This window comes from Cervus elaphus, chromosome 31, assembly GCF_910594005.1.
Source record: "Cervus elaphus chromosome 31, mCerEla1.1, whole genome shotgun sequence".
Classification (NCBI taxonomy): domain Eukaryota; kingdom Metazoa; phylum Chordata; class Mammalia; order Artiodactyla; family Cervidae; genus Cervus; species Cervus elaphus.
In genome coordinates, this window is record NC_057845.1 from 39,816,062 (window position 1) to 39,888,150 (window position 72,089).

Below are 72,089 nucleotides of genomic sequence, written 5' to 3' on the forward strand. Positions count from 1 at the left end.
ATGAAATGCTAATTTTAAATGCCTAAATAGACTTCAACTTAATATCTATCTTTTCTTCTTCAGATTAATCTTGTTTTCCCTGTGAAAAGCAGTCCATCTGTTAGAAAGGGAGAAGAAGAGAGTGAAGACAAACCTTTTTCTTTCTCCTCCTACGTTGGAGCATGGTGTTCCCTAAGAAGGAATCTTGTCTCCACACCAACCTGGAAACCCACAGACAACCAGGCAGAGCCCTGGAATATACTAGCCATATTCACTGAGTGCCAAGTGTCTTAAATGTCTGCTGGGTATGAATGCTTAGCTTTCACTCACCCAACTTCTGAGACTACTGACATTTTTACTTTGGAAAAACATCCCTCTCTGACTTTTAATCCATGAAACTTCAATCCATCTGGTACTTCTACTCAAGTTGTGCACACTTAACTCAGGCCAGAGCAATTAATGCAATTTATTCTTCAGTCACAGTGATTAATTCATGCAAAATTGCTCTCCTAAGACTCTAGAGGAGAATCCATTTCATGCTTCTTTCAGCTGCTGGAAACTGCCAACATTTCTATGGATTGTGGCTGCCTCACTCTAATCCCTGCCTCTGTGGTACCATTGCCTCCATTTCTTCTTATATTGCCCTCTGTCTCCCTCCTATAAGGATACTTACAAATTCCTTTAGGACCCATCCAGATTACTCGGGATAGTCTTCGTATTTCATAATCTTTAATCATATCATATAAGGTAAAATTCACAAGTTCCAGAGATTACAGAACACATTTGCAGAGATCATTATTCAGACTACCACAATGACCATTTTCCAGGATTTTATATAAAAAATATTTGGATAGTGGGCTCATTTGTGTGTGTGTGCTTGGAATGAGTGAAAAATAAAATAAAGCTTTTATTGCTTATATCCAACTTGCAACTGCTAGAAGAGAGAAAAGGAATACAATCTGTTTATTAAATGAGGGAAAGGAAAGACCCAAGTCTGAAACCTGGTAATCGTTTTAGCATCTATACTCAGCCCTGTCTAATGTAAACTCTACTCTCTGGACCTTGCAGGATAAGATTCCCCAAATTCCTTAATCGTTATTATTGCCATTGCAGTTGTTTAAGTCAATTTCAATTGGAACTTAAACACAGATACCTCACTACTCTTTCTCTGTCTCCAAATAAATGTTCGTAGGTTTTATTTTCTGAGGATCAAGATATTTAATCTATACTTGATGTAATACAAAGAACTGTTTTATCTACACTTATGCTTCCAAACTATAAATAATTGAAAAGGTTTCTTTTTATTCCCCATTTTTCTCTCTTTAGTAGTCAATGCGCATAACTGGAAACAAAAGTACAGCTTAATGTATTTTTATTATCTGCTGACTCTTATGCTTAGAAATATGCAAATTGATTAATTGTTCTTTACTAACTATAACATGCACAAGCCAATATCCCAGTTCCAAACAATGCACACTGCTTAGACTCACAGCAGGGTCATACTGTTGAAAAACAATCATGTATAAGACTTAATCCTTCCTCTATGTTTATCCACATGGCTCTACTGCTTAATTTTTTTTTAATATTTCTACATTTGAAGAGTATATATTTGTATGACTATCACTTATTATTGTTATAGCTGGGCCTTTTGGAAGCTATGATAACCAGAATAATGCCCCCAAAGATGTCCATGTCCTAATCCCCAGGATCTGTTAATATATTCCCTTATATAGCAAAAGGGACTTTGCAGATATGATTAAGTTTTTTGAAACAGAGAGTTATTCTGTATTATTCATGGGAACCAAAGTAATTACCAAATTTTCCCATAAGAAGACAGGGGAATCAGAGTCAGAGAAAGATTGGAAGATGAAGAGCTTAGCCATGAGCCAAGAAATGCAGGCAGTCTCCAAAAGCTGGAAAAAGCAAGGAAACAAATCCTCCCATACAACCTCCAGAAGAAATGCAATACAGGTTCCCCCTCTATCTGATAGGACAGCATTCCCAGGAAACCTTTTGTAAGTTGTGAATGTGTGCTCAGGTGTGTCTAACTCTTAGCGACCCCATGGGCTGCAGCCCACCAGGCTCTTCCATTCATGAGATTTTCCAGGCCAGAGTACTGGAGGGGGTTGCCATTCCCTTCTCAGGGGGTCTTCACAACCCAGGAATCCAACCTGCATGTCCTGCAGCTCCTGTATTGCAGGTGGATTTTTTGCTGCTGAGCCACCTGGGATGCCCTTTTGTAAGTTAAAATAGCATAAAGTGAAGAAGCAGTTGCCATAGGACACATCTTGGTAACAAATGCACAAACAGAACAAGATAAAACACAGGTGCTCACAGACACAGTTCAAAGCTATTGCAGCTTAATACTGAGATGCTGAGTCTTGTTCTCTGGGAAGGACTTTGATAGGGACACGCTCACTGCTGTGGATGAGCACTCTCCACAAGACAAAATATGAAGACTATTTCCACTTTTTGCCCTTTTCCATAAAAGCCAAAATCCTTTTTGGGTTTTTCTTTCAGTTGGCAAAAAGAGATAGGTCTTTCGTATAAGTGAAGTGGCATAATGTAAACGTTCAAAAAGCAGGGGATACTGGAACTACATTTTCATAGTTTTCATAAAGAAGTTTTCATACTTCCATAAAGAAGGCTGAGAACCAAAGAAATGATGCCTTTGAACTGTGGTGTTGAAGAAGACTCTCAAGTGTCCCTTGGACTGCAAGGAGATCAAACCAGTCAATCCTAAAGAAAATTAATCCTGAATATTCATTGGAAGGACTGATGCTGAAGCTGAAGCTCCAATACTTTGGCCACATGATACAAAGAGCTGAATCATTAGAAAAAACCCTGATGCTGGGAAAGATTGAGGGCAGGAAGAGAAGGGAACAGCAGAGGATGACATGGTTGGATGGCATCACCGACTCAGTGGACGAGAGTTTGAGCAAGCTCTTGGAGATAGTGAAGGACAGGGAAACCTGGCATGCTGCAGTCCATGGGGTTGCAAAGAGTCGGTCACGACTGAGCGGCAACTTGAACTGCCAAAACCTTGGCCAATAGCTCAGTAAAACCCATTCTGACCTCTGGAAGCATAAAACATTTTTCTATTTTAAGGCACTGAATTCTTAATGATTTGTTACAACACCAAAAGGAAACTAATACAGTGTCCCTACCCTCTTGTTGCTGCTGGTGCAAATACTGAGACTAATGTCTCATATGTGCAAACCGTCTTGGAGGATGCCCTTCAGAGACAGAAGCTGCCTGGCCCTGTGGTCCTAAGATTTATGCTGCATCCCACTGCACTAGTAGCATGACTCTATAGGCAATAAATGACTTTGGAAGTATGAGTTATTTGGAAGTATGAGGTCTGTCTCAAGTGTGAGCAGAGAGAGCAGCACAAATTACATTCCAGAGTCAGACGTCATCTGAAAACATATTCTGGCATAGTTCCTTTGCCTTACTCATCCTGCTCCTCTCACTCCCGTATGGGTGTTCTTGAGAGCATGCTCACAATAAATCTCTAGCATCCAATTACCCACTCCAAGCTCTGCTTCTGAAGAACCACCTAAAACAAACACAAATTATCTTTTTTTCTTTAAATATCAATGGTCAATGTCTTTTCACAGTTTCTTTTATTTTTATAGCACTTAGAAAGCTAGGTAAGATAAGACATTATTGTGCTTTCAACAGTTTCACCAAATTCAAACAAGAATAAGTCTAATATAGACATTTTATTTTTCTTCATTTCTAATGTCAATTATACTATTGTTCATAATTTTTCTATGTCTTTAGTTGTTTAATTACTGCTTAGAATAACTACTACCTATTATATGCCTTTGAAGTGTGGAAGCTTTTTACATCAACATTAAGAAAAATTCATGGATCAAATCTGTCAGATCCGTATAATTACTGTGACAGTCTATTTTTTTTTTTATACAATGACTCCTGTTAAAATTCCTTAGTAAATATTTACCCTCTATTGACCTCAAAATTGTTTTATAGAAAAGAACATTAACATTATCAAGAAATATTATAATGACTTTATATTTGAAGCAATTATCCTAGCATTGATGGAAAAGTATAGATTGTATTCTTCAAAGCCCTACTTTTAGAAATCATATGATCTCTATTCTTGCAAAATAATTTAAAGTATAGATACTTTATCATATCACTTAAGATTTTTAAAAAGCAAAACTATATACTTTATTGAAGGACAATGCATTTAGTAGAAAAAATAATTTTTGAACTAAATACTGAATATAAAATGTAAAGCATATTAGGGCATTCTCAATGTGTTGCCCAAAAAATAATATCCATGTTGCTAGTTGTAGCAGCAAGAAAAAGGAGTGTAGAATATATTTAATTGTTAGATCATTTGAACAAATAATTTAGTGAATATGATTAAGTATTTGAAATAAATAAGAAGATATTACATGTAAAATAAAGGAGTCCACACTTTAAATATATTGCATTAGTGAATAAAGCAGAGGTGACCACTTTTATAATACTTTAAATTTGGATTATTTATCTCACCACATCTAAATTCTGAGATATTAAGCAAAATGCATTCCATTAGAATTGTGAACTGTTAGATAAAAATTGGAGAAGGCAATGGCACCCCACTCCAGTACTCTTGCCTGGAAACTCCCGTGGACGGAGAAGCCTGGTGGGCTGCAGTCCATGGGGTCGCTAAGAGTCAGACACGACTAAGCAAATTCACATTCACTTTTCACTTTCATGCAATGGAGAAGGAAATGGCAACCCACTCCAGTGTTCTTGCCTGGAGAATCCCAGGGATGGGGGAGCCTGGTGGGCTGCCGTCTATGGGGTCGCACAGAGTCGGACACGACCGAAGTGACGCAGCAGCAGCAGCAGACAAAAACAAAATATTGTAAAGAGAGTTATTTTGCATTCTTTCACACAGAAGCAAGTCTTAGAGTTTATGTATGATTATAAAAGGAATAGTAAACATAGATAATATATTCAGAAACAAGATAAGTGAAATGCAATAGGAGGAAATATTTCATCAGCTCAAAAATTAAAAATCCAATAAAATAATGTGACTATGTTAAGCTACTTTTATTTCAAACTCTCAATAAATAAAAATAAAGAGGAATTATAGGAATTTGAGAGAAATAAATTTGTTAGTCATGTTCTTTATATTTGTAGGTCAATCAATAGTGAATGCTGATAGTTCAGGGGTTTGGATTTTTGTTTTCATTCTGCCTTCTTTCTTTTTTCTATTTCTTATTTTTGCCTGCTCCTTTGTATCTCCCTGTTTTGAATTCCCAAAGGAAGAAATCAAATGTCTCAAAGATAAAACGGAGAAGGCAATGGCAATCCACTCCAGTAGTATTGCCTGGAAAATCCCATGGACAGGGGAGCCTGGGGGGCTACAGTCCATGGGGTCGCTAAGAGTCGGACACGACTGAGTGACTTCACTTTACTCACTTCACTCACTTCATACTTTATCACTGGAGAAGGAAATGGCAACCCACTCCAGTATTCTTGCCTGGAGAATCCCATGGACAGAGGAGCCTGGCCATGGTCCATGGGGTCACAGAGAGTCGGACACTACTGAAGTGTCTGAACGTGCATGCATACAAAGATAAAACACTTCCAGAATTATATACCATCTTTCATGAAAAAAAAAAATTTCCATTAAAACCATCACTTTAAGTGTGTTCAAAGGTATAGTAAACCAATGCTCAGAAATGTTGAAATTCCCTGACTAGTGGCTACACTTCAACAGATACTGCCTAATATATACAGAATTGACAACTTCTGGTAATGACACTGATAATAACCAACTTGAAATATTCTACCTATATATTTAGAATGTTAATTAGATTTTAAAAAGCATACTTGTGTAGTAAGATTCTTACAATAAAATTATGGCTTCTCTCTCAATCATTTTTAATAATGATTTTCTTGTTCCTCATTTATTTCCCCGTAACTTAGGCATTTTTTTTATGATTTTCTTTCTGGGGACTCAATTATGCTGGCAGCTTTATAAATTTCTTTGTATTTTTAAGCAGACACATTGTTTATCTGTGGAAATTTCTGTCTGTATATACTGTTAGGAGGAGGATATCTTAGTGCTTTTCTATTTATTGTCTACTTTGTGAAGTGCTTTAATACAACACTTCTTAAGGATAACTGTTAACGTATCTTTTAATTTCTGCTTACATGAATAGACCATTTGTTTAATTTTTCTGTGACAGATAATAGTTATTTTTTGCATATTATGTATAATTTATCAGAATATAACAATAAAAAATGGAAGGGCTAATGCTGATTCAATGTCCCCTAACCAGTGTTCAACTGATCTGCTGCTGCTTCTGCTGCTAAGTCGCTTCAGTCATGTCTGACTCTCTGTGACCCCATAGACGGCAGCCCACCAGGCTCCTCTGTCCACAGGATTCTCCAGGCAAGAATACTGGAGTGGGTTGCCATTTCCTTCTCCATCAACTGATCTGGAGCCTTTTAAATACAAAATTTCCTGTGGAAGATGGACATAACAGTACAGATAATGCAGATCCTTAAAAACTATTCAGTGTCTCTGTCTGTGGAGAGTAGAGAGAAGGCAGTGCTAAAATGAGGTTGGCATTTTCAAAGTCAGTTTTGAAGAGTAAAGGCATTGGGAAATTTTCAACATTGTGGTATTATAATACTTTTGAAAAATATATTTTAAAAACTCTCAATGTGGTCATCAATTCATGATATATGTCAGTCAAATCATGTGATATATTACATAAACTTACACATTGTGCTGTATGTCAATTTTATCTGTATAAAACCAGAATAAAACCAAAATGTTCTATATTTAAAAACAAAACAAAAAAATACCTCTCAATGTTCATCAGGCAAGTATCCAATTACATTTAAAAAGATCCTTTATTCATCACATCTTTATTAAGATTATACCATGTTCTAGACAGTATTTCAGACACTTACAGCCGTGATAAGAATCATATACTTTTCTCTAATGTAGTCTTCATTGTATCATGGGAGAAGAATAATATGTACAAGAAATAAGTAACATGCATAGTATACTGGTCAATTATAATTGCCAGGAATACAAAACAGACCATGCAAGGATGACATGGGATGGAGGTGGAGTTGAGGTTTTAGCCGGAATGGCCTCAGAGAATCTCTGTGGCTTTTGAATAAAGAGAGGACATGTGAAAGTGAGTTGGCTAGCCATGGTGATGCTCTGAGATCCTTCCTCTCAGAGAGACAAGGAAATGCAAGCCTTTGAGGCAGAAGCCTAACTGGTGTGTGTCAGATTCACGGGGAACCTCAGTGGTTGGAGTAAAGTAAATGCATGGGAGAAGACTGGCAACATGGTCAGAGATGTAATGGGAAGCAGATCAAGCCGGGCTGGGTTCTGTATAGGATTTTTGCTTTATTTTGAGTAACTTGAAAAGTCATTTAAGTGAACATGAGTGTTAGATATCCACTTGGTTTTATCAAACCGGGTTGATTTCAAATTATTCCATGCTGCTAGAAAAGTCATTTCTCCTCGTTTGTTCCATCTTCTTAAATCATGTTGATATCTTCTATTCAATGATGCCTCCTTTAGTGTTCTCTTTGTTTATATCTTTATTCCTTTTCCTTTGATTTATGGGTTGGAGGATTGTGTATGAGATGGAAATAAAGACAAGTTTAATGGGAATCCTATACATTTTAACAATGGGCAAATCTAATATACATGTCTGTTGAGTGGATTTAGAAAGCAAATTCTGACCTCTGTAACAAGTTCCATTCTTCTATTAGAGCCTTTGTCCCCCTCTAGCAAATTTAGTTTTAGGAATAAATTTGAATTCAATTAAAAATATAAACTATATCTTTAATATGCACAGCCTGTTTCTCCAAGCTGGAAAATTTGAAAGTTTTTTATTGTCATAGACAAAAACATATATATGCATATAAACACCTACCTATAATACTTGGAATAATATAATTTTTAGATAATACTATTTAGTATAATAGTATTACTATAATTATCAAAGTATTACTTTAGCTGAAAAATACAATTATTTAAAGTCTGTATATTTTCATTTTTAAACTTTTCTCTAAGTTATTAGTTTCAAAAAACTGCATGCCAATATGACATAGTCTTATTTCTTCTTGGAATAACTACAGTAGCAAAAATACATGTCAACAAGTTAATAAAATAGACATAGTAGAAAATAATATAAAACTATGCAGTGACTACGCAGATTTGACTACATATTTATAATTCCTTCCTGATCTCTATTTATCTCAGCTACATCCATGGTTTCATCCTCCCATTTTCTGGCTGAAGTAGAAGACATCAGGGGTTATTCTTGCTTTCCTCTCAGGCAGCAGCTCCTTAGCTTTCCAAGAAACATATCTCCTGTCTTTTGCATTGGTGGTTGCTGTCTCACATGCTAACATTTGAACCGGTGCAATTTCCTCTTCTATCAATTGAATATCTATTTAGTAGTAGCATTTGTTTGTCAGCTCTTGATTACAATTCACTTTTTAAAACGGGGAAAGTTAAGCTATGCTTGCTGTTATTGGTATGGCAGTTTTGGTTTAATTTTCTTCTTCAACAGCTTTGCTTGTTTACAAAAAAGAACACTATATTTTTCCACTGACAACTTATTTTTACCTATAAATATTCTCCATTCACTTTTTTCTCATTCTCTGACTGCCAAGACTCAAATTACTCTTACATTATCTTTCACTGTAACTATCTCAAAAATAATGATACTTTCCTGACTGAAATAAACAATTGATTACTCTCACAAAATATTTTGAAAATATTCAATTATTCAAGTGAAGCATACTAATTAAAATTATCTCATTTTAAAATGTTTTGATGTTTTTAGATATTTGCATTAAAAATACTAAATTTCACAGTTGATAAAAATATACATTAAGAGGTCTCTTTTTTAACTTAGAATGGCAAAATGCTGTCAGCATTGAAGAAAACAATGCCTATCATTCGCCAATCAAAATCTAACTTTCCTTGATGGTATTCCTGATAATTTCCCAAATCATGCAAGTATTTGTGTTGTTGAAGTTTATTCTAGATCTTAGATTATAGCAGTAAATAAACAAACATGATTGTTCCCATGAAGTTTTTCTTTGGTGTCAAATATTATTAATTTTTAAAATATTTATTAAATAATAATATTTAGTACTTTAATTGGAAACAACATAAATAGCAGATTTTGTTATCATTTGTTTGGTTATGTCAAACAATATTTGTGTGTAGATTATAAATCACTAAGATATAATTTACTAGCAATTGATTAAATTCAAATGAATGAAAATTTAAGAGTATATTAGATTTACATTTCACATTTAAAGAGAATCTGAAATAAGTGTATTAATTATAAAAATACATTAATCATCTGACAAAAAGAAAAGTTTGCTACTTTTCCATTGCTAATGATGTTTTTGATGAAGTAAAATTGAAGAAAAATTCTTTTATCATGAAAAACTTATCATTGATTTCCTTTCTTAGTCTTTTTAGTGTAGATATTCCCCAAACTTCCATAGAGCAATCATTGATATTGAAGGGATTCTTTTTGATGCCAAAAGTCAGCTATCAAACATATGTCTTTGCAATGTTAAATATGTAGTTAACTTTTCTTCCCTATAACATCGAGGAAAAATGTAACAGTAGTTACTATATATTTTAAGCATTTGTAAAACTCAGAACATTGTAAGGAAATACAACTAACAAATTATGCATCTTTTTTAGTAGGTCTTTTTGTGTTCCAGTTATTTGGATTATGAAGAAAAACACTTCACTATAAGAGGTTCCAATGTGTTCAGATGGAAATATATTGTAATGAAAAAGATAAGTCCATATGCTATGAATTGGCAACAGCTGTTTCACTTTCATCCTATGGGATGAGGGAGGATCAGAAACTGGAGCACCTTGATGAATATTAAGATGCTAAGAAATGGGGTACTGGCAAGATAAGTCTGCAGATTTTAAGTTCTTTGTGGTAATATCATTAAACCCAATGGCAGAGTGATGTGATACTACATCCACAGTACAATTATCTGAAAATTGAAAAACTTCAATCAGTGTAAAAATAGTATATATGCATGTATACTAATACAGCTTGAATTTCTTTGAGTTATTTTACTGAATTAGCCAGGTGTCTCAAAACACTGCAGACACAATCTTAGCAAAAGCATGTGTTTAAATCCCAACACCAACCAATAAATGTTTTAAAGCTAAAATAAACTTTATGTAGGGTCTTTATCACATAATGTAATAGGTAAAATCGTTTACCTTTGAAACAAAGTGCTTCAGGAAGTATAGAAAATTACATATTATGCTTTTTTTTTAGGGAGTATCTTTGTTCTATAGTCTCAATACAATTTCCATCTGCCTAACAGTACCTATAAAGCTGCATTAGTGGTTAAGGATACAAGATTTCAATTCAGATGCCAGAAATCAAAATCAGATTTTACCAGAGCCTTGTTTAAGACTCTATGGGTTCCCAAGATAGCGTCTCTATGGGTTAGAACACTATGGGTTCCCTCCCCAACATATCCTCTGCTTTAGATCCTTTCTGAAGTACCTGGACAGCATACTCTGAAGTACATAGATAGTAGTACTTGATGCACATTTTTTGAGTTGTTTCACAGATATTAAAACCTCCACTAAATGGAAGATATTAGCTACTTGATGACCAGGAGCACATAGCCTCCGGGCCTACTGGTGCCTAAGAATTGATAATGTCAACCACCCTGTTACCTCACCAACAACCAATTAGAAAGTCATGCACAAGCTGATCTCATACTCTGGGACTCCCTTCCCTCACCTTGCCTTTAACAATGCTTTCCTGAAACTCATCTGGTAGTCTGGGCTTTTGAGCCCTAGCTGTCCAAGACTTCCTGTTGGTGCCTTAGAGTAAAGGCTGTGTGTCCCTGCACCACACAGGGATCAGGAGATTGACTTTATTGTGCCCAAGGTAGCAGACCTCAGTTTGGCTAGATAACACTTGTAGGAATTTGGGAATATAACTTAAACAGTCTATGTCAAAAGCTTAATCATCAACTCTAGAAATGATTGGAAATTCATCATGTCAAGTGTCCAAATATTTAATTCAAATGTTGACACTACCTACCCAGAAACAGAATCAGATTCCACAGGGAAAGGATTCAGCCCCACAAAAGGACTCAGCATCCTTCAGATGCCAATCAAAAGCCCAGGTAATTTGTGCTGCTCATCAGCTACAAATTGGAATTTCTAAAGACACCCTCCTTGAGGTAGATTAAATAACAGCTCATAGAACATATTACTTACTAGATCACTGGTTTATTATAAAATGATATAACTCAGGAAAAGCAAGAGAAGTGATGCATAGGGCAAAGTATGTGGAAGGGGTGTGGTGAAAGGGGTGTGGTAGAACCTCCAGGCCTTCTCCAGGCACCCCAGTCTCTCAAACCTCCATGTGTTCAAAACACTGTCTTCTTGGGACTTTGCAGATTCTTTATTCATAGTGATGATTAATTAACTAATTGACAGCTGGTAATTGTTTCAAACGCCAACCTCTCCCCTCACCTTGAAGGCCAGGGGGCAGAAGTGAAAGTTCCGACTTTCTAATTACACAGTTGATTCTCCTTGTAACCAGCTCTCCTTAGGTGGGGTCCAAAAGCCACCTAAAATAGCAAGAAATACCTTCGTACCTCTCAACTTCTAGGAAATTCAAAAATTTGGGGAATCAGAAACTATGGGAAAAATCAGATATATACAAGAAATATATTTTGGTTATTTGAAGAACTAAATGCACATTTTTATTATAAATCACAATACCAAAGCTACAAATGCTTCCAATAAGAAGTTGAGTTAAGCTACAAAAAAAAAAAAAAAGTAGGCACTCTGGGTTTATTAGACTAAAATGTATGCTGAAACACATGAAAGAGATGGATGTGTTGGGAGCCTATTGTACCAGAAAACCTAGAAGAAATTTAGCACAAAAGTTTTGCTCTAGCATTTATACAAGATAAGGTAAGAAAGAGATATATTTTGTTACAAAATGGTCATTGTCTAATAAAAGGGCAGTCTAATTTTTCAATGGAAAATATTTCTAGTATTAGAATCTCAGAGAAATTCATTACATTAATCATTCCATAAGAGACTTTGGACAAGATATTAAATAGTTTTAACACAATTCAATACTATATTGATAAAATAAAAATTCTTTTGAAAAATAAAGTTTCTTTTGTTAATATAATAGTTACCCTACTAAGCCCATACTGAGAGCCAAACAGTTCAAGTCATAGCTGATAAACTGGTGACTAGACTACTGGAATATTAACTTTCAGGATTTTCCCCATCTATTTGCCATGAAGCAATGGGACCATGGTATCCATGATCTTCATTTTCTGAATGTTGAGCTTTAAGCCAACTTTTCCACTCTCCTCTTTCACTTTCATCAAGAAGCTCTTTAGTTCTTTTCTTACTGCCATAAGGGTAGTGTCATCTGCATATCTGAGGTTATTGATATTTCTCCCAGCAATCTTGATTTCAGCTTGTGCTTCATCCAGCCCAGCGTTTCTCATGATGTGCTCTGCATATAAGTTAAATAAGCACAGTGACAATATATAGCCTTGGCGTACTCCTTTTCCTATTTGGAACCAGTCTGTTGTTCCATGTCCAATTCTAATGGTTGCTTCCTGATCTGCATACAGATGTCTCAAGAAGCAGGTAAATTGGCTGGTATGCCCATCTCTTTCAGAATTTTCCACAGTTTGTGGTGATCCACGCAGTCAAGGCTTTGGCATAGTCAATAAAGCAAAAATAGATGTTTTTTCTGGAACTCTCTTGCTCTTTTGATGATCCAATGGATGTTGGCAATTTGATCTCTGGTTCCTCTGCCTTTTCTAATACCAGCTTGAACATCTGTAAGTTCACGGTTCAGGTATTGCTGAAGCCTGGCTTGGAGAATTTTGAGCATTACTTTACTAGCGTGTGAGATGAGTGCAATTGTGCAGTAGTTTGAGCATTCTTTGGCATTGCCTTTCTTTGGGATTGGAATGAAAACTAACCTTTTCCGGTCCTGTGGCCACTGCCAAGTTTTCCAAATTTGCTGACACATTGAGAAGAAGAACAAGAAGAATCTTAGTTAACAGCATTTTCTGTTCGTGCAGCCAATGTCTGCTTCTACAGTGACTTGTTCATTTTGGTATTGAGGGAGCAGCTGTGTGTCTTCCAGCATTTTTGTTTGTTTGTTTGTTTAGCATTACCATAAGTTTTTCTATTTTGCTTACTTTATCATCAAAGGAAATTTCCTTGCTTTCAGAATTTGATTCCCAGAAAGGGTATCTTTTCAAGACTTGCCACTTCAAATCCTAGACATTGTTGTTGTTCAGTCACCAGTCGTGTCCGATTCTTTGTGACCCCATGGACTGCATTTGCAGCCCCTCTGTCCCCCAGCATCTCTTGAAGTTTGCCCAAGTTCATGTCCATTGCATTGGTGATGCCATCCAGCCATCTCATCCTCTAATGCCCCTTCTCTTTCTGCTCTCAATCTTTCCTAGCATCAGGGACTTTTTCCAATGAGTCAGATGTTCACATCAGATGACTAAAATACTGGCGTTTCATCTTCAGCATCGGTCCTTTCAATGAGTATTCAGGGTTTATTTCCCTTAAGATTGACTGGTTTGATCTCTTTGTTGTCCAAGGAAGTCTCAGGAATCTTCACCAGCACCACAGTTCAAAAGCATCAATTCTTCATCAATCAGCCTTCTGTATGGTCCAGCTCTCACAATTGTGTGTGACCACTGGGAAGACCATAGCCTTGACTATATGGACCTGTGTTGGCAGAGTAATGTCTCTGCTTTTTGACATACTGTCTAGGTTTGTCATAGGTTTCCTTCGAGAAGCAAAGGTCTTCTGATTTCATGGCTGCAGTGACCATCCTCAGTGATTTTAGAGTGCAAGAAGAAATCTGTCACTACTTGCACCTTTTCCCTTTTTCTTTGCCATGATGTAATAAGACAGGATACCTTGATTTTAGTTTTTGTAAATATTTACTTTTAAGTTGGCTCTTTTTAAGACTTGCCACTTCAAATCCTAGATACTTCTAACTAAATGAAAGGAATTATTTCATAATGTATATATATATCTGTACATATATATACACACATAATCACTGTGATGTACCCTTTAATTATACTATAACTTTATATACTTCAATACAGCTGAAGTTAAATCAATCTATCAACCAATCAATCAATCATTGGTACTTTTAAGGCAGTGGTACTTTTAAACTAGATAACCTGTTTGTTATTTCATATATTTGAGGAACTTTTCCTTGCTGAAGGTAGTTTTTAAATTATTGAAGGTAGATTTTAGCTATTAAAATTAAATTCATTGATTCTGTTTTACTTTTTAAGTGTGGCCATTTAATTTACTGTGTTAATTAGAATGTGTCTGGGATTATATTTTTATTGGAAAACACTTATGTAGACATTTGATACTATTTTTTTCATTAGAAGCTATTACATGACTTGTCTTTTTTTAACAGTGATATTAATAGCCAGTCATGATCATTGTCAATACCCATTTCTTCATTAGGTCTTACAAAGGGAGAAATTCTAATTCTAAAATTTCTTATTTCTTACCTGAAACCATTATATAAAGCATTGTTCTCAAATTTGGCATCTGTGGCACTTTCATGTCTACTTTTATATTTCAGATAAACAGTTTTGAGCAAATTATACATTTCTAGAATATTGAGAGTTTTGGAGAGATTGATAAATCATTAAAAAAAATCAAACTAAAATCTCAAAAATATACAAGCAACTCCTGCAGCTCAATTCCAGAAAAATAAATGACCCAATCAAAAAATGGGCCAAAGAACTGAACAGACATTTCTCCAAGGAAGACATACAGATGGCTAACAAACACATGAAAAGATGCTCCACATCATTCATTATCAGAGAAATGCAAATCAAAACCTCAATGAGGTACCATTTCACACCAGTCAGGATGGCTGCTATCCAAAAGTCTACTAGCAATAAATGCTGGAGAGGGTGTGGAGAAAAGGGAACCCTCTTACACTGTTGGTGGGAATGCAAACTAGTACAGCTGCTATGGAGAACAGTGTGGAGATTTCTTAAAAAACTGGAAATAGAACTGCCATATGACCCAGCAATCCCACAGCTGGGCATACACACCGAGGAAACCAGAACTGAAAGAGACACGTGTACCCCAATGTTCATCGCAGCACTGTTTACAATAGCCAGGACATGGAAGCAACCTAGATGTTCATCAGCAGACGAATGGATAAGAAAGCTGTGGTACATATACACCATGGAATATTACTCAGCCATTAAAAAGAATTCATTTGAATCAGTTCTAATGAGGTGGATGAAACCAGAGCCTATTATACAGAGTGAAGTAAGCCAGAGAGAAAAACACCAATACAGTATACTAACGCATATATATGGAATTTAGAAAGATGGTAACGATAACCCTACATGCGAGACAGTGAAAGAGACAGATGTTTAGAACAGTCTTTTGGACTCTGTGGGAGAGGGCGAGGGTGGGATGATTTGGGAGAATGGCACTGAAACATGTAAATTATCATATGTGAAACGAATCGCCAGTCCAGGTTCGATGCATGAGACAGGGTGCTCGGGGCTGGTGCACTGGGATGACCCAGAAGGATGGGATGGGGAGGGAGGTGGGAGGGGTATTCGGATGGAAAACATATGTACACCCATGGTGGATTCAAGTCAATGTATGGCAAAACCAATACAATATTGTAAAGTAGTTAGCCTCCAATTAAAACAAATAAATTTATATTAAAAATAAAATAAAATTTTAGGAAGACCTCCATGGAAAAGACTGTACTTACAATCACTCAGTGGGACTATGGGTGTATCAGAGATAGGTGGACAAAAAAGGAAAGAACAATTCAGAGAACAGAAATGTTTACACTCAAAAGAACATGAGTAATCCTATCACTATGGAAATATTGTGTAACAATATTGCTGTAATACAGTATTTGTGTAGGAAAATATTAAAGTATAAAGTCAGAAAGTGCTTTGATTTAATAACCTTGAATGATACTGCATCATGCATGGTGTTCATCATTGCTCTGATTCACAGGGGAATTCCTCAAGGATTAGTCTAATCCTACCATGGTCTACAATCACTGTAACTCTACATGCAACTATATACACAAGTTATCCAAAAACCCTACCCTTGTTCAGCAGTTCTTAAAACTTCCTGAGAATCTAGAGCAACTGGTTTTTGCAAAATGATGATTTGGTACAGGAAAGTACAAGGAGAACTCTGAAATGAGTCTTCCTCTTAGTTCCTTCCATTCATCTCCTGTCTCCTTCTGATGCCCTTGCCCTTATCCTACCTCTCCTACTTGTTGCTGATGGCCATTTTTGTTTTTCTTACCTACTTTCCTGAGGAATATTTTGTTTCAACTCCCAAGAGGGGAAAATGATCCTACTACAAAACTTATTAATGGAGTACTAAAATTGATAATTTATTTGAATTCTTACTTTTTCTTGAAAAAAAGAAAATATCTCTCACCATAAAAATGGGAGAGAATAAGAAAAGGAACAGATAACTACATGATGAATCAAGATATGATTCTGGTGCAGTGAGATAAAGAGATTGTCTTTGTTCTCTAGGTAAGTAATGGCTCTTTTCTATACTTTACATGATGCCCTTATCCCTGAAAGAGGCCCCTTAAGGTTCCTAAAGCTTGTGAATACATGGCCTTACATGGAAAAAAGGTAAAATGAAAGGACTTTTAAGATGTGATTAAAGTGAAGTGAAATCTCTCAGTCATGTCAGACTCTTTGCGACCCCATGGGCTGTAACATACAAGGCTCCTCTGTCCATGGGATGTTCCATGCAAGAGTACTGGAGTGGGTTGCCATTTCCCTTCTCCAGGGGTTCTTCCCGACCCAGGGATCGAACCAAGGTCTCCCGCATTGCAGGCGCATACTTTACCGTCTGAGCCACAAGTTGCCATAGATGTGATTAAGCTAAGGTTATTACTGCTGCTGCTGCTGCTTCTGTTAACTCGCTTCAGTCGTGTCCGACTCTGTGTGACCCCATAGACGACAGCCCACCAGGCTCCACCGTCCCTGGGATTCTCCAGGCAAGAACACTGGAGTGCGTTGCCATTTCCTTCTCCAATGCATAAAAGTGAAAAGTGCAAGTGAAATCGCTCAGTTGTATCCGACTCTTAGCGATCCCATGGACTGAAGCCTACCAGGCTCCTCTGTCCATGGGATTTTCCAGGCCAGAGTACTGGAGTGGGGTGCCATTGCCTTCTCCAAATGTTACTGAGATGGGAAAACTATGTAAGATTTTTAGGGGTGGGCTCAATGTGATCACAAGAGTCATTGTAAGAGGAGAAAGTAGGGCCAAAATTAGAGAAAAGCTGACAAGACAACAGAAGCAGAGAGAAAGAGAGTTTAGAAGATGCTCTAAGGACTTAGCCCTAATACCTCAGTTGGTTAAGAATCCGCCTGCAATGCAGGAGACCCCGGTTTGATTCCTCAGTCAGGAAGATCCACTGGTGAAGGGATAGGTTGCCGACTGCAGTATTCTTGGGCTTCCCTTGTGGTTCAGCTAGTACAGAATCTGCCTGCAATGAGGGAGACCTGGGTTGGATTCCTGGGTTGAGAAGATTCCCCCAGAGAAGGAATTCCATGGAATAAGAGTCAGATAGACTGAGCAACTTCACTTCACTGCTGGTTGCCTCAAAGATGGAGAATGGGGCCATAAGCCAAGAAGTGCAGGCAGCATGCAGAAGATATAAAAGGTAAGGGAATATATTCTCCCCTAAAGCCTCTAGTAGAAATTCAATCCTGCTGATCCATTTTAAACATCTGACCTGCAGAAACCAGAAAGAACTGGGCAGGGAGGACATTTATAATTAAGTAATTATTGTGATTGCTGTTGTTTCATTGCAAGTTTAGTCACTCGGTTGTGTCTGACCCTTTGTGATCCCAAGGACTCTAGCCCACCATGCTCTTCTGTCCATAGGATTTCCAAGGCAAGAATACTGGAATGGGTTTCCACTTCCTACTCTGGGGATTCTTCCCAACCTAGGAATTGGCCCTGTGTCTCTTGCATTGTATCAACATGGGACTGTGAAATCCTAGATCAAAGTGATTGCAGTGTAAAAGCAAGAGAAATTTCAATATAAGGAGACATTTTTGAAGGAATACAATTTATTTATTAGGTCTAAAGAAAAGGAAAAAATTTTAATACATAACTTCAGTATGGGGCTTGAGCATGGATGAGTAATATTATACTACTAAAAAACAGATGTTGTGAACAACAATTACAATTTGGCATTAAAAAGTGATAAATTACACTTTCTGCACAGGTTCACAAATAAGTCATAACACATTTAATGTGGCTTGTCCTATTTCATCCAAAGATAGTGGTCAACACTGTTCCAGCTAGTCATAAAATACTGAAATAGATGATGGTGTTTAAGTATTATGAAAATTTGCCAATGGTTTTTCTGTATTTTCCAAGTCATCCCATGCTCTCTATAAATACTACAGCAAAAATCGTCTTATTCTGTTTGTCTATAAATAATCCAAAATACTCATAAAACTAAGATTATAAGTATTTACTTTATACTCACATAGTCCAAGAAGGAAAACAGAATGGGAAAGGCTAGAGATCTCTTCAAGAAAATTAGAGATACCAAGGGAACATTTCATGCAAAGATGAGCTCGATAAAGGAAAGAAATGGTATGGACCTAACAGAAGCAGAAGATATTAAGAAGAGGTGGCAAGAATACACAGAAGAACTGTACAAAAAAGATCTTCATGACCTATATAATCATGATGGTGTGATCACTCACCTAGAGCCAGACATCCTGGAATGTGAAGTCAAGTGGGCCTTAGAAAGCATCACTACAAGCAAAGCTAGTGGAGGTGATGGAATTCCAGTTGAGTTATTTCAAATCCTGAAAGATGATGCTATAAAAGTGTTGCACTCAATGTACCAGCAAATTTGGAAAACTCAGCAGTGGCCACAGGACTGGAAAAGGTCAGTTTTCATTCCAATCCCAAAGAAAGGCAATGCCAAAGAACTACCTCACAATAGCATTCATCTCACACACTAGTAAAGTAATGCTCAAAATTCTCCAAGCCAGGCTTCAGCAATACGTGAACCATGAACTTGCAGATGTTCAAGCTGGTTTTAGAAAAGGCAGAGGAACCAGAGATCAAATTGCCAATATCTGCTGGATCATCGAAAAAGCAAGAGAGTTCCAGAAAAAACATCTATCTGCTTTATTGACTATGCCAAAGCCTTTGGCTGTGTGGATCACAATAAACTGTGGAAAATTCTGAAAGAGATGGGCATACCAGACCACCTGAACTGCCTCTTGAGAAAGCTATATACAGGTCAGGAAGCAAAAGTTAGAACTGGACATGGAACAACAGACTGGTTCCAAATAGGAAACGGAGTACATCAAGGCTGTATATTGTCACCCTGCTTATTTAACTTATATGCAGTGTACATCATGAGAAATGCTGGCCTGGAGGAAGAAAAAGCTGGATTCAAGATTTCCGGGAGAAATATCAATAACCTCAGATACGCAGATGACACCACCCTTATGGCAGAAAGTGAAGAGGAACTAAAAAGCCTCTTGATGAAAGTGAAAGAGGAGAGTGAAAAAGTTGACTTAAAGCTCAACATTCAGAAAACTAAGATCATGGCATCTGGTCCTATCATTTCATGGGAAATAGATGGGGAAACAGTGGAAACAGTAGCCACTTTATTTTGGGGGGCTCCAAAATCACTGCAGATGGTGATTGTAGCCATGAAATTAAAAGATGCCTACTCCTTGGATGGAAATTTGTTACTAACCTAGATAGCATATTAAAAAGCAGAGACATTACGTTGCCAACAAAGGTCCATCTAGTCAAGGCTATGGTTTTTCCAGTGGTCATGTATGGATGTGAGAGTTGGACTATAAAGAAAGCTGAGCTCTGAAGAATTGATGCGTTTGAACTGTGGTGTTGGAGAAGACTCTCGAGAGTCCCTTGGACTGCAAGGAGATCCAACCAGTCCATCCTAAAGGAGATCAGTCCTGGGTGTTCACTGGAAGGACTGATGCTGAAGCTGAAACTCCAATACTTTGGCCACCTGATGAGAAGAGCTGACTCATTTGAAAAGACCCTGATGCTGGGAAAGACTGAGGGCAGGAGGAGTAGGGGATGACAGAGGATGAGATGGCTGGATGGCATCACTGAGTCGATGGACATGAGTTTGAGTAAACTCCAGGAGTTTGTGATGGGAGGGAGGCCTGGCGTGCTGCGGTTCATGGGGTCGCAAAGAGTCAGACACAACTGAGCTGAACTGAACTGAACTGAACTGAGTCCAAGGAGGCATAAGAAATTATTTAAATTTCCTAGTGTTCATGATGCCATCCTAGGTACTATTCAAATGTGTATAAATTTTATTTTATATGCAATATAATTAAAGGGTCCATTATAAAAATAAATCTGGAATTAATTCAAGAAATTTTAAAAAGACAATATAAATAATTCTTCATATAGCTAATATCTATTGCAGTAATGCAGTTTACTTAGAAACATATGAAATATAATTTATATTTTGCAATATTATTTGAAAATGAAAATGTGAGTATGCTCAAACTTATCCGTGTATCTGAATGTATATTATTTATATTGAATCTCAAAATCAAATTTGTCTTTTAATGGTAGTCAGAACACTAATATTTATTACATTCTCAGGGATACATCATGATTCCTTTTTCAATCATTCATCACATAATAAACATGTAAACTATTTTCTATCATAAACTTGTCAATACATATAATAGAGGTTCGTTTTCAAACTATTTTAAAGAGAAAATTAAAATAATGGAACGACAGGTCTAATGTAGGCAAAGGTCTTTGAAAAGTTCTGTATGAAATAAAGAGGCTCACTACTTTTGAAGGGATTTATAATATAAGCTTTATCAAAATATTTATTAACTTCTGTACTGTTTCCTATTATGAAAGTGCTTAGGAATTTTCAAGGCAACCAATTCTGTCCTTCCATTAAAATTATAAACACATGGAGAAAATAAGGCCCCAATATAGTACTTAAAACATCAACTAAAATGTTATCTAAATTTAATATGAGAATTCAGAATAATTTAAGTACTTATTTCTTACACCCAGGCTTCCCCTCATAATAAATAACACATTTTAATTTTCCCCTGTTGTCCTATGTGTCCTTCCTCAACACTCTCCTCAAATAATGGTCCACAATAGAGAGACAAAACAAATCATTAGGTCTTCAAATACATTTTAGAAACACTGAGATTTAAAAAGCTGAGTTTTTAAATTACATTAGTTCATAGCTTATTCCTTAATCTGAGTTTCTCATATGAAGACTTAATGAGTAAAAAATTCCTGGATAAAAAGTCTCACTAAAATTTCAAAAATTAGGGAAGTAAGATAGAAACACAACTACCTCCACCTGGGAAAATTATAAAGCATACAGTGACCAAATAAAGTTTATACAAAAATATTAGAATCAAGTAATGTAATGCACCAAATTGTTAATGTCAGTTCCCCAAAAGACATCTTGAATGAGCAAGGTTACTTTCTTTAAATAGCAGAGCCATACTTGAAAAAATAGACAGTATAAATAATTATTTGATATTTAAAAGGACAATTTGGTTACATACACCATACTTTCACTGAAAGCTTACCTATCACAAATGACTTCAGCTGAATCTTAGCCAGAGAATCAAAACACATAAGCCCTTGATTCACTAGAGGTTGAACTCCCTCCTTTTCCTCCCTAACACAATGGCCCAAGCATCACTATTCTGAAAGTTTCCAAAAGCCTGGTGCAAATAGACAACAATATACTTCTCCTATCTTTATCTTTTTATACAATTCTCAAGTCTGTGACATTCTTAAAGACTCTTTAACAATATTGATACTGAAACGTTTGCAGTATCTTTGTGTGCTCTTTATTAGTAAAATTTATTTAAGTGTAGTAAGTACATTGTATTCTTAAAAGTTATCTCTTTGGTTTGGGGTTTTTTTTTCATAAGCATGGAATCTATAAACCTAATTAAAACACACACACATACACACACACACACACACACACACACACACAGAGATAAAGAAAAGTACTAGGGATGCTGGAGCAACTTTGAGGAGATATTCCACGTCCAAGGGCAAAGGAGAAGCCCTAGTCTGATGGTGGGGGGGGGGGGGGGTAAAACTGCATTTAGAATCAAACCCCATACCCACCAGAGGCACTCAGAGGGCTCAAACATACCTTGTGCACACCAGGACCCAGAGACCCCACAGAGACTGAGACAAAACTATATTTGGGTGTCTCCTTAGGAGGTACAGGTCAGCAGTGGGCCGCTGCGGGGCCAGGACTCTGGGTGCAGTAGACCTGGGTGGCATAAGCCCTATGGGAGGAGGTCATCATTAACCCCACCATAGAGCCACCAGAACTTACACAGGACTGGGGAAACAGACTCTGGGAGGGCACAAACAAAACCCTGTGTGCACCAGGACCCAGGAGAAAGGAGCAGTGACCCCACAAGACACTGACCCAGACTTACCCGTGAGTGTCCAGGAGTCTCTGGTGGAGGCATGGGTCAGCGGTGGCCTGCTGCAGGGCTGGGGGCACTGAGTGTAGCAGTGCATGCATGGGACCTTTTGAAGAAGGTCACCATTATCTTCATTACCTGCACCATAGTGTGGCCTCAGGTCAAATAATAGGGAGGAAACACAGCCCCACACTTCTACAGAAAATTAGATTAAAGATTTACTGATCATGGCCTTGCCCATCAAAACAAGACCCAGCTTCCCCCTGAGTCAGTCTCCACCCTTCAGGAAGCTTCCATAAGCCTCTTATCCTTCTCCATCAGAGGGCAGACAGACTGAAAACATCACAGAAAACTAACCAATCTGATCACATGGACCACAGCCTTGTCTAACTCAATGAAACTATGAGCCATGCCTTGTAGAGCCACCCAAGATGGACGGGTCATGGTGGAGAGTTCTGACAAAACATGGTCCACTGGAGAAGGGAATGGCAAGCCACTTCAGTATTCTTGCCTTGGGAACCCCATGAACAGTATGAAAAGGCAAAAAGATAGGACATTGAAAGATGAACTCCCCTGGTCGCTAGGGGCCCAATATGCTACTGGAGATCAGTGGAGAAATAACACCAGAAAGAAAGAAGAGACAGAGCCAATGGAAAAACAACAATGAGACGTGGATGTGACTGGTGATGGAAGTAAGTCAGATGCTGTGAAGAACAATATTGTATAGGAACCTGGAATGTTAGGTCCATGAATCAAAGCAAATTGGAAGTGGTCAAACAGGAGACAGCAAGAGTGAACATCGACATTTTAGGAGTCAGCAACCTAAAATGCACTGGAATGGGTGAATTTAACTCAGTTGACCATTATATCTACTACTGTGGGCAGGAATTCCTTGGAAGAAATGGAGTAGCCATCTTAGTCAACAAAAGAGTCCAAAGTGCAGTACTTGGATGCAATCTCAAAAACGACAGAATGATCTCTGTTCATTTTCAAGGCAAACCATTCAATATCACAGAAATCCAAGTCTATGCCCCAACCTTCAGTAATACTGAAGCTGAAGTTGAATGGTTCTATGAAGACCTACTAGGCCTTCTAGAACTAACACTCAATAAAAGATTTATTTTTGTTATAGGGGACTGGAATGCAAAAGTAGGAAAAGTCAAGAAATACCTGGAGTAATGGGAAAATCTGACCTTGGAGTATAGAATTAAGCAGGGCAAAGGCAAACAGAGTTTTGCAAGAGGACACACTGGTCATAGCAAACACCCTCTTCCAACAACACAAGGTAAAACTCCACACATGGACATCACCAGATGGTCAATACTGAAATCAGATTGATTATATTCTTTGCAGCCAAAGATGGAGAAGCTCTATAGAATCATCAAAAACAAGACCGGGAGCCGACTGTGACTCAGATCAGTTCAGCTCAGTCAACCAGTCATGTCTGACTCTTTGCGACCCCATGTGCTGCAGCACGCCAGGCCTCCCATTCCATCAGCAACTACCGGAGTACACTCAAACTCATGTCCATCGAGTCAGTGAAGCCATGCGGCCATCTCATCCTCTATCATCCCTTTCTCCTCTCGCCTTCAATCTTTCCCAGCGTCAGGGTCTTTTCTAATGAATCACTTCTTCACATCAGGTGGCCAATGTATGGAAGTTTCAGCTTCAGCATTAGTCCTTCCAATGAATATTCAGGACTGATTTCCTTTAGGATGGACTGGTTGGATCTCCTTGTAGTCCAAGGGACTCTCAAGAGTCTTCTCCAACACCACAGTTCAAAAGCATCGATTCTTCTGCTCTCAGTTTTCTTTTTAGTCCAACTCTCACATTCATACATGACCACTGGAAAAACCATAGCCTTGACTAGATGGACCTTCATTGGCCAAGCAATGCCTCTGCATTTTAATATGCTGTTTAGGTTGGTCATAACTTTTCTTCCAAGGAGCAAGTGTTTTTGAAATTTATGGCTGCAGTCACCATCTGCAGTAGTATTGTAGCCAAAAATAAATAAATAAATAAATTCTGTCACTGTTTCCACTGTTTTCTCATCTAGTTGCCATGAAGTGATGGGACTAGATGCTATGATCTTAGTTTCCTGAATGTTGAGCATTGAGCCAACTCTTTCATTCTCCTCTTTCACTTTCATCGAGAGGCTTTTTAGTTCTTCTTCACTTTCTGCCATAAGGGTCGTGTCATCTGAATACCTGTGGTTATTGATATTTCTCCTGGCAATCTGATTCCAGCTTGTGCTTCTTCCAGCCCAGCGTTTCTCATGATGTACTCTGCATATAAGTTAAATAAGCAGGGTGACAATATATAGCCTTGACATACTCCTGTTCCTATTTGGAACCAGTCTGTTGTTCCATATCCCGTTGTAACTGTTGCTTCCTGACCTGCATATAGATTTCTCAAGAGTCAAGTTAGGTGGTCAGGTATTCCCATCTCTTCAGATCATGAACTCCTTATTGACAAATTCAGACTTAGATTGAAGAAAGTAGTGACAACCACTAGACCATTTAGTTATGACCTAAATCAAATCCCTTACAACTATACAGTGGAAGTAACAAATAGATTCAAGGGATTAGATCTGATAGACAGAGTGCCTGAAGAACTATGGACAGAGGTTGATGATATTATGCAGGAGGCAGTGATCAAGACCATTCCCAAGAGAAGAAATGCAAAAAGGCAAAATGGTTGTCTGAGGAGGCCTTACAAATATGTAAGAAAACAAGAGAAGTGAAAGGCAAAGGAGAAAAGGAAAGATATATCCATCTGAATGCAGAGTTCCAAAGAGTAGCAAGGAGAGATAAGAAAGCCTTCCTCAGAGATCAGTGCAAAGAAGTAGAGGAAAGCATTAGAATGGGAAAGACTAGAGATCTCTTCAAGAAAATGAGAGATACCAAAGGAACATTTCACACAAAGATGGGCACCATAAAGGACAGAAATGTTATGGACCTAACAGAAGCAGAAAATATTAAGAAGAGGTGGCAAGAATACACAGAACTGTTCAAAAAAGATCTCCACGACCCAGATAATAATGATGATATGATCACTCACCTAGAGCCAGACAACCTGGAATGTGAAGTCAAGAGGGCCTTAGGAAGCATCGCTATGACCAAAGCTAGTGGAGGTGATGGAATTCCAGTGGAGCTATTTCAAATCCAAAAAGATGATGTTGTGAAAGACCTGCACTCAATATGCCAGCAAATTTGAAAAACTCAGCAGTGGCCACAGGACTGGAAATTTCACTTTTCGTTCTAATCCCGAAGAAAGGAAATGCCAAAGAATGCTCAAACTACCATACAATTGCACTCATCTCAGACGCTAGCAAAGTAATGCTCAAAATTCTCCAAGACAGGCTTCAACAGTACATGAACCGTGAACTTCCAGAATTTTAAGCTGTATTTAGAAAAGGCAGAGGAGCTGGAGATCAAATGGCCAATATCTGTTGTATTATCATAAAAGTGAAAGAATTACAGAACAACATCTACTTCTGCTTTATTGACTATGTCGAAGCCTTTGACTGTGTGGATCACCACAAACTGTGGAAAATTCTTCAAATGATGGGAATACCAGACCACCTTACCTGCCTCCTGAGAAATCCATATGCAGGTAAAGAAGCAACAGTTACAACTGGACATGGAACAACAGACTGGTTACAAATCAGGATAGGAGTACATCAAGGCTTTATATTGTCACCCTGCTTATTTAACTTATATGCAGAGTACATCATGAGAGATGCTGGACTTGATGAAGCACAAACTGGAATCAAGATTTCTGGGAGAAATATCAATAACCTCAAATATGCAGATGACATCACCCAGTGGCAGAAAGTGAAGAACTAAAGTGCCTACTGATGAAAGTGAAGGAGGAAAGTGAAAAAGTTGGCTTGGAACTCAATATTCAGAAAACTAAGAACATGGCATCTGGTCCAACCACTTCATGGCAAATAGATAGGAAACAGAGGAAACAGTGACAGACTTTATTTTGGGGAGCTCCAAAATCACTGCAGATGGTGACTGAAACCATGAAACTAAAAGACACTTGATCCTTGGAAGAAAAGCTATGACCAACCTAGACAGCTTATTAAAAAGCAGAGACATTACTTTGCCAACAAAGGTCCGTCTAGTCAAGGCTACGGTTTTTCCAGTAGCTGTGTTTGGATGTAAGAATTGGACTATAAAAAAGCTGAGCACTGAAGTATTGGTGCTTTTGAACTGTCATGTGGAGAAGACTCTTGAAAGTCCCTTGGACTGCAAGGAGATCCAACCAGTCCATCCTAAAGGAAATCAGTCCTGAATATTCATTGGAAGGACTGATACCAAAGCTGGAACTCTAGCATTTTGGCCACCTGATGCAAAGAACTGACTCATTGGAAATGATCCTGATGTTGTGAAACATTGAAGGCAGGAGGAGAAGGGGACAACAGAGGATGAGATGGTTGGATGGCATCGCTGACTTAATGGACATGAGTTTGAGTAAACTCCGGAAGTTGGTGATGGACTGGGAGGCCTGGCGTGCTGCAGGCCATGGTATTGCAAAGAGCTGGACATGACTGAGCGACTGAACTGAACTGAATTTAATAATATCAGCATTTTAAAGCAACAAAAGCATTTATCTGCATTTAATGTATAAAATTACTATTTAACTATATGATAAGGAAACCAGATTTATTTATATACATACATATTCTTATCCAGGGCTTCCCAGGTGGCACTTGTAGTAAAGAACCTGCCTGCCCATACAGGAGACATAAGTTTGGATCCCTGGGTCAGTAAGGCCCCCTGGAGGAGGGCATGGCAATCCACACCAGTATTCTTGCCTGGAGATTCCCATGGACAGAGGAACCTGGTGGGCTATAGTCCATAGGGTCGCACAGAGCTGGACACAACAGAAGTGATTTAGCATGCATGCATATTCTTACCCTTGTGAAAACGTATGGAATGTATGCTTTCTTTGTAGACTCCTCAGATTAAAGACAGGAAAACAGGCACAGAATATCATTACAAGATCTTTATTGTCCTTTGTGGTAACTGATCAATGGAGAGTGTTTCCTTCTTTAAAAAACCGGTAGTGAACATATACCTTCTTTCTAAGTAAGGAAAATAGCTTGGTATTCTATTTATACTCAGCAACTTCTCTAATAACATTGAAAGTAGCTAATGTTTATTTAGAGGATAATAAATAAAAGTACCATATGTTTTAACCACAACAGAATATAAAACGAGTCCAAAAAATGGTTTCAATATTACTATTATATCTGATCCCCAAGAAAATAATGTATTACTATGTTAAACATATACAACCACCTCCATCTTCGGCTTTCGCAATGGATGCAGATACCGATCTGTCACTCTTTTTGACACAGCACTGGCAGCAGCCCTATCCAACAGAATGATGAAAACCTAATGCAATCGGAATTCCTAATCTCCCTGCAATCACATATTCTTTCACTGACGCTCTGCCAGGAAGCATTTCCTCTGAGAACAATGCTCAAATGTTCTATTACAGAACTCAAAACCACTTAAACTCATAGCATTTTAGATACCCACATTTACACTAAACTTGAAAGACTGAAGTGGAATTCATGTGTGGGATCTGAGCCTCAAAACCTAATTATAAACATTTTCTTTTTTCTATTTTGAAAATTAAATGCTCCATGGGTGAGACCATTGGTTTTGTAATCAAGTTTGATTTAGTTTTCTCATTTCTTTTGGGACCCTGTGCTTTTGTGGGATGCCATGAATATATGAATAAAAGGCGAGAATACAGGGCTCACCTGCTTTAAAAGATTGTGCCTGAGTGTGTGTGACACTGTGTCTACAACTGCATATGCACATGTGTGTGTGTGTGTAAATATGTCTCTCATTCTGTAGTGATTTGCTCGCTATATTATTAGATGATAACATGTTAGATTTGTCATTTTTTTTTTTTTTTTTAGATCACTTGAGTGCATTCAAAGACAATGTTGCAAGTTATTTAGTCATGTTGGACTCTTTGTGACCCCATGCACCATACAGTCCATGGAATTCTCCAGGCCAGAATACTGGAGTGGGTAGCCTTTCCCTTCTCCAGGGGATCTTCTCAACCCAGGGATCGAACCCAGGTCTCCTGCATTGTGGGCAGATTCTTTACCAGCTGAGTTATAAAGGAAGCCCAAGACAAGCTTGGACCACACTTAAATTCTTCTAAAACAAACTAAACTGAACTTGTGCTAAATAAGTTTTCCCTTAAATCCTAAATGAAAGTGACTTTTTAGATGTTCCCATTTTAAAAGAGCTTCTTTTATCATCATTTTACTTTGCAAATAGAGAACTAACAAACTCTCTCCATTTCCTCAAGGAATCACCCAGTAAGTTTTTTGCCTTGGATCCCAGAAAAAGATTTTAAAGCAAGGGTCAACACATATTTTTTTTCCCTCTAAAAAACCAGCTAGGAAATATTTTTATGACTTGTGGTCAGAAGTCTCTGTTTCACCTACTAAACTTTGCCAGGGCAGCATGAAAGCAGGGATGGTTATGTTCCATTAAAGCTTTATTTACAAATGAAGAGGTGAGCTAGACTTGGCCTGAGGGCTCTGGATTGCCAATTCCCATCTAAAAGTAGGAAGGAACCTATGCAAATTGTGGCAAGGTTTAATGTGTCAAATCTAAATATTCTCCATTAATAATAGACTATGTAAGCATGCATAATAAACCTGCTTTTATTAATAACTGTGTATATTAACATTGAAGCCTATTAATCCGAAAAGGACACAGTCACAAAACATTTTAGCAATCATTGGAAATCACTCTGTATAACAGTATTTCTACTTAATTTTTAAATAAAAACAAAGATAAAATAAAAACAAAGAACAGAAGAAATTATAATGTTGATATAAATTCCAGTTTTCACACTTTTTTATGAGGTTCTCACACTTTTTAGATTTCATAGGTTTTCTACTTAGATCTTAAAAATGTTCTCAAAGTACTAAAATAGCATTTGTCAGTGGATTAGAATTTTTTTCACATACACACTATATTTCTCTTTAAAAATGGAAGATGTGATCTACAGCTATATGTTAAAAGGAGATCTAATTCAATACAATAAAAATTTACCTCAGAATATACATTTTTAAAGCTGGCTGTGTCCATGGATCAGAAGAATCAATGTAGTGAAAATGAGTATACTACCCAAAGGAATCTATAGATTCAATGCAATCCCTATCAAGGTACAAATGGTATTTTTCAGACTAGAACAAATAATTTCACAATTTGTATGGAAATACAAAAAAAACTCAAATAGCCAAAGCAATCTTGAGAAAGAAGAATGGAACTGGAGAAATCAACCTGCCTGACTTCAGGCTCTACTACAAAGCTACAGTCATCAAGACAGTATGGTACTGGCACAAAAACAGCAATATAGATCAATGAAACAAAAAGAAAGCCCAGAGATAAATCCACGCATCTATGGACACTTTAATCTTTGACAAAGGAGGCAAGAATATACAATGGAGAAAAGACAACCTCTTTAACAAGTGGTGCTGGGAAAACTGGTCAACCACTTGTAAAAGAATGAAACTAGAACACTTTCTAACACCATACACTAAAATAAACTCAAAATGGATTAAAGATCTACACGTGAGACCAGAAACTATAAAACTGCTAGAGGAAAACAAAGGCAAAACACTCTCTGACATAAATCACAGCAGAATCCTCTATGACCCATCTCCCAGAATATTGGAAATAAAAGCAAAAATAAACAAATGGGACCTAATTACAATTAAAAGCTTCTGCACAAAAAAGGAAACTATAATCAAGGTGAAAAGACAGCCTTCAGAATGGGAGAAAATAATAGCAAACGAAGCAATGGACAAAAAATTAATCTCAAAAATATACAAGCAACTCCTGCAGCTCAATTCCAGAAAAATAAATGACCCAATCAAAAAAATGGGTCAAAGAACCAAACAGACATTTCTCCAAAGAAGACATACAGATGACTAACAAACACATGAAAAGATGCTCAACATCACTCATTATCAGAGAAATGCAGATCAAAACCACAATGAGGTACCATTTCATGGCAGTCAGAATGGCTGCTATCCAAAAGTCTACAAGCAATTAAATGCTGGAGAGGGTGTGGAGAAAAGGGAACCCTCTTACACTGTTGGTGGGAATGCAAACTAGTACAGCTACTATGGAGAACAGTGTGGAGATTCCTTAAAAAACTGGAAATAGAACTGCCATATGACCCAGCAATCCCACAGCTGGGCATACACACTGAGGAAACCAGAACTGAAAGAGACACGTGTACCCCAATATTCATCACAGCACTGTTTATAATAGCCAAGATATGGAAGCAACCTAGATGCCCATCAGCAGACAAATGGATAAGAAAGCCATGGTACATATACACAATGGAGTATTACTCAGCCATTAAAAATAATACATTTGAATCAGTTCTAATGAGGTGGATGAAACTGGAGCCTATTATACAGAGTGAAGTAAGCCAGAAAAAAAATACCAATACAGTATAATAACGCATATATATGGAATTTAGAAAGATGGTAATGATAACCTTGTATGTGAGACAGCAAAGGAGACACAGATGTATTGAACAGTCTTTTGGACTCTGTGGGAGAGGGCGAGGGTGGGATGATTTGGGAGAATGGCATTGAAACATGTATATTATCATATATGAAATGAATCGCCAGTCCAGGTTTGATGAATGATACAGGGTCCTCAGGGCTGGTGCACTGGGATGACCCAGAGGGATGAGATGTGGAGGGAGGTGGGTGGGGGGTTCAGGATGGGGAACACATGTACACTCATGGCAGATTCATGTCAATGTATGGCAAAAACCACTACAATATTGCAAAGTAATTAGCCTTCAATTAAAATAAATGAATTTATATTTTTTAAAAAAAGAATTGATAAAACACATACTCTTTGATGTCCAGGTATTTTCACTCAGCATAAAATTTAAGAGATTTATTCTAGTTACTGTGTATATAGATAGCATGCTTATCGTAGGATAGTATTGTATTGCATGGGTATAACACAATTTGTTTTCAACTCACATTTTGACAGCTAACACGATTGTTTCCAGTTTCAGGCTACTGTGAATAAAGTTGCTGTGACTACCTGAGTTCAAATGTTTTGTAGGCTTTGGAGCAAAATACAGCACTTCAGTACTACACTGAGGGTCCATTTCAAGATAAAGCACAAAAACAAGCCACAGAATTGATTTTGCAAAGGACATTTATAGTATGAGAACAGAAACAAAAATGCAATACATGATATTGTTGAACCTCAGCTGGCAAAGTGCCAACCTTCCTGTTGGGATTCAATCCAGGATAAGAAGAGATATCAGAGTGCTTGCCTCCTCTCACCTTCTCCCCACCACATTTACAGGGGAAAGGCCATGTGAGGACACACACAGCAAGGAAGTGGCTATCTACTACCCAGAGAGAGTGCTCTTCCCTAGACACTGACCTTGCTGGCACCAAGTTCTTATTGTTTAAACTGCCCAGTTTAAAGTATTTTGTTGTGGCAGCCTGAACTGACCAACAAAAACAGGATGAGTTCTCAACTGTTTTGATACTTTGCACAAGTTCACCAATGCCCCTGAAAGAGCTGCATGTATTGCTTTTGATGTTACAAATAAATTTGAGAGTAGGTAAATTTGCAAATAGGGAATCCACAAATAATCAGGATCCTCTGTGTGTGTCTGTGTGTCTCTCTTGGATAGAAACTTAGAATGGGATTGAATTGCTAAGTCATATGGTCAACATATGTTCAATTTTTTATAAGCTGCCAGAGTGTTTTTCAATTTATATTTCAATCAGTAGGGTATGAAATTTCTACCTGCTCTGAATGCTCCCATACATTTGATATTGTCAGTCTTTTCCAGTTTTGTGATTAAAGTATATGTGTGTTATGTCATCATAATGTTTTATTTTACAAGTTTATTGGTATTTATTTTGCATACGCAAACCCTGCCTGTGTGCACAGTATATTACACTTTTGAGAAATCAACTTTATTGAGACACATTATATAATTAAATGCATCCATTTCCAGTGTACAGTTGAATGAGTTTTGATAAATATACGATCCCATGAAACCACTGTCAAGATATCAGACACAGCCATCACCATCAGACGTTTTCTTATTATCCTTTGTTCCCTTAGTTTCCATCCAGAAGGTCAAGGTATCCCATTCTTCTTTTGGAAATGATATGGTATCTTTGGAATGTTTTTATTTTATTTTATCTTTTTTGTGTAGATCTATGTGCCATTCATTCCAAGGTATGTTTTGTGTTGTTGTGTGATTAGGGTTATGATTTGTTTTCTTCCATATGAATATCTGTTGTTCATGCAACTAATACTGAAAAGATGATCACTCTTTCCTTCCTTAGAACTTTATCAACATTCAATTGTGTGGGTTTATTTCTTGATTCTAATTATTTTTCCTTTACCTATTTATCTATCATTATTCCAGGGCCATGTGTTCTTGAATATTTAAGTGCAGAGAAAGACAAAACTCAAGTAATGAAGTGACACGTTCATGTTGGAAGTGGTGTAAAATTCTATGATTTCATTAAATAATATAAATTCAACTAACAATTTTGGAATGCTTACTTTGTTTCAGCTACTTTGTTCTACACTGAGGGTGAAAAAAGAAAACCTTATTTTTCAAGATCTCATAATCTAAATACAATATAAACAAGAAATGTTAAAAGAGAAATGTAGTCAAAATAGGACAAAAACAAGAAAAGCAAGACTTGAATTTATCTGTGCAAAGCAGAAATGCTTACAAGACTAATTATAGCCATAGTGGGATTCTCCATTCCCTTCTTATCACACAGTAATTCAAAGGCACAATAAGGCTATCATACTTGTTCATTTTGCTGAATAATAAAAAATTTTGGTGCAAGGGGACCAAACAGCAAACATATTTGTTTCAATATGTTCATTAAGATGGTTACAGATATAATTTAATTCAATAGTGAATCAATTAAGAAAAGTAAATGCATTTTTAAAAACTAGGTGACAAAAATTAATAAAAATTAATGTCTTATTGGTTATGTCTGTTGCAATGGTGAAGAAAGGTAGTTGTCAAAGAAGGGTGTAACTGGGTGACTAGATGAACTAGGTTGTCATAACTTAGATTATATATATGAGAAGAAATTGATGCAAATAGTTGATAAGTTAGACCATCATCAGTTGAAGTTCTTAAGGTATTTATAGGAAGGCCATTAGGTCATTATAATTAAGTGCTTGGGAAAGACAGGCAGCCTTTTAAATGCCAGTGATGCATCCCTAATCACATATTCTGGAAATTATCACATTAAATAAATGAACTGGATCATGAATGCATTATGTCTATATTAAAAAACATTGTCTTTGAAAGACTTACATGAACATTTAGATAGATAGTACTTCACAATTCTATCAATAATGTATTATTATTTAATTTGAATGCATATGTGCAGTTAACTTATTCATGAACATTCTCTGAGATGAAGACGTCCTCATAATTGATCCAACTATAAAAGTCATAGAAAGATGGAAAATATTTTCATAGTGGTTCACAATATCATCTATCTCAAGGTCAATTTTTTTCATCAGTTATGGTTATTACTAGAGGGATTCAATTACAGAATTGATTGAATACCTGCACGAATAGAGAATAATTTTAAAATATTTTGATTCTTTAAAGGTACCCATGTACCCTATATTAATGAATAAATGGAATAATTTTTAGTAAAACAAGTGTATAATTCAAGATCTTTGAATTTCATAAAGAAACATTATTTTTCTACATGTCTGTAACCACTGCAACCAAAGAATATAAACATTACTTCAATGACCAACACTGAATATCTTTGGTTTTGATACTGTCTAATAGTATCCCACAAGAATGATTTATCTATTATGTTCCTATTCTAGATACACAGGAAGGATGTAAAAAATGGTAACTGTAATTCAACAATTATTTCTCCATTTGTGTTCAACTTTGTAATTGAATCAATCCATGTCATTTGTTTCCTGCATATCTATTTCACTATTTCAGACCCTCGGCAGACTCTACATTTTAATCCACCATTGGATTAGTTTTAATAACAATTAAAAAAAGAAAATATTTATGGAAAAATGATGATGTACCAAGTATTCTGGTCAACATTTTGATTAATTCATAACTCTCCAAAATGGGCTGTTCCATCTCTAGCGATATGTAAATAGTTATTTTAAAAAACTGTGTCTTGCATAATCATAAAAGACTCAATTCCAGGTATACAACTTTCAAAGGTATTAGTCCCTAAAACCACTATTTCTCTAAACATCTATGTTTAAGCTCATTCCCCCATCTTCCTTCTTCTTTCACAATAGTCTTTTCCCATATTTGGGGAAAAAAAAGTAGAATTTCTCACTGACTATTAATTCTGTGGCTTCCCAGGTGGCACAGTGGTAAAGAATCTGCCTGCCAATGCAGGAGTCACAAGAGTAAAGATTCAATCACTGGGTTGAGAAGATCCTCTGGAGAAGGAAATGACAACTCACTCCAGTATTCTTGCCAGAGAAATCCCGTGGACAAAGGCTACAGTCCATGGGGCTGCAAAACATCAGACAACTGAGCATGCACATGCATGTAAATTCTATAATGGTTCACAAAAAGAATATTTCAAAATGTTAGTATTTATATTAAGAAATAAAAATAAGAACTAATTTTTTCAAATCAGATAAAGTGCAGTTATTATCATCAAAAATTTTTGATAGAGGACCTAAAAATTATCAGCTAATAGGTTGTTGAAAAAATAACTGAGCACTAGAAAAACCATTTCTCCTACCACACACAGAAAAAGTACTCAACAAAATCATGGCTTTTCTTTAACCTATTATGGAGTTAAGGTCATAGGAAGTAATTTATCCTGAAATTTGAATAAATACATATTCTTTTTTAAGATATTGAGGCAAAGATTCCAGGTACCATAAGTGCTAGTAGAAATAATGCAACTAAAATTGCTAACAAATTGCTGTAAGTTAAATGCAGACTAGCATGGGAGAGTAGAAATCCTAGGAAGCACAAACTCAAAAAGAAATTCACTCCTATTCATTGGCTCTTATCTACAAACTTCTCCACTTCCTCACAAGAAACATTAGTGGTAGGAGAGAGTCCCTTGTGCAGACCTGTGAGAGGAGAACATCAGCCTCTGGAGGAAAATAACAAGCTCTATCCTGTATCCTCACTTTTTCCTCCCCTATAGAGCTTTAAACCACTAGGCAGCAAATTGTCAGCCTAAAGGCAGAGGGGGAAGATCCATTGTAGTAGGAGTGCGTGGGGGGACAAAATTGGAAAGGGGCAGGAAACCCTCTATGAACAAGACACTTGGAGGCATCCAAGTTATCCAACCATTGTACATGTACAGGATAAATCAGAAAGTCTCACTGTCAAGATTCAGAGACACAACTCTGAATACAACTTTGCTGCTGCTGCTGCTGCTGCTAAGTCACTTCAGTCGTGTCCAACTCTGTGTGGCCCCATAGACAGCAGCCCACCAGGCTCCCCCATCCCTGGGATTCTCCAGGCAAGAACACTGGAGTGGGTTGCCATTTCCTTCTCCAAGAATACAACTTTAGGCTAAATTAAACAATAGAAAACACTCTGCTCCTCTCACCCTACAACTAAATGCCTAGCAAGCATCAGGAAATATTCAACCACTAGTGGGAATTTAAGAGAATGAAGAGAGAATCTTTCCAAAGAGCAGGCACATGGGGAAAGCCTAAAGCAAGGGGTAAAATGAGACCATTAAGTAAAACTCTTAAGGAATGAGCCCCAATCACAGCATGAGGTAAACCCAGAGGATTTGAAGCTGGTGGTACATTGAGAATAATGTACAACCAAATCTATACCCAGAAAATATCCTCTTGTGCTATTCTCCATTTAGACTATAACTTAACAGATGAGTGTAGATACCAGGAAACCAAATGGTCCATTATTAGGAACTGGAAGCTCCTGAAGCTGTGTGAGTCTTAAAGAAAAATGGATCAAATCTAATCGATCTAAGTTTTATTTAAGAATTATTTTATTTATTTAAGAATCTAAAAGAAAGAAGTGCAAATCAAATCCAAAACAAGCATAAAGAAATATTAAAGAACAATCTATTAATAAAATTTTAAAAAAACTTAAAAAATAGAGTTAATAAAACCAAAAACTGGTTATTTGAAAATATCACTAATACTGATAAAATTCTCACTATGAATAGAAATGCACAGTCACACAAATTACAAATATTAGGAAGGAAGAAGGAGAAATCACATCATACATTACTAATATTAAAAGGATAATAAGAGAATATATTCCTCCACCTGTGATTGAGTTACACCCCCAATAAACACACTGTAAATTGAAAATATCATAAGTTGAAAAAGCATGAGATAAGCTTAACTTAATGAATATCATAGCTTATCACGTTGTTGTTGTTTAGATGCTAAATCATGCCCGATTCTCTTGTGACCCCATGGACTGTAGCAACCAGGCTCCTCTGTCCCTGGAATTTCCCAGGCAAGAATACTGGAGTGGGTTGCTACTTCCTTCTCCAGGGGTTCTTCCCAGCCCAAAGATTGAACCCATGTCTCCTGCATTTGCAGGAAGATTCCTTACCACTGAGCCACCAGGGAAGCCCTAGCTTAGCCTAGCCTATCCTAAAAGTACTTGTAACACTTGTATTAGCCTAAAATTTGGCAAATATAATTTAAAGCCTATTTTATTATGAAGTGTTGAATAACTCATGTAATTTATTGAACGACACATTGAAAGTGAAAAACAGGATGATTGTATAGGTAAAGAATAGTTGTAAGAGGATTGGTTGTTTTCTCTTATGATCGAGTGGCTGACTGGGAGCTGCCACTGCCCTGCATCACAAGTGAGTATCATACTGCATATCATTAGTCTGGGAAAAGATAAAAACTCAAAATGTGAAGCATGGTTGTTACTGAGTGAATATGACTTTTGCACCATCATAAAATCAAAAAGTTGTTAGTTCAACCACTGCAAGTCAGAGACAGTTTGTATTATAAACAAATTTATGCCCATAAACTTGAAAATTTAGATGAGATTCTATAATTTATTGAAAGATTCAAACTAGCAAGCATTATCCAAGGAGAAATAATAATCTGAATAATTTCATATATATGAAAGCCATTGAATCTATAGCTTTAAAATATTCAGAGTAAGAAAACTCTAAGCTCTGATGACTTTCCTGATGAGTTCCACCAAACATTTAAAGAAGAAATTACAATTTTATATAAACTCTTCAAAAAAATGAAAAGGGAGGATTTTTTCCATATTATTTCAGAAGATTATCATGCCTTAACTAAAAAAAATAAGGAAAAAAATTACAGATTGATGTACTTAGTGAACACACTTTCAAAATTATTCATTAAAATAAGCAATATATAAAACATAAAATCTAGCAATATGTAAAATACAATACATACACCAACACCATAAATCAATTTTTGGTTTATCCCAGGAACATAAGGCTGATTCAACACCTGGATATTAATGTAATTCACCATATTAACAGACAAAAGATGAAAACCAATATCCTATTAGATTCAGTAAAGTTCTGTAATAAAATCCAACATTTACTCAAGATAAAAAGTCTAGGCAGGAAAGAAAAAGTCTAGGCAGCCTAGAAGTACAAGAGAGCAATCTCAACCTGATAAATCAAAAATAATAACATACACACAAAGACTACAGCTAATAAAACAATTAATAATAAAAGACTAGACAGTTTTTCCCAAAGCTTGAAACAAGGTGAAGATACCTTCTCTCACCACTAAATAAATACCTATTTTTAATATCATACTGGAGGCCCAGGTTGATAGAATCAAGCAAGAAACATAAATGTCAGATGTACTTACTGGAAAGAAGAAAGATTAAAATTTCCTATTCACAGATAAGTTATATAGAACATGCCACAGGATCCACCCAAAAGCTTTATTTGAATAATAAGAAAGTTTAATAATTTCATAGCATGCAAAGTCAATATGCAAAAATTTATTATGTTTCAAACACTGACAATGACTGACTAAAAATTAAAGATTTTATTTTATCATTTCCTATAATACCAGTACCATGAAAGGCTTAGTTATAAGTCTATTAAGATATGTGCAAAGATCTGTATGCTGAAAATTACAGAACACTGATTGAAAGAAATCAAAGGAGATTTAAATAAATAGAGATGTGCACTATCTTCATGGATTGAAAGTCTCCATACTGAGAAAATATCAATATGAGCAATATGAACTATTGCAATTCCAGTAAAAATCTAGGCTGGATTTCTTTTTACAGAAATCAATAATCTTTTCAAAAATAGCTAGAATAGCCAAAATATATTGAAAAAGGACAAAGTTGTAGTGCTTAAACTATAAGATACCAAGATGTAATCTAAAGCTGTGGTACATAAGACAGTTTGTATTGGCAAAAGGATAGATACACAGACCAATAAAATAGAATAAAGAATCTATAAATAAACTCATATTCAAGTTTTCACTTCTAATTTTGCCTTTCTTGGTAAGAAGTTGGAAATAAACATCATGATAAACTGTTAAAGACTGCTTTAACCTCAGTCGGAGATATTCCTCACTGAAAGATGCTTAACACATATATGGATATTTTTGTATGTTTGAAAGATTTCTAAGAAAACTATATGGCATTATATCTACATCTTGCACTTAATAGATTTTAATTAAATAATAACAATAGTCAAATATGCAGTCTTTTCTATCTTAAAAAATAAATCTAAAAGTCATTTTTCAACATTCCCCTTTACTAAATGAATTTTAAGTTATCCATATTACTAAGTCAATATTAAACTGAAGTTTAACTGTAGACAATTTAAAATTATCTTGAGAGTAAGTGGAAAACAAATGAACAAACAGAAAAGATCCTGCAACCTTTAAACAATAATTAAAATTTGAAGTCTTGAAAGTGGGTAGAAGAAAACACTTTGCTTTTAAACATTATTTTGTTAAATATGATGTACAAATCATAATATACTCTTATCACAGTATGAAAAGAAATCTATTTGTTTATGTCAAATTTGAATTTCAAGAACAGACTACTTATTGAACATCGAATGTCAGAGCTGATATAAAACAAATATGGAAAGGTCTCTCTAAATGTCACACCCTATTTTTTTCAAACCAGAATTAGATTAATTTAGCTCATTAATAAACTGATGATATTTTACACAGCAACAATTTGTATAGAATATCAAATTCACTTCATAGTGTGCAAAGAAGTAGAAATATAATTTGCCTTTTAAAAGTAGATCATTCGCATTACAGTATTACATACTAATTTCCTTTTAAATGCCTACTTGAATAATAGAAAGTTTCCAAAGGCAAAAACTTTCTTTAAATTTACATATCACAAAACATAATTTGACAGAAAATGACCATTAGTAAATGCAAAATTAATTTTTAGGCGAATCTTATTTTTGCTGTTTTCACTCCAATTTTGAAGAGACTCTAGAATTGACATTTTTAATGCATGCAAAGCTTTCTAGAGTAATATGTTTTTATTTCTTAACTGCTTAAATAAAAGTAAAATCTGTGAACATTAGTAAAAAGGAGGATAGCCTGGTTTACTATTTGTGCAGTTTTATCAAAAATCACATATCATAGTTGTTTTAATTAGAAAGCTGAAAGATTTGACATAAACCTTAAGCAAGCATCCCTGGGACTTTACATAATTTCACCTCTTTAATTCATCTTTATAAAATACAATGTATACTTTTTAAACATTTTTTCTTACTGAATTTATAATTTTTAAGAAGAAATATACTGTGTCAATATAATGTACAGTTTTTAGGAAGAAGCCATTTTTATGCCTCCATTAGTCAAAAAATTTTATTATTTCAAAACCACATGATTCTTCTAAGTGAAGCTTTCATAGGATGTAGAGAATTTCCAGGATAAAATAATAACAATAGAATCAAAAGGTAAGAAAGTGATTTAAAGGTCATCCTGAACATCTTTCAAAGGAGTTAATGACTTTTCATGCTTTTTTCCCTCAAGTGAAATCAATCTCTAATTGATCCACACATTTGTGTGCAGTTGATGGAAATGATCATTCCTATCTCTGTGTTATAAATGGCAATCTTGCCTTTTCTGCTTTCATTATTCTAAAAAACCTATGTGTGAATCAACTATATTTTTTGGATGATAACTTTCATTATATTTCTTTTTAAAATATTTATATTTGCAATGAGTAATTCTTATATTCTATGATTAAAAATTTTCTTAGAGATAGTTCTAGCTAAATTTGATATTTTTATTATTTTTCTGTGTCCTATATACAAGCTGGGCTTCCCTTGTTTATAGGACAGTGGTCTTCCCAGTGGTAAAGAATCTGCCTGTCAATGCAGGAGACTCAAGTTCAATCTCTGGGTTGGGAAGATCCCCTGGAAGAGAAAACAGCAATCCACTTCAGTATTCTTGCCTGGGAAATCCCATGGACAGAGGAGCCTGGCGGGCTACAGTCCACAGGGTCACAAAGAGTCAGACACAACTTAGCAGCTAAACGGCAACAGCATACACAAACAGAATGCCTAGCACAGGCCCCAGCACTTAGCATACCTGAAAAGGAAGAAAGTCCCAGCTGGCACCATCTACCGGACAAGTATTTTCCAAGCCTTCCATCCTCTCTAAGAGGCCACTGGTGATTTTGATGTTCATCATGTCATAGACACAAGGACTAAAAAGTTCGATGTCATAACTTATGCGAGAGCCACCTGAGGTTGGACAAGAAAAGACTTACAGCAGGTAATGCCTCCTTGCCTCCTTTGATGACCACAATTCTGACTTCCATGAGCATTTAACCTTATTCAAGTGTACAGATTTCATATGTAACACTTAGCTCAAAGGAGAAAAATAATCAACAATTTGTATAAAATATGAAGTGTCACTGGGAAAAACATGAGGTGTCTACTCCACCTTCATCATTTAAAGTAAATATACTCCTATAATTAAAAACTGAAAAACCTGATGGGCCACTCTGTGGGTTCTAACCTTGAATCCTAGGGCTAAGATCTGCAACTGTCTTCAGAAACACATTTTTCTTTAAGCTTATTGTGAGTTTCAGTGTCCATCAAAGTTGGTCTTGATCTTGGGTGCATCACCTGGAGAGATAGAGAGAAATTATTCCTTAAACAACTGATCCAAAGATTCCAGAGGGTGATGGGGTGGGGGGGAGTTTGTGGTCTGATATCTCTAAAAACTTGGGAGAGTGTAGGAAAATAAATAGTATTGCATATTTTATGGAAAAGTTTTAACTGGACCCCATGGTCCATAGTGTATATGATAAGGGAAATTCCAAATTTGTTTCCTTTGGCATCTTTCCACCAGGCTGATTGGCAGTTACATTTCTATATTCTTTGATTGCTTAGCAGAATAAATTCACACACAAACACACACAACACACACATACACACACACTTGTGAAGACTTTCATGGGTGCATCAAAAATACTATAGCTTTAAAACATATTGAAGAAAATAAAGATCTTTATAAATGGATTTTAACTGACCATACTCATGTGAAGTTAACATTTCACATTGTTAGTGTCTAGCAATTAGATATCTATGGATTAGTTTTATGTCTTCCAACAATTAACACAAAACTTAAGATTTCTCTCTATCAAGTTTTGCATAATCAAGTATCATCATTATTAAAAATACAGCTTGTGTCTGTTTAATATTAAGATTATAGGCAGATGCTTTACATGTAAATTTTTTATTAGGAATACTAACTGATTACAGTAACTAAGAGTATGCATGCTCAGTCACTTCAGTTGTGTCTGACTCTCAAACTCTATGGACTGTAGCCTGCCAGGTTCCTCTGTCCATGGGATTCTCCAGGCAAGAATAGTGGAATGGGTTGCCATGCCCTCCTCCAGGGGACCTTCCTGACCCAGGGATCAAACCTGTGTCTCTTAAATCTGAACTGGGAGCTGGATTCTTTACCACTAGCCCTGCCTGGGAAGCCCAACTAAATAGATAAATTATAATTTTGTCTCAATTTGTTCGATCGTTATCTCATTTACCAAGAGAATATTTGTTCATTCTAACACAGTGATTAAGGATACAAACTTTGTAGCATAGGTTTCAATCCTTTTTTACCTACTTACTGTTCTGGTTCAGTGCTTCTAGGAAGCAGTAGGTAGGAGGGTAGAGAAAGGCTCATATCATATTCCATCTTTGTAGATTATCAGTGAGCATTTGCTGACAGAAATATAATCATGAGAAATGATATAAAATTGAGGGTTTACTGGAGATTTGACCTTACAAAATGTGGGAGCTGATTACACAGGTCACAAGCAGTCACTGCTTCTCAGGTGTTGGTCCTGCAGTCAGCAGAACAAATGGCCCTGAAGGGAAGGTGAATGTAAAGTAGGGATGAAATAAGGAAATAAGGGAAAATGGAACTTGCAGGGAGGATCTGGAATCTATGCCTGTCTCCTACTGACTCTAAACCTCTATCCTCATATTTCAGGGGACACGCAGGTGAAACTGACACCACAGAGATAAGCAGGAACCAGGAAAACGAAGGGAGAGATTCATAGAACAAGAAGAAGCTGAAAACCTGGCTACTGCCACCCAAGTTGCAAGCCCTGCCTTAAGGCTCAGCAAAGCTAGAGGAGTAAGCCCAGAGGGAACTGGAGAACATAGAACCCTATACCAAACTTCCAAGCTTTAAAAGAATATGGCTGTCCTTTACACTGCAAATGATGTTCAAAACATCTTCTGTGACTCACTCTATCCTGGAACTATGTAGCAAAGTTTATGCCTAGAAACCACAGTTTTAGTTTAACTAAGTCCTGCATATTAATTGGAAGGACTGATGCTGAAGCTGAAACTCCAGTACTTTGGTCACCTGATGCAAAGAACCCGACTCACTGGAAAAGATCCTGATGCTGGGAAAGATTGAAGGCAGGAAGAGAAGGGGATGACAGAGGATGATGAAATGGATGGATGGCATCACCAATGTGATGGACATGAGTTTGAATAGGGTCCAGGAGTTGATGATGGACAGGGAAGCCTGGCATGCTGCAGTTCATGGGGTCACAAAGAGCCAGACCCAACTGAGTGACTGAATTGAACTGAACTGGAGTTGAAATATTTCAAATCTACCATAGCAAACAGTGCTTCAACATGCCACCTATAAATTTATTTTTAAAGCCATACTGAACTTCCAAATATAGACAACAATGAAATCTCAATTCCAGATAATATTGACATAACTATCTACTGTGTGAGTGACTCTTTATGACCTTTGTGACCCCATGGACTGTAGGCTGCTAGGCTCCTCTGTCCACGGAATTCTCCAGGCATGAATACTGGAGTGGGTTGCCATTTCCTTCTCCAGGGGATCTTCACAACCCAGGGATCAAACAAAGGTCTCTTACATTGGAGGCAGATTCTTCACCATCTAAGCCACCAGGGAAGCCTACTATTAAGAAACATTTCTAAGTATAAATCAATACTTAGGAAAGTGAAAGTGAAGTCACTCAGTCATGTTTGATTTTTTGTGACCCCATGGACTGTAGCCTACCAGGCTCCTCTGTCCATGGAATTCTCCAGGCAAGAGTACTGGAGTGGGTTGCCATTTCCTTCTCCAGGGGATCTTCCTGACCCAGGGATTGAACCCAGGTCTCCTGCCTTGCAGGCAGATGCTTAACCCTCTGAGCCACCAGGGAAGATAGAAATTTTTCTAAATATAAAGAAATACTTAGAAAAGTCCACTTAAAAAGTATCAGCAGATACATGCTTGACTTTATCTTATAATCTATAGACAATACATTAAAAAATGTAATAAATCCATGTGCCTTTTCCAAAGGAATACCCAATACAGAAGTAGAAATAAAGTTATAAAAGACAATCATCAATCAGATGAAATACTTTAGGTGAAATTGATCTCTCTGGAAGAGATGGGGACTTGGCAAGTGGTCAGGAAGAAAATACACTATGCTTTTAATTTTGTATGAAAAAAACAATGTTCAGTTCCATATTGCTGAATATAGTTCTGTTTTTGCTGAATAAATCCTCTACTTCAAATTACTGTCTGAATGCTTTATTAAAACTCCACTTCTGGCCTTTGTTTTGGAATCTGTTACTTTTGTTGCCACCTCCTAATCACTGTTTTCTAAAACTTCTACTTCTTTCCTGCTTTCCCCTGACAGTTTGATTGCCTTCCCGCTGTCCTCGGAAGTTGCAGCATCCTTCCCATGGTCCATCTAGCTCTGGTTGCTCCATGGCCACAGAAAGCTGCCTGTGCTGTGAATCATGCCACTTTTCCTCTACTTCTTTTACTGATGAAGTAGGGATATCAAAACAAACACCCTGCTTTCCCTTGAGAAAGACTGTTCCCTTCACTTTGGAATCAATATCCTCATCCAGTTGCTCTTTAAGTTCTTTGCAAGTATAACTAATGTTTGGCATTTCAGTTGAGCACCACAAGATCATGGTCACAAAGCCTGCAGCTGAGCTGATGAAGGAGCACTGTTCTACTGACATGAAACCGGAAATGTGGGCCAGGGCTCTGCCAGGGCTTCCATGTCTCCCTTCTCCTTGGTCAGCTTCTCAGCTGACTACCTGAAGTGACCAATCACAGTGGGAGGCACAGAGACCAATAGCCTGATGGCATGTTTGCTAGACACTTTTATTATCTATGTTGCAGAAGGAATTCTCTTGAGAGTCCCTTGGACTGCAAGGAGATCACACCTGTCAATCCGAAAGGAAATCAACCCTGAATATTCATTGGAAGGGCCGATGCTGAAGCTGAAGTTCCAATAGTTTGGCCACTTGATGAGAAGAGCTGACTCATTAGAAAAGACCCTGATGTTGGGAAAGATTGAAGACAGGAGGAGAAGTGGATGGCAGAGGACAAGATGGCTGAATGTCGTCACTGACTCAATGGACATGAGTTTGAATAAGCTCTGGGAGATGATGAAGGACAGGGAAACCTGGCATGCTGCGGTCCATGGGGTCACAAAATTCGGACATGACTGAGCAACTGAACAACAAGTCACTGAAATCAGTGTATAAATGTTATGTGTATTCTGACTGCTCCACAGACTAACAGTTCCCTTTCTTTCTACCTGTCCTTGGACCTCCCTATTTCCTGAGACACATTGAAACTAGGCCAATTAATAACCCTACAATGGTCTCAAGTGTTCAAGTAAGAGTTGCAAGACTCTTGTTTTAAGTCAAAAGCTAAAAATGAGTAAGCTTAGTGAGAAAGGTATATCAATAGCTGAGACAGGCCAAAAGCTAGTCCACTTGTGCCAGTTAGACAAGTTATGATTGCAAATAGAAAGTTCTTCAGTGAAGTTAAAAGTGCTGCTCAAATGAACACACAGATGATAAGAAACAGTCTTGTTGCTGACATTAAGTTTTAGTGGTCTGGATTAAAAAGAAGCCAACCACAACATTCTGTTAAGCAGAAACTTAATTCAAAGCAAGATCGTAGCTCTGCTCTTCTATTTTTTTTTTTTTTTTTTTTGTCCAGCTTCTCCGATTGCTTTTTTTTCAGAATTTTTTTTCATTTATTTTTATTAGTTGGAGGCTAATTACTTCACAACATTGCAGTGGGTTTTGTCATACATTGACATGAATCAGCCATGGAGTTACATGTACTCCCCATCCCAATCCCCCCTCCCACCTCCCTCTCCACCCGATTCCTCTGGGTCTTCCCAGTGCACCAGGCCCGAGCACTTGTCTCATGCATCCCACCTGGGCTGGTGATCTGTTTCACTATAGATAATATACATGCTGTTCTCTCAAAACATCCCACCCTCACCTTCTCCCACAGAGTCCAAATGTCTGTTCTGTACATCTGTGTCTCCTTTTCTGTTTTGCATATAGGGTTATCATTACCATCTTTCTAAATTCCATGTATATGTGTTAGTATGCTATAATGTTCTTTATCTTTCTGGCTTACTTCACTCTGTATAAGGGGCTCCAGTTTCATCCATCTCGTTAGAACTGATTCAAATGAATTCTTTTTAATGGCTGAGTAATATTCCATGGTGTATATGTACCACAACTTCCTTATCCATTCATCTGCTGATGGGCATCTAGGTTGCTTCCATGTCCTGGCTATTATAAACAGTGCTGCGATGAACACTGGGGTGTATGTGTCTCTTTCAGATCTGGTTTCCTCAGTGTGTATGCCCAGAAGTGGGATTGCTAGGTCATATGGCAGGTCTATTTCCAGTTTTTTAAGAAATCCCCACACTGTTCTCCATAGCAGCTGTACTAGTTTGCATTCCCACCAACAGTGTAAGAGGGTTCCCTTTTCTCCACACCCTCTCCAGCATTTATTGCTTGTAGACTTTTGGATAGCAGCCATCCTGACTGGCGTGTAATGGTACCTCATTGTGGTTTTGATTTGCATTTCTCTGATAATGAGTGATGTTGAGCATCTTTTCATGTGTTTGTTAGTCATCTGTATGTCTTCTTTGGAGAAATGTCTGTTTAGTTCTTTAGCCCATTTTTTGATTGGGTCATTTATTTTTCTGGAATTGAGCTTCAGGAGTTGCTTGTATATTTTGGGGATTAATCCTTTGTCTGTTGCTTCATTTGCTATTATTTTCTCCCAATCTGAGGGCTGTCTTTTCACCTTGCTTATAGTTTCTTTTGTTGTGCAAAAGCTTTTAAGTTTAATTAGGTCCCATTTGTTTAGTTTTGCTTTTATTTCCAATATTCTGGGAGGTGGGTCATAGAGGATTCTGCTGTGATTCATGTCGGAGAGTGTTTTGCGTATGTTCTCCTCTAGGAGTTTTATAATTTCTGGTCTTACATTTAGATCTTTAATCCATTTTGAGTTTATTATTGTGTATGGTGTTAGAAAGTGTTCTAGTTTCATTCTTTTACAAGTGGTTGACCAGTTTTCCCAGCACCACTTGTTAAAGAGGTTGTCTTTTTTCCATTGAATATCCTTGCCTCCTTTGTCAAAGATAAGGTGTCCATAGATGTGTGGATTTATCTCTGGGCTTTCTATTCTGTTCCATTGATCTATATTTCTGTCTTTGTGCCAGTACCATACTGTCTTGATGACTGTGGCTTTGTAGTAGAGTCTGAAGTCAGGCAGGTTGATTCCTCCAGTTCCATTCTTCTTTCTCAAGATTACTTTGGCTATTCGAGGTTTTTTGTATTTCCATACAAATTGTGAAATTCTTTGGTCTAGTTCTGTGAAAAATACCGTTGGTAGCTTGATAGGGATTGCATTGAATCTATAGATTGCTTTGGGTAGTATAGCCATTTTGACAATATTGATTCTTCCAATCCATGAACACGGTATGTTTCTCCATCTGTTTGTGTCCTCTTTGATTTCTTTCATCAGTGTTTTATAGTTTTCTATGTATAGATCTTTTGTTTCTTTAGGTAGATATGCTCCTAAGTATTTTATTCTTTTTGTTGCAATGGTGAATGATATTGTTTCCTTAATTTCTCTTTCTGTTTTCTCATTGTTAGTGTATAGGAATGCAAGGGATTTCTATGTGTTAATTTTATATCCTGCAACTTTACTATATTCATTGGTTAGCTCTAGTAATTTTCTGGTAGAGTCTTTAGGGTTTTCTATGTAGAGGATATTGTCATCTGCAAACAGCGAGAGGCTCTGCTCTTCTTGATGAAGGCTGAGATTGGTGCGGAAGCTGCAAAAGAAAACTTTGAAGCTAGCAGAATTTGGTTCACGAAGTTAAGGAAAGAAGCTATCTCTGTAATGCAATTACAAGGTGAAGCAGCAAATGTTGATGTATAAGCTCCAGGAAAGTTATCCAGAAGACCCAGTTGAGATAATTAATGAACATGGCTACACTAAACAATAGATTATCAACATAGATGAAACAGCCTTATGTTGGAATAAAAGGCCATCTAGCACATTCATAGCTAATAGAGAAGCCAATTCCTGGCTTCAAAGCTTTAAAGAACAGGCTGACTCTCCTGCTAGGGGCTAATGCATTAATAGCTGATAACTTTAAGTTGAAACCCATGCTTATTTACCATTGTGGAAATCCTATGATCCTTAAAAGTTATGCTTACATATACTCCACCTATGCTCTATAAATGGAAAATAAAGCCTGAATGACAGTACTTCTGCTTACAACATGCTTTGCTGAGATTTTAAGCCTGCTGCTGAGAATTACTGTGCAGAAAAAAATTTTTTTTTAAATATTACTGCTCATTAACTATGCAACTGATTGCTCAAGAGCGCTGATGGAGATGTACAATGAGATTAATGTTTCCATGCCTGCTAACACAATATCCATCTTGTAGCCCATGGATCAAGGAGCAATTTTGACTTATTATTATTTAATAAGTACATTTCATAAAGTGCCATACAAAGTGATTCCTTTATCTGGGCAGTGTTAAAAAAAAAAAAAAAAAACTTCTGGAAAGAATTTACTATTCTAAATGTCATTAATAATATTCATGATTCAAAGGAAAAGGTAAAAATGTCAATAATCATAGAAGTTTGACATGTGTTGATTTCAATTGTCATCAACAATATGGAGAGGTTCGAGACTTCTGAAGAGAAGTAACGACAGATGTGTTAGAAATAGCAAGAATACAAAAATTATAAGTGGAACTTGAATATGTGACAGAATTGCTGCAATCTCAAGATAAAATTTTAATGGATGAGAAGTTGCTTCTTATGATTTGAGCAAAGAAAATGGTTTCTTGAGATGGAATCTACTCCTAGTGAGGATGCTATGAAGGTTGCTGAAATGACAACAATGGATTTAGAATTCTACAGGAACATAGTTTATAAAGAAAAAGCAGTGTTTGAGAGGACTCCAACTCTGGAAGTTCTACTATGGGTAAGGTACTATCAAACAGCACTGCATGCAACAAACAGAAGATTTCATGAAAAAGTGAAAGTGAAAGTCACTCAATCATGTCTGACTCTTTGTGACTCCATGAGCCCACCAGTCTCCTCTGTCCACGGAATTCTCCAGGCAATACTACTGGAGTGGGTTGCCATTTCCTACTCCAGGACATTGTCCCCACCCAGGGATCAGATCCAGGTCTCCTGTATTGCAGGCAGATTCTGTACCATCTGAGACTCCAGGGAAAGGAAGAGTCAATTGACTTGGCAAACATTATTATTACCTATTTTAAGAAATCGCCACACCCTAATCTTCAGTTTTCAACCCTGATTGTCAGCACATCAACATCAAGGAAAGACTCTTCACCAGCAAAAATATTAGGACTCCCTGAAGGTTCAGAAGATGATCAACATTTTTAGGAATAAAGTATATATTTTAATTAATATATGTACATTTTTAAGACATAATGCTATTGCTTATTTACTAGATTACAGTATAAAGTAAACATAGCTTTTATATGCATTGGGAAATGAAAAATTTTAACTCAGTTTATTGCTGTGTTCTGGAGCCAAAACCACAATATCACCCAATATGGCTGTGTACATCATGGTAATGTTTATTAATTCAGTCTGTCAAGAGGTTGTTACACAGCTGGTACTCTGAGCTTTTAAAGGTCACTTCATGCTTGATTCTACAACTGGCTCAGCAAAAATGTGAGATGAGCTTGGAGCAACTTGTTCAGTTCAGTTCAGTTCAGTTCAGTCACTCAGTCATGTCCAACTCTTTGCAACCTCATGGACTGAAGCACACCAGGCTTTGCTACCCATCACCAACTCCCAGAGCTTGCTCAAACTCATGTTCATCAAGTCTGTGATCCATCCAACCATCTCATCCTCTGTTATCCCCTTCTCCTCCTGCCTTCAATTTTTCCCAGCATCAAAGTGTTTTCCAATATGTCAGTTCTTCACATCTGGTGGCCAAAGTGTTGAAGCTTCAGTTTCAGCATCAGTCCTTCCAATGAATATTTAGGACTGATTTCCTTTAAGATTGACTAGTTTGATATCCTTGCAGTACAAGGGACTCTTAAGAGTCTTCTCCAATGCCACAGTTCAAAAGCATCAATTCTTTGGCACTCAGCTTTCTTTATGGTCCAACTCTCACATCCATACATGGCTACTGGAAAAACCATAGCTTTGACTAGACAGACCTATGTAGGCAAAGTAATGTCTCTGCTCTTTATTATGCTGTCTAGGTTTGTCATAGTTTTCTTCCAGGTGCAAGCGTCTTCTAATTTCATGGCTGCAGTCACCATCTGCACTGATTTTGGAGCCCAAGAAAATAAAGTTTGTCACTGTTTCCATTGTTTTCCCATCTATTTGCCATGAAGTGATGGGACTGGATGCCATGATCTTTGTCTTTTGAATGTTGAGTTTTAAGCCAGCTTTTTCACTGTCCTGTTTCACTTTCAAGTGATTCTTTAGTTCCTCTTTGCTTTCTGCCATAAGGGTGTTTGAATCTGCATATCTGAGACTATTTATATTTCTCCCGGAAATTTTGATTTCAGCTTGTGTTTCATACAGCTAGGTATTTTGCATAATCTACTCTGAGTATAGGTTAAATAAGCAGAGTGACAAGATACAGCCTTGATGTATTCCTTCCCCAATTTTGAACTAGTCTATTATTCCATGTCCAGTTCTAACTGTTGTTTCTTGACTTGCATACAGATTTCTCAGGAGGCAGGTAAGGTTGTATGGAGCAGCTTGCAGTATGAGGGGGAAAAAATGTTCAAATATTAAAGGATGAGGACATTTCAAAGGATTCAGAAACTAACATGAAAGAGCTCTCAATGGCCAGAACTGTAGCAATTTGAACAAAAAAGTAAGGAAGAAAATGCAATACTGGATTATAACAAACAGTATAACATCAATACACATGAGATCATACTATTATACATAAATGATTGAATGAAGAAATAAATGGGAAGAGATAACTCCTTTCAACAAATTCCAAATAATACATGTAGATAGTCGCTCTTCCAGGAGGTGAACCTCAATGATCCCACCCCCTTTAAGATGGGTTGGACATAAGCTGGAATACAGAAAGGGAAAATAGTAACTGTACAGTGGGTAAACCTAGCAAACCCTATCTAAAACCAAATGATTATGGTAACATTATCAGTGATGTCATATGGATAAAGTGCACCCTTGATATGATGTAGTAACAAGGATACTCCATTCATTACAAAAATTCAAAACCAAATCTAACCATGACAAAACATCCAACAAACTGAAATTGAAAGAAATTTTACAAAATAACTGATCAGTTCTTGTGAATTCCAAGAAAACTTAAAAATTCTATAAAACTTAGAGTAAACTGAGAAACTGTCACAGCCTGGAGGAGACTAAGGAGACATGATAACTAATTGCTATGTAGTCTTCTGTATTGGATACTGGAAAAGAAAAAGAATATTCATTGAAAAACTGATGAAATCCAAATAAAGCCTCAAGTTTAGTTAATAGGAATGCACTAGTTTTGGTTTCTTAGTTTTGATAAATGTACCATACTAACAGAACATAAGATTAACTGAGTATTATGTTAACCAAAACTGAAACTGGGTAAGGGATATACAAGGACTCTCTGCACTAACTTTGCAACTTTTACGTTAATCTAAAATGTTCCCAATAAAAGCTTGTTTTAAAAAGTAGTCATTCCCCTGATCTATTAGGCCAGCTACTTTATAGTGACAGAGACCAGGGTAAGACCAGTGAAAACCATAAGCAGGAGCAGATTGTCAGTTCATTTGCTCTAAAATAAGTTCTGTGGTCAGAAGCAAAACTGTGTGAAATGCCATCATTATGAGTAAGATATTCTAGAGATTCATAGATGGCGGTTTGGGCAGAATAATTGTGAAAGGAAGGCAAATCCATATTACATAAGGATCTAGTCTATGACAATGGAAGGGTTCTTATGAAAGTAGTCAACCACCAGGAAAGTTGTTCAGTCATGTCCAACTCTTTGTGACCCCATGGACTATACAGTCCATGGAATTCTCCAGGCCAGAATACTGGAGTGGGTAGCTGTTCCCTTCTCCAGGGCACCTTCCCAACCCAGGGATCAAACCCAGGCCTCCTGCATTGCAGGCGGATTCTTTACCAGCTGAGCTACCAAGGAAGCCCAGGTTGCACAAGACTTGTGCCATATTGACAAAATAATTGGTCTCAGCCATTGATAAGTTGAACAATTAGCATTGGTTCTAATCAAATAGACAGGAGTATTGGAAGTCCATGTAGCTGAATCCACATACATAGTCTACCTCTTTTGCCATGACATGTTTATTTATAAATTTATTAAGCACAGACATGGTTGGCTGGGGGGAAAAATCTTCCTGATATATACAGAATAGCTTATCCCATTCAATTGATTATTAAGATCTTCATCTACTGAGATTTATCTTTGATGACTATTCACACAAGACACACATATCTATCTGCTCTGTGCCCATTTGGAAAGTTCTATCTACATCTTTTCCTAATTTTTAAATTATGTTCCTTTTACATACGTGAACATTCAGCCAAACCACTAGCTACAGTATTTAAGTCAGTAGTAAATCTATACCTTAATATCACATCTCTTAGAAAATAAATACAGCACATTCTTTGATGGTCTACACACTGGGAGGATTTTGCTTCTCCATTGTCAGGGCTACTCTAGTGCAGATCTACAGCTGTTCACTTTCATATATTAACCAATGTATCATGCAGAACAATTGCTCCTCATAAATCTAGAAATATTTGAGAGGGGATAGTCAAAATAGCAGGAATATGAGCCGTGAAATTCTGGGAAACAAGACTAGGCATCGTGTGCCTTCAACTCGATTGAACTCAAACTCATCTAAATAGCATCCATCTGATGTTGTTTATCAATGCTATTGAATACCCAATATTATGGTTTGGTGTATGAGACAAAACACAATTATTTATGGATACTTCAGATTGCATGTTAATGTTTCGTGTTACTGTGGGGGTTCATTATCCAGCACTCACTCTCTACTAAGGCCAGTGCAGGCCATAAATTATGTCAGTAAAATACTTATCAACAAAGGAAGGCAAAATTTTCCTCTTAAAATTCTAATGATCTATACTATAATTAAGTAACCAGAAACTATAAGTAAAGAGAAACAGGAATAGTCACTAAAAGATCTGTAGAAAGCTTCACTTTTCAGATAACTACATGTAAATGGTACTGCTGCTGAAGCCACCTCAACATAGAGATGGAGAGATTTTTCATCAAATTACTGGCCCTGCAGTTATCTCTTTATTTTCCTTTCCCAATAATTAAACTGTTTTTTTAAATAAAACTATTGACTTTTTGATTTCTAATCTGCACAAGAGAAAAAAAAATCTACCAACATACCTATTTACTTCCTTCAGTTAATTTTCCATCCTCAGTTCTTACATACTAATATTAAATTTTATCACTAATGCACACTTTCTTTGATAGAGCCCATTTTTGGCAAACCATATGTGAATAGATGAGAATCAATTTAAAAAGTAATATGACTATGCCCTATTGGAAAAAAAAATATGAAAATAGAAGATAATTTATAAAGACTCTGTATCCTGTTTTCAGTGAAACTTAAAAATATTGTTAGTGAAACTAACAAGAGCATTTGATATGAAAAAGTTACGTATCATTAAAATGAGCAATCAGAAATAGATTACAGAATCAAAACCATCATGACATCAACATTTATAAAACAAAAGCTGTTGACAGTATTCTGTTACTTTTATATTAATAAGTATTAGAGGGTTCTGTCATTTTTTCATCTTTTATATCTAGAAACCAATGCTTTGTTACAAGACATAGGCAATTACAATATAGTGCTTGAGTACTTTCTGATATGCAATGATGACAATGACAACAAAATTCTGCTATGAGAATAAGAATTGTTGTTGTTGGTTAGTGGCTAAGTCATGACCGATTCTTTGTGGCCCCATGGACTACAGCCTGCCGGGCTCCTGCGTCTATGGGATTTCCCAGGCAAGAGCACTGGAGTGGGTTGCCATTTCCTTCTCCAGGGGATCTTCCCCACTCAGGGACTGAACCTGTATTTCCTGCACTGGCAGGCAGGTTCTTTACTGCTGAGTCACAAGGAAACCCAAGAATAAGAACAGGTAACATAAATTAACCATTTGTCATGCATCAGATATTAGGGTGTTGCACCAGTACCTACTACCAGAGCTCACTGCCTGATGTACATAGAAGCAAAAACTGTGGTACTGGCTTTGAGGAAAGGCAGCTTTTTTTAAAAGGTTGACCAGCAAGGAGACAGGAGGGAGGGCGTAAATCTGTCTCCCCTATCTGAGGCTAGTTTCTATTTTTATGAGTTAGGGAGGACAGGTTGCTATATGAAAGCACTGCTGGGGAACATTTTGGCTGGGGGACTTTGGAACTTTGTTATTTATGGTAAGATACAGTAAAGGGAGCTTCAGCACCATATCTTCCTGGACAGTGGACCCTTTGCTTCTGAAAGGATTTAAGGGCTCGGGCTCATATCATATCCCAGTTCTTTGGTTCCATGGGGTAGAGTTGGCAGGTACAACCTATTTAGGTCAAATTTTCTCCTCTACACCTGCTTTGGCTTCATGACTAGTGGTTTTGTTCTCTTGTCTCAGAAAAAGTATCCGTATTTTGTTAGACACAAGGCAGGTCCTGTTTTGTCCTGCAGTTATAGTAAGCAATATTAATTTAAACTAAATATGTCTTTCTAATCTTATATCTCCTTAATATATATTCTGAGGTCATTCCTATGGGATTCTCAGAGGGAGTGTTAGGCAGGTATTTTTGCATTGACATCTAAGCTGGAAACAGATTTGAAAAAAAAAGAGCATGTGCTTTTTTCTGTGTAAAATATATTCCAGTGTGGCTTATAAAAACAAAGTAATAGTACTATGATGATAGTGATTATAAAGTTCTGTTTACATTTTGTACAAGGTCACCTGATGTGAAGAGCTGATTTATTTGACAAGACCCTGATGCTGGGAAAGATTGAGGGCAGGAGGAGAAGGGGACGACAGAGGATGAGATGGTTGGATGGCATCACCAACTCAATGAACATGGGTTTCGGTAGACTCCCGCAGTTGGTGATAGACAGGGAGGCCTGGCATGCTGTGGTTCATGGGTCGCAGAGTTGGACACGACTGAGCAATTGAACTGACTATTGTGTTGAAGTGCTTTGAGATTGATCCCCAAAATGGCTTCATAAATTACTTGCCAACCATTACATGGTACCTAGATTTCTAAATTTTGCCAGTGGCTTAGTGGTGAAGAATTTGCCTCTAATGCAGGAACTAAGGAGATGTGGGTTCAATGCCTGGGCCTACATGGTCCCCTGGAGGAGGAAATGGCAACCCACTCCATAATTTTTGCCTGCAAACTCCCAAGGATAGAGGAGCCTGGTGGGCTACAGTACATGCGGTCACAGAGTCAGACACGACTGAGTGACTGAGCACACACACAAGCATTTTACTACATTTTCATTACCCATTTTCTATCAATAAGTTAATACATCCACATACATTATTTTTGGGCTTTTGGTTCATCTTACTTGTAAATTGCTTATTTACTTCTTTTACATATTATCAATTGGAGTTTTTGTTTTTTTTTTTCTTGTTGAATTTACTGGATTCCCTTTATATTCTAAACATTATCCTTTTATTCCTTTTTCATGATATAAATATCATCATCTAATCTAGCATCTCCTGTTGGCTCTGATTATGGTATATATCACATAGACCTTGTTGCTCTTATTGTAGCTGTTCAGTTACTAAGTCATGTCCTACTCTCTGACCCCGTGGACTGCAGCATGCCAGGCTCCTCTGACATCCACTGTCTCCTGGAGTTTGCTCAAATTCATCTTACTAAGCAACCAAGATACATTCCCTGGAGTTTTCTCAAATTCATCTTACTAAGCAACAAAAATACATTCTTTCATTTTTATTAATCATTTCTACTGAGAAGTGATTTATGTACAATAATTTTCACAAATTGCAAATATGCAATTTGATGCATTTTGAAAAATTTCTTCAGCTTTGTACCTAACAAAAGTAACAAGGTTACAGAATATTTTTATCATCCAGTGAAGTTCTGTCCTGCACTTTTGTAGTCAGGCTGCTATCCCATTCTCTGGGTACTTTCTTTGTGTCACTCAAGCCTTACCATTTCTAGAATTTTCTTGTAAAGGAAATCAGAGTACATAATATTTTATGTCTAACTTTTCATTTAGCATTCTTTTCTGAGATTTATCCATATTGTTCTCTGTTTTTGTTGTTGTTTATTTACTAAGCTGTGTCCATCTCTTTTGTTACCCATGAACTATAGCATGCCAAGCTCCTCGGTTCATGGAATTTCCCAGGCAAGAATACTGGAGTGGGTTGCCATTTACTTCCCCAGAGGATCTTGATCCAGGAATCAAACCTGTATCTACTGCATAATCAGGCAGATTCTTTGCCACCAAGCCATTGTTCTCTGTGTCTGTAGCTAATTATTTTCCATTGCCTACTAATTTTTCTTTGTATGAATATATAAATTGCTTATTCATTTAAATGTCAAAGACCCTTTCTGACTTCTCCCGATTGTTTTTGTTCAATAATTGTTAACAAAGCTTCTATGAAATTTGAAGTGCAAATACTTGTGTTAACATGTACTTTCACTTTCATGTATTTCACTTATTTTACTTACTTTGAATAAAAGCCCAATGGTAGAATCAGTTTTATATAGTAAATGTAAAGTTTAATTTATAAGTATTTTTCAAGGTGGCTACATCATTTTCATTTCACCAGAAACAAATGAGTTCTACTTGTTTTACATGCACAAAAATACTTGCTACTATCAGGGGTTTTTGTTTGCTTGTTTTTTAAAATCATTCTAAAAGTTGCACAGTCATATATCATTGTTTTATTCTGAAAAAAGTCTTTATTAAGTAAATGTTTAGCCAATATTTTCCCAGTTATTGACTTGCATTTACCATGTTGTAACAATGTCTTTTGAAGGGTAGATTAAAAAATTAATTAAGTCCAAGGTGTCAATATTTTATCTTTTATGAGGCTTTTTAAACAACTTCTACCTAAGTTTGACTTTAAGCTTCTCTTTTTTTCATCTAGAAATTTTATACTAAATTTTCTATTAAAATTTTATGTGGCATGCAATAAAGGTTGAAGTTCATTATTTTTATGTATAGATAATTATTCCAGAAGCATTTGTTTAAAAGTTTATCCTTTCTTGGCACTGTTTTTTCAAAGATCAATAATTATGCATAAACATATTGTATATATATTATATATAACATAAACATTCCATATATATCTACTGTTATAGCTATTTTCTTTCCATACAGGGCTGGCAATTATAGGGACTTTATAATAGTGAGTATCTTACAACTTGTCCTTTTCAAAATAATTTTGAATGCTTTAAGTCCATCTCATTGCCATGTAAACATTACAAAGAGTTTGTCACTTTGTATTTTAAAACCTACTATAATTTTGACAGAAATTGCACTGAATTTTTATATTGATTTGAGAAAAAATAATATTTTAACAAATTCGAGTTCACATCATTAACATACTATGAAGTGAAGTGAGGTGAAAGTCGCTCAGTAGTGTCTGATTCTTTGCGATCCCATGGACTATACAATCCATGGAATTCTCCAGGCCAGAATACTGGAGTGGGTAGCCATTGCCTTCTCCAGGGGATCTTGCCAACCCAGGGATTGAACCCAGGTCTCCTGCGTTGCAGATAGATTCTTTACCAGCTGAGTCACCAGGGAAACCCAAATTAACATACTATATTTGTCCATTAATTTAGGTTTTCAGAAATCTTTCAGCTATATTTTATAGTATTGAGTATATAGATTTAGCATCTTTTGATTTAAAGATGCTCAAGATTTATCACAAAAACAGATATATAGATCAATGGAATAGGATAGAAAGCTCAGAAGTAAATCCATGCGTCTATGGTCAATTGATCTATGACAAAGAAGGCAAGAATATGCAATGGAGAAAAGACAGTTTCTTCAACAAGTGATGCTGGGAAAACTGGACAGCTAGATGTAAAAGAATGAAATTGAAACATTCTCTAATACCATATGCAAAAATAAACTCAAAATGGTTTAAAGAACTAAATGTAAGACAAGATTCTATAAAACTCCTAGAGGAAACACAGGCAGAACACTCTTTGACATAACTTGCAGCAATATTTTTTTGGACCTGTCTCCCAAAGAAACGGAAATAAAAACAAAAATAAACAAATGGGGACTAATTAAACTTAAAAGCTTTCTCACAGGAAAAAAAAATAAACAAAAAGACAACCCAAAGAATGAGAGAAAATATTTGCAAACAATGTGACAAAAGCTTAATTTCCACAATATACAAACAACTCATGCAGCTCAATGTCAAAAAAATCCCAGTCCAAAAATGAGAAGATTTAAATTAACATTTCTTCAAAGCAGACATACAGATGGCCAAAAGGAACATGAAAAGATGTACAACAAAGCTAATTATTAGAGAGATGGAAATCAAAACTATAATGAAGTATCAGTGGTTAGAATGATAATTATCAAAATATCTACAAATAATAAATGCTGTAGAGGGTGTGAAGAAAAAGGAATCTTTCTATCCTATTTGTGGTAATGTAAATGGGTGTAACCACTGTGGAGAACAATATGGAAGTTTCTTTAAAAAGCTAAAGAAAAATTACCATTTGATCCAACAATCCCACTCCGGGACCTGAATCTGCAGAAAACTATAATTTTATAAGATACATGCACTTCAATATTTATAGCAGTTATATTTACAATGGCCAAGACACAGAAGTAATCTAAGTGTCCATTAACAGATGAATAAAAAAAAAAAGATATATATGTACAAAATTGAATGTTCCTTGGTCATTAAAATTGAAATAATGTCATTGGCAGGAAGATGGATGGAACTACAGACTATCATGCTAAGTGTTAAGTCAAATAGAAAAAGAAAAAAATATATGATATCACTTATATGTGGAATCTAAAAAAATTATACAAATGAATTTATATACAAAACAGAAATAGACTCACAGTCATAGAAAACAGAGTTACCAAAGGAGAAGGGAGGGGAGAGGGGTAATTTAGGAGTTTGGGATTAAAACATACTCTCTTCTGTATATAAAATAGATAAGCAACAAGGACCTATGTACAGCACACACACACATACACATACACATACACACAGACACACATACACACAGACACACAGACACACAGACACACACACACACACACACACACACACGTATATATATCTGCCTGAATAACTTTTCTGAACACCGGAAACTAACACAACAAGAAAATCAACTGCATTTCAATAAACAAAATAAAACAAATCAAATTTAGTATGTCTATCATATAGTAAATATAATACATACCTACGCAATAAATACATGCTTTCACTCAAGATTGAGTTTATCTCTAATATTTCACATTGTGATATCACAAGTAGTTTTCTTTTGCTTTCCAAATAGCTGTGGTTAGTAACAGAATGCAACTTCTTTTTTTAGTTACCTGGTATCTTGTGACATTGTTAAACAGTATTTTGTTAGCTATTTTGTAGATTACATAGGGTTTCCACTTCCTCCTTTCTTTTTTTTTTTTCCCAGTCATCTTTTCTGACCACAATGCAGTAAGATTAGATCTCAATTACAGGGAAAAAACTATTAAGAATTCAAACATATGGAGGCTAAATAACATGCTTCTGAATAACCAACAAATCATAGAAGAAATCAAAATATGCATAGAAATGAATGAAAATGAAAACACAACAACCCCAAACCTATGGGACACTGTAAAAGCAGTGCTAAGGGGAAGGTTCATAGCATTACAGGCTTACATCAAGAAACAAGAAAAAAGCCAAATAAATAACCTAACTCTACACCTAAAGCAACTAGAGAAGGAAGAAATGAAGAACCCCAGGGTGAGTAGAAGGAAAGAAATCTTAAAAATTAGGGCAGAAATAAATGCAAAAGAAACAAAACAGACCATAGCAAAAATCAACAAAGCTAAAAGCTGGTTTTTTGAAAAGATAAACAAAATTGACAAACTGTTAACAAGACTCATTAAGAAACAAAGGGAGAAGAACCAAATCAACAATATTAGAAATGAAAATGGAGAGATCGCAACAGACAACTCTGAAATACAAAGGATCATAAGAGACTACTACCAGCAGCTCTATGCCAATAAAATGGACAACTTGGAAGAAATGGACAAATTCCTAGAAAAGTATAACTTTCCAAAACTGAACCAGGAAGAAATAGAAGATCTTAACAGACTCATCAGAAGCACAGAAATCAAAACTGTAATCAGAAATTTTCCAGCAAACAAAAGCCCAGGACCAGATGGCTTCACAGCTGAATTCTACCAAAAATTTAGAGAAGAGCTAACACCTATCTTTTTTTTAAATTGGAATATAGTTTATTTACAGTATTGTGTTAGTTTCAGGTGTACAACACGGTGAGTCAGTTATACAGATACACATGCCCTCTCTTTTTTAAGATTCTTTTCCATAGGCCATCACAGAGTACTGACTAGAGTTCCCTCGGCGACATGTGTGTGCACACTCAGCCGTTTAGTTGTATCCAACACTTTAGTGACCCCACAAACTGTAGCCCGCCAGGCTCCTCTGTCCATGGGATTCTCCAGGCAAGAATACTGGAGTGGGTTGCCATTTCCTCCTCCAGGGGATCTTCCCAACCCAGGGATAAAACCCGTGTCTCCTACATCGACTGCATTGGCAGGTGGATTCTTTACCACTGAACCACCGTGCTATCCAGTAGGTCCTTACTAGTTATCTATTTTATAAATAGTACTGTGTACTGTCATTCCCTATCTCCTGATTAGTTCTTCCCCCCACTTATCCCCTGGTAATGTAAGTTTATATTCTACATCTGTGACTCTACTACTGTTTTGTAAATAAGTTAATTTGTACCTTTTTTTTTTTTTAGATTCCACATATAAAAGCTTGTCTCTGCCTTCCTTGCTATCTTTTGGCATTTTTCGACATTAATCTGTCACATTTGTTTACTAATGTGCTTTTTCCTCTCCCACATGTACCACATCACTGTATGACTGTATGCAAATCTCTGTCAGTATATGTAAACATGACCCTCCTTGAAATGTCCTATCCTACTAAAGCAAAAAGAAAAGCAAACGATTCCAGTGACAAAATTGTTCTCTCTCCTCTTCTTCTGTCATTAAAGTTCACATTCCTATAGAGAAGCAGAATCTGATCATAGCTTGATTTCAGGAAAGCCATCTGATTAAACTACATCGTACGACAGTTGAAATGACTAAGGAAGCTCCCAGTGGTATCATGTTGTTAGTACGTGTGAATCTGTGAGTGGAAGGAAACAGTTCCCCAGACATGACAATTACATCAGATAAAGGGTCATATTAACACTATCGACTCTTATCTCACTGGCTTGGACTCTATGTGCTCAGGCATTATCTCATCTCCTTGTAAAATCTCACTCCATGATTTCTGAATTCTTGGGGCGTTTCTTCCCTGTGTCTAGGTATGAGTTAGCTGGCTACAATCTCCAGTGTATGCACTGTAATCCTCCTGCCAACTGTGGCCTTTTTCATTTATATGCTTTCTGCAAACCCCTTCACCAGGACCATTGTTCCTGGCGCTCTTTAAGAATCTTGGTACCTCAACCAAAAGCACTACATACTCCTTGAGAGTATTAGGAACACAGTCACTGAGGTCTTCAGTGGTTTAAAGTCATTCTATCTAGTAGTGAGGACAGTGTTTTCATTTCTAACCCTGGGTCCTTATGGACATTAAAGTAACCCTCATGAACCTATGTCTCCTGTAATCTCATAAAAATAGTTTCTTGAGATTTTTTCTTCAAGTTGTCTTGACACAGGGCTCTGATACAAATGTCTAGAGATGGATTTTATGAAGCAATAGACACAACCTTCAAGCGACACCTATCTTACTCAAACTCTTCCAGAAAATTGCAGAAGAAGGTAAACTGTCAAACTCATTCTATGAGGCCACCATCACCCTAATTCCAAAACCAAAGATGCCACAAAAAAAGAAAACTACAGGCCAATATCACTGATGAACATAGATGCAAAAATCCTTAACAAAATTCTAGCAAACAGAATCCAACAACATATTTAAAAGATCATACATCACTTCCTCCTTTCTAAGCTGTATGAATTGTATTTTAAAATCTGTAGGTTTTTTTGCTCTGACTAGAATATTCAGTAAAAGCTTGAATTGTGAGAGTAGGAGCTATTGCTTTCTTCTTCATTTTAGAAGAAAGATTTCTTTATGATGCTGCAGAATTATTGTAAATGATGTTTACTACAGGTAAGTCCCTTTCTATGAAAGACATTTGTGGGTTTAATTATAAATAAGGTTTGAATTTTTCAATTTCTAGGACACAAAGCCCTAATTGGTCATGAGTTATTACAAATTTTATGTCTTACTGAATGCAATATAATGAAATATTAAGAAATTGGACAATCTTATTCATGAATGGTATTGTCCCATACTTTTTTGCCATCTATTTTCACTGACAGATTTTGAATTTAGGGTAATTTTGTCCTCAAAAAATAGTTTGTTATTGTTTCATTTTTCCTTAATTTTCTGCAATAGTTTATATAGGATGCAGTATTTCTTTATCAAGTGTCTGAGAACTGACCAGTGAAGCCAATGAGGTCTGAAATTTTTATGTGAGACATATTTTAAACAATTCAACTTTTTTTGTTGTTTTCTTTTTTTAATTTTTTTATTTTTTTCATTTATTTTTATTAGTTGGAGGCTAATTACTTTACAATATTGAAGAGGGTTTTGTCATACATTGACATGAATCAGCCATGGAGTTACATGTATTCCCCATCCCGATCCCCCCTCCCACCTCCCTCTCCACCCCATCCCTCGGGGTCTTCCCAGTGCACCAGGCCCGAGCACTTGTCTCATGCATCCCACCTGGGCTGGTGATCTGTTTCACCATAGATAATATACATGTTTCAATGCTGTTCTCTCAAAAGATCCCACCCTCGCCTTCTCCCACAGAGTCCCAAAGTCTGTTCTGTACATCTGTGTCTCTTTTTCTGTTTTGCATATAGGGTTATCGTTACCATCTTTCTAAATTCTGTATATATGTGTTAGTATGCTGGCTTACTTCACTCTGTATAATGGGCTCCAGTTTCATCCATCTCATTAGAACTGATGCAAATGAATTCTTTTTAATGGCTGAGTAATATTCCATGGTGTATATGTACCACAGCTTCCTTATCCATTCGTCTGCTGATGGGCATCTAGGTTGCTTCCATGTCCTGGCTATTATAAACAGTGCTGCGATGAACATTGGGGTGCACGTGTCTCTTTCAGATCTGGTTTCCTCAGTGTGTATGCCCAGAAGTGGGATTGCTGGGTCATATGGCAGTTCTATTTCCAGTTTTTTAAGGAATCTCCACACTGTTCTCCATAGTGGCTGTACTAGTTTGCATTCCCACCAACAGTGTAAGAGGGTTCCCTTTTCTCCACACCCTCTCCAGCAACAACTCAGCTTTTTAACAGATAGGAGAGAAATGGTATGGCCCTAACAGAAGCATAAGATATTGAGGAGTGGCGGCAAAGCTACAAAGAAGAACTATACAAAAAAGATCTGAATGACCCAGAACCATGATGGAGTGGTACTCACCTAGAGCCAGACATCCTGGAATGCAAAATCAAGTGGGCCTTAGAAAGCATCACTATGTACAAAGCTAGTAGAGGTAATGGAACTTCAAGTGAGTTATATCAAATCATAAAAGATGATGCTGTTAAAGTGCTGCAATCAATATGCCAACAAATTTGGAAACCTCAGCAATGACCACAGGACTGGAAATGCTCAGTTTTCATTCCAATCCCAAAGAAAGCCAATAACAAAGAATGTTCAAACTACCACACAATTGCACTTATCTCATACGCTGGCAAACTAATGATCAAAATTCTCAAAACTCGGCATCAAAAGTATGTAAACTGAGAAATTCCAGATATTCAAGCTGGATTTAGAAAAGGCAGAGGAACCAGAGATCAAATTGTCAACATCCGTTGGGTCACCAAAAAAGCAAGAGTGTTCCAGAAAAATGTCTACTTCTGCTTTAGTGACTCCACCAAAGACTTTGACTGTGTGGAACACAGCAAACTGTGGAAAATTCTTCTAGAGATGGGAATATAAGACCACCTGACCTGCCTCCTGAGAAATCTGTATTCAGGTCAAGAAACAACAGTTAGAACCAGAAATGGAAAAACAGACTGGTTCCAATTTGGGAAAAGACTATGTCAAGTATGTATACTGTCACTATGCTTACTTAACTTTTATGGAGAGCACATCATGCAAAATGCCAGGCTGGATCGAGCACAAGCTGGAATCAAGATTTCTGGGAGAAATATCAATTATGTCAGATATGCAGACTCAAATACATTTATGGCAGAAAATGAAGAGGAACTAAAGAGCATCTAGATGAAAGTGAAACAGGACAGTGAAAATGCTGGTTTAAAACTCAACATTCAAAAAATGAAGATTACGGCTTCTGGTCCCATCACTTCATTGCAAATAGGTGGGGAAACAGTGGAAACAGTGACAGACTTTATTTTCTTGGGCTTCAAAGTCAATGCAGATGGTGACTGCAGCCATTAAATTAAAAGAAAATTAAAAGATTCTTGCTCCTTGGAAGAAAAGCTGTGACAAATGTAGACAGCATATTAAAAAGCAGGGACATTACTTTGTCAACAAAGGTCTAACTAGTCAAAGCTATAGTTTTTCCAATGGTCATGCATGGATGTGAGAGTTTGACCATAAAGAAAGCTGAGTGTGAAAGAATTGATACTTTTGAGCTGTGGTGTTAGAAGAGACTCTTGAGAGTCCCTTGGACTGCAAAGAGATCCAACCAGTCCATTCTAAAGGAAATCAGTCCTGACTATTCACCGGAAAAACTGATGCTGAAGCTGAAACTCCAATAATTTGGCCACCTGATGTGAAGAGCTGATTCATTGGAAAAGACGCTGATGCCAGAAATGATTGGAGGCAGGAGAAGGGGATGACAGAGGATGAGATGGTTGGATGGCATCACCGACTCAATGGACATGAGTTTGAGCAAGCTCTGGGAGTTGGTGTTGGACAGGGAAGCCTGGGGTGCTGCAGGCCATGGGGGTTTCAAAGTGTAAGACATAACTGAGCAACTGAATTGAAATAATTGGGCTTTGAGGTTATCATATTTCTCATGAGTGAGCTTTATTTGTTTCCATTGTTCATGGATATTGTTTAATTCAATTTGTTGAATTTATTGATAATAATTGGTTGACAAACTATAGAAAATTCTTAAAGAGAAGGGAATACCTTGTGCCTGTCCTTCCTCCTAAAAAATCTGTAACAGGTCAGGAAGCAACTGTAAGAACGGGACATAGAAGAACAGGCTGGTTCCAAATAGGGGAAAGAGTACATCAAGGCTGTATATTGTCACCCTGATATTACTTATATGCAGAGTACATCATGAGAAATGCTGGGCTGGAGGAAGCACAAGCCAGAATGAAGATTGCCAAGAGAAATATCAATAATATCAATATTATATAATAAGCACTATTGAACAAAACTTTTTCTACATCTGATATTTTCTAGCCTCATAGAAATTCTACATATATGAAATATATTCAGGAACTTTTCCATTTTTATATTAATTTGAAAACAATATAGTATGAAAAATCTATGAACCCTGAAAACTGAAATAATACACTACTCTATCATTATTCTTTTCTCCTCTTAAACTCAATTTGGAAATAAATATTTTCTTCCCAGGCATATATTTCATCCTAATACAATTTATGAGTGACATGTATGAAAAAGCTTTTAAACTTTTTCTGATGCTTGAAAGAAGACATATTCTTGATTTTTACACTAAAAATTCAGCAAGTTCTGTTCAGTTCGGTCACTCAGTCATGTCCAACTCTTTCAAGCCCATGGACTGCAGCATGCCAGGCTTCGATATCCATCACCAATTCCCAGAGCCTGCTCAAACACATGTCCATCCCATCGGCGATGCCATCCAACTATCTCATCCTCTGTCGGCCCCTTCTTCTCCCACCTTCAATCATTCCCAGCATCAGGGTCTTTTAAAATGAGTCAGCTCTTCACATCACGTGGCCAAAGTATTGGGGTTTCAGCCACAGCATCAGTCCTTCCAATGAATATCTGGGACTGATTTCCTTTAGGATGGACTGGTTGGATCTCCTTGGAGGCCAAGGGACTCACAAGAGTCTTCTCCAACACCACAGTTGAAAAGCCTCAATTCTTCTGCACTCAGCTTTCTTTCTAGTCCAACTCTCACATTCATACATGACTACTGGGAAAACCATAGCTTTGCCTACACAGAACTTTGATAGCAAAGTAACATCTCTGCTTTTTAATATGCTGTCCAGGTTGGTCATAACTTTCTTTCCAAGGAGCAATTGTCTTTTAATTTCATGGCTGCAGTCACCATCGCAGTGATTTTGGAGCTCAAAAAAATAAAGTCGGTCACTGTTTCCCCATCTATTTGCCATAAAGTGATGGGACCAGATGCCACGATCTTAGTTTTCTGAATGTTGAGCTTTAAGCCAACTTTTTCACTCTCCTCTTTCACTTTCATCAAGAGGCTCTTTAGTTCTTCTTCCCTTTCTGCCTGAGGGTGGTGCCATCTGCATATCTGAGGTTATTGATATTTCTCCCGGCAATCTTGATTCCAGCTTGTGCTTCATCCTGCCTAGTGTTTCTCATGATGCACTCTGCATATAAGTTAAATAAGTAGGGTGACAATATACAGCCTTGACGTACTCCTTTCCTGATTTGGAACCAGTCTGTTGTTCCATGTCCAGTTCTAACTGTTCCTTCTTGACCTGCATACAGATTTCTCAGGAGGCAGGTCAGATGGTCTGGTATTCCCATCTCTCTAAGAATTTTCCAGTTTGTTGTGATCCACACAGTCAACAGCTTTGGTATAGTCAATAAAGCAAAGTAAATGTAAACATTCAATAAGTAGATACTACTTAAAGTTTATGACTTCCCTAGTAGCTCAGCTGGTAAAGAATCCACCTGCAATGCAAGAGACTCAGGCTAGATTTCTAGTTTGGGATGATCTGCTGGAGAAGGGATAGGCTACCCAGTCCAGTACTTAAAGTATTAAATAAGACTAATTAATCTGTAAATATCTCAAAACATCTATATGCAAAGGTATATTTTCTCTTTAATCTGTCAAAGTTGATTAATATCATATTAAAATTTTCAGCACTCTCTTTTCTTAGTTTATGATTTAATTTGTATAATTTATTATGATACAAGATGCCTAAAAAATACATAATATTTATGTAATTGACCTATTTTTCAATATAAATTGACTACCAATTTCTCTCTGGTGATTATAGCCACATATTCCTATATTGCTATAACATTATTTCTTTATGTTTGTGCATTTGCCTAATAAAACTTTGTCAACATAATTAAATTTGACCTTTATTTTTATGATGTGTTCCCTTTATAAGTGCACACCAATAAATTTTTAACCCATGTTGACAGTTGTTGATTTAATAGGGTTATTATTACATTAATTACAGATATTTTCCTGGCTTATATGTTTCAAAGTCTGACATACACTCTGTTTTGTTTTGTCACTTTTGTTATATGTAATACAATTGAGAAATTATTTCATTTCACGTATTGATCCCAATAGTTTTCTCATGGCTTCACGGAAGGCAATTTTGAGGAGGATTCTTCAGCAAAGAATGAATTAGTACCTGAGTTATTCACACCAGGCAAGCTATACAAACTATTTTAACTTGATGACGAGGGTAGGGAAATCTAAAGTGGATGTTGGAGATAAAAGAGTGTCAATATTAGTTAAGGCTATATCTTCCAGAAAATATGGTATTATAGTTTGGTTTGATTATCTTAAATATTTCCTCAGAATTCCAACAGGACACTCCATTAAGCATTGGAATCACTCTGCCATTCTTTTTTAGAGGTAACATTTTTATTGAAATATAACTGATGCACAATACTATGTTAGTTTCAGCTGTGCTACACAATGATTTTACATTTGCATACTTTATGAAAGGATCACTGCAAGAGGTGTAGTAACCATCTGTCCCCAAGGTTATTACAATGTTTTTGATCACATACTACTTCTCCATGACTTATTTACTATATGACTGGAGATTTTTACCTCTCAATTCATTTCACCTATTTAACCCATCCCTCAACACCCTCCCTTCTGACACTCACCAGCTTACACTCTGTATCTATGAGTCTGTTTCTGTTTTGTTTTTTAGTTTCCACATAGCCTAGAAATGATTTGACAATCAAGCGGTCAATTAATCTACAATTAAATAGGCAAGCATATACAAGGGGGAAAAGAAAACCTCTCTAATAAATAGTTTTGGGAAAACTGGACCACTACATGTAAAATAGTGAGACTAAACTAACTTTTCACACAATATATAAACACAAAACTAATAAATACTTAAATGTAAGGCTTGGAACCATAGAATTCTGATGAAAATATAAGCTATATATTCTGATGCTGAGTATTAGTAATATTTATTGGATATGTATACTTAGGCAAAGGAAATAAAAGTAAACTAAATAAATGGGACTACATTTAACTAAAAACTTACATGAAGGAAACTATCAAGAAAACAATAAGACAGCCTACTGAATGGAAGATGATATTTGCAAATAAATGTGCAAAGGAAATGAATAGAGATTTTTCCAAAGAAGACATACAAATTGACCTCATGAATATATGCTCAATGACACTATCATTAGGAAAATTCAAGTTAAAACCACAATAAGATTCACCTTGTTCAGTCAGAATATGCATGCATGCTAAGCTGCTTCAGTTGTGTCTGACAATTTGTGACCCTATGAACCCAGACAGCATACTGAAAAGCAGAGACGTTACTTTGCCGACAAAGGTCCATCTAGTCAAAGCTATGTTTTTTCTAGTAGTCATGTATGGATGTGAGAGTTCTACTATAAAGAAAACTGAGCACTGAACAATTGATGCTTTTGAATTGTGGTGTTGGAGAAGACTCTGAAGAGTCCCTTGGACTGCAAGGAGATCCAACCAGTCCATCCTAAAGGAAACCAGTCCTGAATATTCATTGGAAGGACTGATGCTGAAGCTGAAACGTGAATACTTTGGCCACCTGATGCGAAGAACTGACTCATTTGAAAAGACCCTGATGCTGGAAAAGATTGAAGGCGGGAGGAAAAGGGGACGACAGAGGATAAGATGGTTGGATGGCATCACCGACTTGATGGACATGAGTTTGAGCAAGCTCTGGGAGTTGATGACAGAAAGGAAGTCTGGTGTGCTGCAGTCCATGGAGTCCCAAAGAGTTGGACACGACTGAGCGACTGAACTGAACTGAAGTGAACCTGCTCATCTATCCATGGGATTCTCCAGGCAAGAATACTGGAATGTGTTGCTGTGGCAATTCCTCCTCCAGGGAATCTTCCTGACCCAAGGATCAAACCCATGTCTCTTGTCTCCTGCCTTGGCAGGAGGATTCTTTACCAGGGTGCCACCTGGGAAGCCCCCAGTCAGAATAGCTACCATCAAAAAGACAACAAATAACAAGCATTGGGTAGGATATGGAGAAAGGGAAACCCTCATGCACTGTCGATGGGGCTGTAAATTGGTTGAGTAAGTATGAAAAATGGTATGGAGGTTCCTTAAAAAAATTAAACATAGAACTGCCATTTTTGTTGTTCAGTCACTAAGTAGGGTCTGAATCTTTGAAACCTCATGGACTGGAGCGTGCCAGGCTTCCCTGTCATTCTCTGTCTCCCAGAGTTTGCTCAAACTCATGTCCATATGAAACAGCAATTTCACTTCTGAGTATTCACCCAAAGAAAACAAAAACACTAATTTAAAAATATATACACTTTAATATTTATAGCAGCATTATTTACAAGCACCAAGGTATGGAAGCACCTCCCTTCTTGAGAAGAAAATGGTGACAGCTTGTTCTCAGAGAAGTTTCACATATAGCTAAAAGGCACTCATGGATCTTTGCAGTGCATGGGTTGTTTATGACCTTCCCAACATTTGGTCAGCTCCACTCTTGGCCTTTGGCCACTTGCTGTGTTTCTGGGATGGTGGTCACTTTCACAGTTTGAATCCTTCTCACCGTTGCCATTGCCCTTTATCTAAAGCCACTGCCTCCTTCATAAGCTGTGTATGACAAGAGAAAGAGCAGTAAAACTCTCAGTTAAAATTGAGTGGGATGTTATATAAACCCCAGCAACCAGTTCTGACCCAACGCAGCTGACAGAGACTACAGAGTTACAGCCCTACTGGATAATACATTTTCCTAAATCAGAGGGAACCTGGCTGCCCAGAAGGGCTGAATAACACAAACCTGATATGGTGAAGTTAAAGTGCCATGTGGGTAAACATTTACCATTGAGAGACAGGGAATAAGAAGGAGCCAGCAGATTATTTCCTCATTCTTCTGGCCGAGATGGATGTTCTGACCTCTCACCATGGATGACAAATGTGACCAAGAAAACACTAACTTTCTAATGAGGCCAGGATAAAATTAGCTTGGCAGCTCCTTTTATTTGCTCTCTCTCCTAGCAAATGGTACTTCATTTTTGAATCACTCTTTCTTCATTGGATTGTAACGAATAAAGATGAAGCATGTAAGTTTTGCCTCAGTCTAGATTTTAGGGAACCTATGGAAAAAGACAGTTTTCGTTGTTTTATCAGTTCAGTTCAGTCGCTCAGTCGTGTCCGACTCTTTGTGACCCCATGAAACACAGCACACCAGGCCTCCCTGTCCATCACCAATTCCCGGAATCTACCCAAACCCATGTCCATTGAGTAGGTGATGCCATGTAACCATCTCTCCTCTGATGTCCCCTTCTCCTCCTGCCTTCATTCTTTCCCAACATCAGGGTCTTTTCAAATCAGTCAGCTCTTCACATCACGTGGCCAAAATATTGGATTTTCAGCTTCAACATCAGTCCTTCCAATGAACACCCAGGACTGATCTCCTTTAGGATGGACTGGTTGGACCTCCTTATAGTCCAAGGGACTCTCGAGAGTCTTCTCCAACACCACAGTTCAAAAGCATCAATTCTTTGGTGCTCAGCTTTCAATATGATCCAATTCTCACATCCATACATGACTACTGCAAAAACCATAGCCTTGACTAGATGGACCTTTGTTGGCAAAGTAATGTCTCAGCTTTTTAAGATGCTGTCGAGGTGGTTCTAACTTTCCTTCCAAGGAGTAAGCGTCTTTTAATTTCATGGCTTCAATCACCTTCTGCAGTGATTTTGGAGCCCCAAAAAATAAAGTCAGCCACCGTTTCCACTCTTTCCCCATCTATTTGCCATGAAGTGATGGGACTGGATGCCATGATGTTCGTTTTCTGAATGTTGAGCTTTAAGCCAACTTTTTTATTCTCCTCTTTCACTTTCATCAAAAAGCTTTTTAGTTCTTCCTTTCCTTCTGCCATGAGGGCGATGTCATCTGCACATCTGAGGATATTGATATTTCTCCT

The 72,089-nt window shown here is 36.9% G+C and overlaps 1 long non-coding RNA gene across 1 annotated transcript; it reads right to left on the reverse strand.

Moving 5' to 3' along the window:
- Positions 1-6,989: 6,989 nt before the first annotated feature.
- On the reverse strand, positions 6,990-60,013 carry LOC122687573. The gene is made up of 4 exons (XR_006339175.1): positions 59,917-60,013; positions 41,640-41,749; positions 41,208-41,362; positions 6,990-7,590 (listed from the first exon to the last, which is right to left on the reverse strand). It is a non-coding gene; the product is annotated as an uncharacterized LOC122687573 (long non-coding RNA).
- Between the last annotated feature and the right edge of the window lie 12,076 nt (positions 60,014-72,089).